The 69,532-nt window shown below is 46.6% G+C and overlaps 4 protein-coding genes across 21 annotated transcripts in view; 2 read left to right on the forward strand and 2 right to left on the reverse strand.

Annotated features, from left to right (window-relative positions):
* Positions 1–833: 833 nt before the first annotated feature.
* Positions 834–15,713, reverse strand: LOC310833624 (NACHT, LRR and PYD domains-containing protein 12-like). 3 transcript variants are annotated; one of them, XR_014558850.1, is made up of 10 exons: positions 15,304–15,713; positions 12,775–12,841; positions 11,665–11,831; positions 10,902–11,076; positions 8,024–8,089; positions 5,248–6,988; positions 4,602–4,809; positions 3,207–4,403; positions 2,332–2,499; positions 834–1,179 (listed from the first exon to the last, which is right to left on the reverse strand). XR_014558850.1 is itself a non-coding variant. In XM_083716272.1 (10 exons), exons 2-10 carry the CDS (start codon positions 12,809–12,811, stop codon positions 1,092–1,094), a joined length of 2,700 nt encoding a protein of 899 aa, XP_083572398.1. In that variant the 5' UTR covers positions 12,812–12,841; positions 15,304–15,706; the 3' UTR covers positions 834–1,091. The 3 variants fall into 3 exon arrangements, 2 of the variants coding, with proteins under 2 accessions (XP_083572398.1, XP_083572399.1); XM_083716272.1 differs by having other exon boundaries at positions 3,207–3,377; positions 4,723–4,809; positions 15,304–15,706; XM_083716273.1 differs by lacking the exon at positions 12,775–12,841 and having other exon boundaries at positions 3,207–3,377; positions 4,723–4,809; positions 15,304–15,703.
* A 1,737-nt stretch (positions 15,714–17,450) lies between these two features.
* On the reverse strand, positions 17,451–45,728 carry SYVN1 (synoviolin 1). 10 transcript variants are annotated; one of them, XM_083716287.1, is made up of 16 exons: positions 44,934–45,728; positions 38,125–38,280; positions 36,987–37,079; positions 35,738–35,835; positions 34,249–34,297; positions 31,783–31,886; positions 30,043–30,169; positions 29,179–29,278; positions 28,015–28,080; positions 27,704–27,820; positions 26,939–27,105; positions 26,538–26,690; positions 26,221–26,343; positions 25,028–25,214; positions 23,527–23,693; positions 17,451–22,567 (listed from the first exon to the last, which is right to left on the reverse strand). In XM_083716287.1, exons 5-16 carry the CDS (start codon positions 34,295–34,297, stop codon positions 22,410–22,412), a joined length of 1,518 nt encoding a protein of 505 aa, XP_083572413.1. In that variant the 5' UTR covers positions 35,738–35,835; positions 36,987–37,079; positions 38,125–38,280; positions 44,934–45,728; the 3' UTR covers positions 17,451–22,409. The 10 variants fall into 10 exon arrangements, with proteins under 10 accessions (XP_083572413.1, XP_083572409.1, XP_083572411.1 ...); XM_083716283.1 differs by having other exon boundaries at positions 35,738–35,890; positions 44,934–45,251; XM_083716285.1 differs by having other exon boundaries at positions 26,221–26,340; positions 35,738–35,890; positions 44,934–45,234.
* Positions 45,729–47,345: 1,617 nt separating this feature from the next.
* Positions 47,346–58,245, forward strand: LOC310833659 (speedy protein 1-A-like). 4 transcript variants are annotated; one of them, XM_083716352.1, is made up of 8 exons: positions 47,346–47,436; positions 48,450–48,532; positions 51,108–51,370; positions 52,478–52,536; positions 54,412–54,497; positions 55,229–55,400; positions 56,594–56,879; positions 58,018–58,245. In XM_083716352.1, exons 3-8 carry the CDS (start codon positions 51,151–51,153, stop codon positions 58,089–58,091), a joined length of 897 nt encoding a protein of 298 aa, XP_083572478.1. In that variant the 5' UTR covers positions 47,346–47,436; positions 48,450–48,532; positions 51,108–51,150; the 3' UTR covers positions 58,092–58,245. The 4 variants fall into 4 exon arrangements, with proteins under 4 accessions (XP_083572478.1, XP_083572476.1, XP_083572477.1 ...); XM_083716350.1 differs by having other exon boundaries at positions 51,112–51,370; XM_083716351.1 differs by lacking the exon at positions 47,346–47,436 and adding an exon at positions 47,459–47,547 and having other exon boundaries at positions 51,112–51,370.
* A 2,845-nt stretch (positions 58,246–61,090) lies between these two features.
* The window catches only part of LOC310833628 (calpain-1 catalytic subunit), a 56,729-nt gene continuing 48,287 nt past the window's right edge, over positions 61,091–69,532 (forward strand). For all 4 annotated transcript variants that reach the window (XR_014558852.1, XR_014558853.1, XR_014558854.1 and 1 more), the window contains exon 1: positions 61,091–61,248. The gene's annotated coding sequence lies outside the window, so the exon portion shown is untranslated. The remainder of the gene's footprint in view (positions 61,249–69,532) is intronic.

Raw genomic sequence — 69,532 nt, forward strand, 5'->3', positions numbered from 1 at the left:
CCTCAGAGAAGTGTGACTAGTCCAAGGTCACCCAGCAGCTGCATGTGGAGGAGCGGAGACGCGAACCCAGTTCCCCAGATGAGGAGACTACCGCTCTTAACCACTACACCACACTGGCTCTTATGCATTTTAGCTAAGGAAAAATAGGGATTTTGCTGCAGTTTAAAAACTGCCTGCACAGTCAGTTTTGGGGTTTTGGAAACCCATTCCTTCAAAGCCCGTGTCTGCCAACTTGAAAGGCAGAACAGGTGCGCCCTGGGAGTGTGTTTCTGCCATGGATGAGCCCCGTCTCTTGCATGATTTGTGGTCAGTTCCTCCTTAATCTGGAATATTGGCATTAATCAAGAGGCGCTCCTGGATCAACATCCCAATGGGGTGCGATCAATCAGCTGCCAAAAGTACTGAGCTTGGTTCTTTGAAGGTATCTGAATGGTGTTTTTTGTGTGTGTTTTTGAGCTGGAGAATCCTTACACAGCTGTGAAAGGAAGGGGGAGGACAAGGCGCTTTGTGCTTTCATGTGGTTTTCAAATGGTCTTATTTCTTCTTGTCCTCCCCTGCAAAATGAAAGAGACGTGTGTAGCCATTGTTGTGTTATTTTGTTTGTTAGCGCAGAAAAGAGGGGGGGGAGGCTTTTGATTTATGCCCAACAAGGAATTCAGCATGGTTTTATTATGCCCTCCCCCACTTGATTGAGGTTGAATGGATTTTATTTATAATTATTTTTGGATCGGACCAGGAGTATGATGGAGCAATGCGGAGCAAGAAGAATGAGCAAGAGTAATAATTTGGAAAATTTGTTAAGTTGTGGGTGAACATATCAGACGACACAGCGATTCTTCAAACAGATCTTGTTTATTCACAGGCCAGAACAGAACTGAACTGAAGGGTTCAGCCAGCCTGCTTATATAGAGGTCCACCACAACGCATCTGTAACAACTTTCTGTAACTATCCAATCACTGAACGTCACTTTCAATCCCTTATTTGCATATGTGGACCTGAGTGAAAACTATCTACAGTATCCACCTGCTGGCCCAGGGTGAGAACTTCAGTACATAACAAAATTAATAAAGAATAATTGGAAAAAGGAGTTTTAAATGTGGATCTTGAAGCCTTCTCTGAAACCATCCAGCTTTTTCAGATTTTTTTCCATCGCTGGACTGATATCACTTAAGTTTAACCTAGAAGAAACACAACAAATGTAGCTATGACTGTTATTACTCAGGTAGACTGCCAATAATTGCGGTTTTCAGGAAAGAAAAAAAGACCATAGCAAAGGGAACATTAGGTTTGCACATTTAAAGCGTATTGAAGAACTCTGTTGCTCTAGAAAAACATACATGCTCTTTTTAATGACTGCAGGTTGGAAAGTGATGGGGAAATGAACTCAAAGTGTCGCATGAATGAATAAAGGGAAGACATGTAAATTTATGATGAAACCTCATAGTCATATAAAAAAGGTAAAGGGACCCCTGATCATTAGGTCCAGTCGTGACTGACTCTGGGGTTGCGGTGCTCTTCTCGCTTTATTGGCCAAGGGAGCCGGCGTTCAGCTTCCGGGTCATGTGGCCAGCATGACTAACCCGCTTCTGGTGAACCAGAGCAGCGCATGGAAATGCTATTTACTTTCCTGCCAGAATGGTACCTATTTATCTACTTGCACTTTGAGGTGCTTTCGAACTGCTAGGTTGGCAGGAGCAGGGACCGAGCAACGGGGGCTCACCCCGTTGCGGGGATTCGAACCGCCGACCTTCTGATTGGCAAGTCCTAGGCTCTGTGGTTTAACCCACAGCGCCACCCGCCTCATAGTCATATAACCACCCCCAAACAAATCAGTACATATGCTCAATAAAGGCAGGAGAAAGGGCACTTTCCAGACCACCTGCTTTTTGAGGATTCATCACAATTCATTTTGCAGGGAGGTTCCATGATGTTGCCTCGAATCACACATCACAGTGATTTTTCCTATCATTTTCCCTATCGCAAAATGCCCAATCTTTTTGGGAAGGCAGGCGGTCGTTTTTAATGTTGTCACCATCATTATTTGACTGTTTGTTACCCTCCCTTCAGCCTAAGGTCCCAGGGCAGGTCACAACAATTTAAAACAAATTACAGCCACAAGAATATGGCGCGTTATCAAAATATGTATCTCAAGCACTGGAGGTCAGGTTATACAGCTGCATCTTCAGAAAACAACAAACAATGCACAAATGAAAGGGACCACCACAGAAAGGCCCTCCCTCAGGCTGACTGCCCCTCCAAACTTCCAAGGTGTAGAAGTTTAAATTCCCTTACGAGTGAATGCACTTAGGAAGAGTGAGGCCTGATGGTACCTGATTTCTGTAAGAGCAGGACAAGTCAAAATGAGAGTGTGCACATCTTCAGTACACATATCTGTGAAAGGGTTGCCACTCACGTCCAGATACCTGAGGCTAGTGTTGTTGGCTAGAGCAGAGCAAAGTGCCTCAAAGGACACATCCGACAAGGCGTTTTCCTGGATTCTGCAAAAGAGGAAGCAAAGACGTCCAAAGGTGCTCTAACCTCTTCAGAGCCTCGCACTCAGGTATAACACGACCCCTATTTTTTGGGACTCAAAGAAAATCAACTTTAGACTCAGCTATACAGCTGCAAATACAGTGGTACCTCAGGTTAAGTACTTAATTCGTTCCGGAGGTCCGTACTTAACGTGAAACTGTTCTTAACCTGAAGCACCACTTTAGCTAATGGGGCCTCCTGCTGCCGCCGCGCCGCCAGAGCACGATTTCTGTTCTCATCCTGAAGCAAAGTTCTTAACCTGAAGCACTATTTCTGGGTTAGCGGAGTCTGTAACCTGAAGCGTATGTAACCTGAGGTACCACTGTAAAACGTTTTAAATGTGTAGTAAAGTGCAATGTACAATTGTGACACTAGATGGCAAAAGTGAGCTGTGCACAATTCAATGTATTTTTCAAAAAAAAAATATTAAAAAGCATTTCCACAGCGGTTTTTTATACGTGTGTAGATTCCGCCTTAGTAATTCAGTGGGGCTTTTTATTGTTTGGCTTAGGGGTTAGGAACATCATCTTCAGTACCTGACAGAAAGGCTGCTCATATATTTTCTTAATACACATCTTAGAAAATTTGAACCAAAGCCTCTGGAAAAGTATAGGTGACCTGCAAATATTTTAAAATACTCTGCATCCCTTGAGGTGGTTGCTTTGACACTTACACTAGTTTCTGCATCATGCTCTGCGAACCTCTGAACACCTTCAGTAACTCAGAGAGGCCCTGATCCTGCAGCTTGTTCTTCGACAGGTCAAGATTTAAAAGGGTCCGATTCTCCAAGAGGGCCAAACTCAGGTCTTTACCGCACTGTCCAGTAAGTGCATTCTTTGCCAAGCTGGGAAGAGCAAAGGAAGGAAATTAGGAAGAGAAGGTGGAAAATATGTACACACACAGAGTTTGTGTCTCTGAACAGCTCAATTCTTCTTTTTTAAAGGCTGGACTCCTAAACTCATTTACTAGGGACCAAATACCTCTGGATTCTGCAAGGCTGCACCCTGAACTCCCCCACCCTGGTGGGCAGTTCTGACAAGGAGGCAGAAGTGACCAATTTCCGCCCCCCATACAGCTGTATCTATACCTGCCCCTTATCTTATCAGGTGTGGGGCAGGAGGTTGTGGCTTGTGGGTGGCTTGTTCAGTGCCAGTCCAACGTTGCTGTTGCTTCTTTCTCTCTTTCATGCCTCCAGAAGTACCTGATCACCTATACATTTCTGTTTCACGAAAATGTATTATTAAACAAGTAGTGAAGCGCTGAGTGGCGAGTGTCAAGTCTTGATAACAAATAAATAAATGTGGAATACTGCTGGGCTTTGACGACTGCCGATCTGAACTTTTTCTATGGTTTATTCTTGTAGATCGTGACATTGATCCAGCTGGAAGAACTGACTAGTGATTTAAATCATGATTTAAATCAATTTGATTTAAATCAAATCCACCCTGTGGGAAACTAAGAGAAACCGAAGCTTACACATTCACCCACCTCTGTTAACTAACAAAACTGCCCACAACTCACAACAGAACAGATTGTGAAAGGAATCAGAATTCAAAGGACACGAGAGCAAAATGTTTCCAATTTACCGTATTTTTCGCTCTATTGGACACAGGTTTTCCCCTCCAAAATAGGTGTGTGCGTCCTATGGAGCAAATGCAGGCTTGTGCCATTGCCGCTTGCAACCCATCTGGCATGGAGAGGCTGCACGGGGCTAAAGAGGAAGCCAAAGCAGCGAGCGGGATCCATCCCGCTGGCTGCCTTGGCTTGTTCCACAGCCGTGCACAACCCCTTCCGGCAGGGAGAGGCTGCACGGGGCTATGGCTTCTTTAGCTCCATGCAGCCTCTCCCGGCAGGGAGAGAATGCGCGGGGCTAAAGAGGAAGCCAAAGCAGCGAGCGCGATCCATCCTGCTCGCTGCCTTGGCTTGTGCCATAGCTGCACGCAACCCCTCCGGCAGGGAGAGGTTGTGCACAGCCTGTACGCTGCTCTTTGGGGCTGGGGGGGGGAAATTTATTTATTTTTATTTCCCCGTCTAAAAACTAGGTGCGCCCTATGGTGCGGAAAAATACGGTAGTTTTGAGTCAGGAACATTTGCTAGAGAATGCCTTTCCCTAAATACCTTCTGGCTCTTCCAGTGCAGACCCAGTGAGGATTTGGTAAGGAATAGCCCATTAGCTGCAACAAACATACCTCAGGGTTTCCAGTCGACACTCTTTATGTTTCAAGATAGAAACAAGCTCCTTTGTGGATGGATTGCTCAGATCATTATTGCAAAGCCTGTGAAAGGAGAAAGAATTTATAGGAATGCAAAAAGCATTTAGTAGTTGGGTTGGGCAGATTTAGCAAGGTCCAAAGACTAAATTCAACGTAAACCCTGCTCCACAATTGTTTGGAATGTTTGATCAAACCTTGAAAGTAGAGTCATACCTCGGAAGTTGAACAGAATCCGCTCCGGAAGTCCGTTCGACTTCCAAAATGTTTGACTTTCAAAGCACAGCTTCTGATTGGTTGAAGAAAACTCCTGCAGCCAATCAGAAGCCGCAGAAGCCCCGTCAAACATTTGGCTTCCAAGAGAACGTTCGAAAACTGAAACACTCACATCCGTTTTTTTATTGTTTGGGAGCTGAAACGTTCAACTCCCAAGGTGTTCAGGATCCGAGGCACGACTGTACTTGTAATTTGACATCAGCCGTGAATTGCATTTCAGCTGCTTACCTCAGTTCTCTGATTCTGTGCAGCTCAAGGCTGAGCCTCTGCAGCCCCTCGTTCTGAATGAAACATGTATCAAGATTCAGGAGGTCAATCTTACCGCAGCAACTCAGCACATAAGCAAGGATGACACAGTCCACAGGCATCAGATACAGTTCCGAAAAGTCCATGGAGGCATCACCATCACCCCCCAAAGCCTGAGACACAAGGAGCTTGTTGTGTGCCTCAAAAAGCAAATTGAAGAAATTCAAGGTCCTCTTTTTTCCATCAAGATGCCTTTCCATTTGGAGGAAATCACTGCAGTCCGTCTTCAGGATCCAGTCAATGACTTGCCTAGGGGTCTCTGGTGAGAACTTCCCCAGAAGAGCCTCCAACGGTGCCCTGGTTGCAAATTGAGACAAGCCAGAGAGGAAGCGAAGAAAAATTTCGTACTCCCCACCTTGGGCTTCTTGGACTGCTGCCATTATGTATCCAAAGTTGCCCTCCTTGAAGTCTAAATAATGGACGAGGGCAGCAAAAAACTCTTGGACAGTGAGGTGGACAAAAGAATAGGTGACGACAGGAGGTGAAGTGGCACTTTGTATGTTTTCCACCAGGAACGTTTTGACGAGGGGAGATGAATCCACATTGAACGCTTCCAGTTGCGCCTGATCAAACAGAAGAGTGCGATGCTGGAGGCCATACTCAGCCAGCCAGCCAAGTTGTATCATCATCTTCCGTGCCCTTTCACGCTCAGGGAGCTGCTTTGTGTGATTGACCATCACATGCCTGATGTAGCTTACAAAGAGCTGAGTTACAGTTTTGGGAAGGGGGTGTGGCTGTCCGGCCTCAGAGGTGAAGCAAGGCTGCAAGGCTGTGCAAGTGATCCAGCAGTAAGAGGGGTTGTAACAGAGGGTGTACAGAACCTGGCTCTCCCTGACATGGGCCAAAGCCTCCTTGGCCACCGCAGCTTCTCCAAAGAAGTTGTGGAAGTACTTTTCTCTTTCCTGGGAGAGGAAGCCCACAATACTGGCCACTCTGTGGAGGACCCCTCTCTCCAAACGGGCAAGGTTGCTCGGGCGGCTGGTCAGGAGGACGGAACATCCCTTCAGAAGCTTCTCTTTCAGTAAGCTGGCCACAATCACTCCCACCGGTTTCACATCTCCTGGTTGGGCACAAAATTCTGCGTTCCTGCCCAAGTCAAGGTTACTGTTGCTCTCGTCCAAACCGTCAAATATGAACAGCAATTTTGGGGGTTCTTGTAGAATCGTGTCAAGCTTAGAGTGTAAATTGGGGTACTCCCGCTGGATCAGGCTTTCTAGGCTGGTCTTTCCCCCCACCGCGTTGAGGTCTCGGAATTTGAAGAAGAAAACAAAAGTGAATTTCTGGTAGTGTTTTCCAGTGGCCCAGTCAAAGACAAACTTCTGCGCTAGAGTGCTCTTGCCTACTCCAGCTACACCGCTCACCATCACAAAGTGGGGCGTGCGGCCTGATCGATAGCACCAACGGAAAAGCCGGTCTGGGGTGATTCGCTCCAGCTCCACCTGCATCTTGTGGCGAAGGCGATATTCATTCAGCTCTCCAGCAGCAGCCAGTGCCTCATGTTCTTGAAACGTTTGTCTCCTGAAGTAGACATCAGCAACTATTTTTATATCTACGTAGCGGTTGAGGATGGGGAAACTTTGCCCCTCGGACCGTGTTCTTTGGCCAGTTTCTTTCAGCAACTTGGTCTGTTCCAACAGAATACATCTGTGTTCATCCTGACAAGCTGGACAGAAGAAAAAGATTGCAGGGTTCACTGAATTAGGCCCAGCCTAGCAGAACAGGAGATCAAATAGGCAAACACTTCCTGGATTGTAGCATCTCCGGCTATTGGTAGATAATCCGTACAAGAAACACAGAGAGCAAGTGAGCTGGTTTGAAAATCGCCATAAACCTTTGTTCTGCTCCCTCAGCTTGCTCTTTCACCACATCCAAGAAACTGTGGTTAATCTTAACTATGGTTTGTAACAGGGCAACTTGAAAAGCATGGGTTGTTATGGAACTGGGCTATTTGCCACAAACACTAGTTACGATTAAACACAGCTCAGGGTACTGACAAAATATTAATCAAAAACATAAGCAAAACTGAGATCCTTGGAAAGAGGGGAAGGGAGAAAGAGGCATGTAAGCGCATGGCTTTCGGTAGGTCACTTCTGTCACAATAAGCCATGGTTCATCATTATGTCCAAATTGGCACAAGAGTTGAGTTGCACATCCCATTTCAATGCTCCCTTATACAGTCATACCTTGCTTTTCGAACAGCTTACTTCAAAAACAACTCGGAACTTCCGCAGACCCGGAAGTAGGTGTTCTGGTTTGCAAACTTTGCCTTGGAAGCAGAATGTCTGGTGCGGATTCCGATTGGCTGCAGGACACTCCTGCAGCCAATCAGAAGCCACACCTTGGTTTCCGAACGTTTCGGAAGTCGAACGGACTTCCGGAATGCATTCTGTCCTGAAAACCAAGGTACGGCTGTATAAAGTAGGACCACAATGCAGAAAGGAATAATTGCTCCACCCTCAGATCTCCATGGTGCTTTGCGGTGCTGACTCCAAGGTAAGCAAGGCCCACCACTCTGCCCAGAACATCCAAGATCAGATGCAGCTTAAGAAAACACTGAGTTGGCACGTCCCACTTCTTTCAGGTTGCAAGGGGAGCTGCTCACTGAGTGCCCCATGCCTGACCAAAATCTGATTCCCTTGATTTGGTTCAGTGGAAAACAGGAAGTGTTGGTGAACTATTTTTATTTGCTATCAGGTACCTTTCATTTCCGGGGCAAGGTTGTGTCCGGTTTCATTTAGGAGAATCTCCTTGAGTAGCGCTTGATCTTCAAAAAAAGAGAAAAAGCAAAACAGTTGGAAATGGAATTTGGAATCGTCTAAGCCACCTGGCATATACAACGCTGACTGGACTGACAGTCAAATTGTTGTTGTTGTTGTTGTTGTTGTTGTTGTTGTTAATATTATTATTATTTCATACCCCGCCCACCTGGCTGAGTTTCCCCAGCCACTCTTCTGACATTGACACTGGTGATGGGACAGCAAGCTGACTTTGGGGTCAGGCCTCAGGGCACAAGCACAGCTCTGTCCTCCAGAACCTCACTGCTGCTCCCTCCAACCCCATTCTCTAGCAGCTGCTGCCTGAGGTGGCTGACTCATTCTGCCCGACTGTAAGGCCGGCTGCAATACAAGGAGAACTGGATGAAAACAGAGTCGCCTCTGGACGTCACCATCTTGTAGGGTGCTGGTAAGGTAGGTTTAGCCCAATGAAAGTGCATTCAAAAACTCTGGCACAACAAATCCGCTTTTATATTGATAATAGTAATAAACTGTTTGCAGTTACTTATTTTAATATCTTATTTAATAAAATTTAGACGCTGCTTGATTGTAAAAAAACAACAACCACTCAAAGTTGTTTACAAAAAACAACACTGAAATGCAAGGGGGTGGGAAAGACAACGCTACTTTAAAAATGCCAAAGTTAAAATACTAAAACAGATTAAAATTACCTCAACTTTCTAAGCATCTAGGTAGGCTTGTCTCAATATTCATGTTTTCAGCAGATGCTGAAAAGAATACAGTGGTGCCCCGCAAGACGAACGCCTCGCAAGACGAAAAACCCGCTAGACGAAAGGGTTTTCCGTTTTGGAGGTGCTTCGCAAAACGAATTTCCCTATGGGCTTGCTTCGCAAGAAGAAACCCCATAGGGAAATCTCCGGGGACCTCTTTTAAATGCTAGCGGTGGGGAGCAAAGCCTTCCCCCCCCCCCCGGCCTTCCGAAGAGGTCCAGGACGGCCGGCAGGGGCCGAAAGGCTTTGCTCCCCACCGCCAGCATTTTAAAAGCAGTCCGGGATAGCAGGGAAGCGCTTCCCGCTATCCCGGATGGCTTTTGAAGGCAGGCGGGGGGGGGAGCAAAGACTTTTGCCCCCCGCCCACGTTCAGAAGAGGTTCTGGACCTCTTCTGAAGGCGGGCGGGGGGCAAAAGTCTTTGCTCCCCCCCGCCTGCCTTCAAAAGCCGTCCGGGAGAGCGGAGAATCGCAGCGCGTTTCTCCGCTCTCCCGGGAAGGCAGGCAGGGGGGACAAAGACTTTTGCCCCCCGCCGGCCTTCAGAAGAGGTCCGGGAACTCTTCTGAAGGCGGGCGGGGGGCAAAAGTCTTTGTCCCCCCTGCCTGCCTTCCCGGGGGCTTTTAAATCGCCCCGGGACAGCGGAGAAGTCTCCGCTGTCCCGGGAAGGCAGGCGGGGGGGGAAGCAAAGACTTTCGCCCCCCGCCGGCCTTCAGAAGAGGTCGGGGGACAGACTGTCCCCGGACCTGGTCTGAAGGCGGTTTCCATAGGAACGCATTAATTGATTTTTAATGCATTCCTATGGGAAACCGTGCTTCGCAAGACGAAAAACTCGCAAGACGAAAAGACTTGCGGAACAAATTAATTTCATCTTGCGAGGCACCACTGTACAGTGAAGGATCTCCTTGATCTCAATAGACAGGGAGTTCCCAAGTGCAGGCGCTGCACACACTTTTACAAACAGGCATTACAGTGGAACCTCTACTGCGACCCTATTCCGTTCCGGAGGTCCGTCCGGAGGTCGAAATGGGTCACTGGGAGAGGTGCCGTTGTGTGCAGGCAGCAATTGCCTACTCCTGCGCAAACAGCGGCAAACCCATTGTTTACTCCTGGGTTTGCCGTGGACATTAGGCAAAACGGACACAAGTGGAGGTGGATGTGAGAAGAGGTTTGACTGTAAACAGCAGCTGTTAGCACTGCCAATTCCACTGACTGAAGCAGTTGAGTGAGCGTACGTGGGGAAAGGCGAGCTGAGGCAAACTGGCCCCGAGTTGTTACAGACTTTATATACCAATAGTAAAGGTAAAGGGACCCCTGACCATTAGGTCCAGTCGTGGCCGACTCTGGGGTTGCGGCGCTCATCTCGCTTTATTGGCCGAGGCAGCCGGCGTACAGCTTCCGGGTCATGTGGCCAGCATGACTAAGCCGCTTCTGGTGAACCAGAGCAGCGCACGGAAACACCGTTTACCTTCCCGCCAGAGCGGTACCTATTTATCTACTTGCACTTTGATGTGCTTTCGAACTGCTAGGTTGGCAGGAGCTGGGACCAAACAATGGGAGCTCACCCCATCGCAGGGATTCAAATCGCCGACCTTCTCATCGGCAAGTCCTAGGCTCTGTGGTTTAACCCACAGCGCCACCCGTGTCCCATTATAGTAACACCTTAAGGTAAAGGTAAAGGGACCCCTGACCATTCGGTCCAGTCGTGGCCGACTCTGGGGTTGTGGCGCTCATCTCGCTTTATTGGCCAAGGGAGCCGGCGTACAGCTTCAGGGTCATGTGGCCAGAGCAGCACACGGAAACGCCGTTTACCTTCCCACCAGAGCAGTACCTATTTATCTACTTGCTCTGGTGTGCTTTCGAACTGCTAGGTTGGCAGGAGCTGAGACCAAGCAATGGGAGCTCACCCCGCCGTGGGGATTTGAACCACCAACCTTCTGATCGGCAAGCCCTAGGCTCTGTGGTTTAACCCACAGCGCCACCCGTGTCCCATTACAGTAACACCTTAAAGACACCTTAAAAACCAAAACAAAAAGAAAATTCTCACTACTTAGGGAGCAGGGGACAATATATTACCTTTGCGGGTGATTTCCCCCACCATCACCTCAAGGTTGGGATGAGACCAGTGGCGTCTCAGAGCGCAGAGACTCTTCCAAAGCCCTATTGCCAAAGCCTTGTTACTGGCAAGGTCAGAAACTAGCTTTTCTGCTGCTGCGGTTGAATCCTTGTGCTTCTCTATTTTTTCATAGATCTAAATGAAACACAGAAGACAGAGTTTAGCTAGCTAGCTAGCAGGGGTGGAAATACAGCAATCTTCTCACTCAGATCAAGGGCCCAGCTACGCCGCCATCTTGTTCACCGTAGGGCCAAGCCAAATGCTTCAGGGAAGCTTGCAGGCAGTGTATGAAGCTGGCAGCCCTCCTCCTCTGCTGTTTGTTCCTATCAACCGATATTCAGGTATACTGTCATTGAAATGGAAGTTCTATTAAGCTTCCATGTTCAATGGCTGCCGACAATTCTCCATCTCCCTGAATTTGTCTGAACTTTAAAAGAAAAAAACGGAATGCAAAACTAACCCCAGCCTCCCTAGTCGTTTGCAGAATGTGTCTTTCTCAATACGACGGTCTTCTATGGCCGACTGCCATTTAGAGGCTTCTGGGTAAGTGTGGCTATTTTGCCCCAGAGTTTCCTCCTAAGGCCAGAGCAGGATGGGGGTTGCATTGGTCAAAATTCTCCCAAACACTCCTTGCATTTGGGATTGTGTTCTTGAGGATCCACCGTTCCCTTAGAAATGCAGCCCCCGCCATACTTTTTTTAAGGACCTGCAAAGCACTGTTACCTGGGCTTCCTCAGGTGTAATGACCTTCCTGCTCCTCAGTTCCTGAACCACCAGGGCGATGTCATTTTCGATGACGTAGATCAAGTCCGGGTGGAAATACTCTGTGACTCTCCTTAGCTGGCCTTCTGCGAAAGCCTCTAAGTGTTTGACGAAGCGTTGCAGGTCCCCTGAAAAGAGACAGCACAGCAGCCATGAACCCAGCCAGGATTCAGAAGTTGCTTTCGCGGGGTTGGAATCCTCAGAGAAACACTCCTGGAAGCCTAGAAATGTGGTGGTTTAGCCACATAGACACCAGTACATTTTATATACAGTGGTACCTTGGTTCTCAAACATAATCCGTTCCGGTAGACCGTTCAACTTCCGAAACGTTTGAAAACCGAGGCACAAAGGGCTGGCCTGCAGGTTCAACAGGAAAAACTGAAAAACACACAGTAGAAGCCTTGAGACTTCTGAGGAGCGTTCGAAAACAGAAGCAATTACTTCTAGGTTTTTGGCGTTCGAAAACCGAAACGTTCCGAGATGCTCAAAAAAGGAGGTACCACTGTGTACACACACACACACACACACACACACACACACACACACACACTGTTTTTCCCTCCTCCATATCCTAAAATATCAAGGCAGTGAACAACAAGCAAACTTTTCTGCAACTTTTCAAGGGCTTTTTCACTCAAGTGCCCTTTCTTGAACAGATTAATCAGAACTATCCAGTCTCAAATAGTGGAACTGGTACTAGATTTCTACATAATTAAAATAATGTCTTTTGCAAATCATATGTTGGGTTGCTGAACCATGTATATATATCAGGGGAAATGCCACAGCTCAACAGTACAGCATCTGCTTTGCATGCAAAAGGTCTCATGTCTCTGTGGCAATCTCCAGGTTAGGGTTAGGACGGTCCCCTATCTGCCAGCCAGTGTGCTGAGCTACATGGACCAGCTGTGGGCAGGATCGCTGCGTTGCCAGGGGTTGAGCTAGATGACCCTTGTGGTCCCTTCCAGCTCTACCGTGCTATGGTCTGACTCGGTGTGATTCCTTAATCCCAACTGCCACTCTGCTGCTGATGACAGCAGTCCACCTGTCACTCACTCACAGACACAAGCTTACCTTCGGTTATTACAACACCTCTGCAGTTTGCAGCCATTTTGGATTCCACCTGCTATGATGCCACTTACTGAAAGGGAGACAATGAAAAAGGGGGAAAAATCAATGCTGGAATAGCACTAATGGGGCTCCTTCTCTCTTTTCACGTTGCAAGCAGATGGCGCTCAACTTTTCACAGGTGAAAATGGGGGTCTTGTTTGTTAACACTCCCGGTTTTTAAAACCAAGAATGACTGGCCAAGCATCTCACTGCATAACATAGGAGCCAATTCCTAGGTCCCTTTGCCTCCACCACCCCCATAGAATATTTGAGGGGTCTGGGCTGTCCAAAGTGAATGGGCATTGCCATTCAAATGGTGGGACTGTGCACGAGCCTTATCTGCCTCCCCCCATATTTTATTCACGTTGGCATGACTGCTGCCAAGGCGCTGTACTAGTGATTCTCACAGGGTGTGGAACGGCGCACTGGTGTGGCAAGAGAGAACGGCAAGTGCGGAGGGAATTGAGGACAATGGGGAAAACATTTCATTCTTTCCCACAGCACTTTCTTTGCGGCAAGGAGTTTAACAACTCAGCTTTCCTTCAGCTAATTACATACATTTACTGTGGGAAATATAACTTCCTCAAGTCGCTGATTGTAGAGGCTCTAAATACGTGCATTATTTCTTTTATATTTTCCACTCCCCCCCCCCCCATGTGCCTCTCAAAGTATTTATACTCGTCCCCAGTGTTTTTTCTTTTCTTCAGGGGGTACTCAAGGGCACATAGTACCAGCACCTCTTTTTGTTGTTAAAAAGTGTAGCACTTACTGTAGCAACTTCATGGTCAGTGCCAGGACCTATTTTTCTAGAAAAAAACAACTGCTCATCATCTGTAATTTCTTCTCCCATTCTCCTTTCATACACAACTTGAACTTTATACCCCAGCCTCCCAAAACCAATTTCTTTCATCCTGCCTTCCTGGTTCTTTTACACTCACTTCCTCCTCCTATAAAAATATTTTCCTCTCTAATCCTTTTTAATTCCACGTTATGCAGCAGCAATAATTATTATAGCAATAAATATTAATATTTTACGTCACAGTTTCCTTAACACCTCCCCAGACCCTTCTCCCTCAAAGGAGGGAGACCTTCCTCCCCCAAAATCTTTCTGTGTCCCTGCCATCTGTGGGGAGGATGTGAGGAGCTTCTGGAGCCATGGGGGCAGCTGCCCCCCACATCAAGGAAATGAATAAAAATACTTAACTAACTGACCAATCACAGATAGCTTAGTTCTGCCCCACACCATCCTGGCTAAACCCGTGTCTGGAACTGTACTGGACCAACCAAAAGGCTATGGCACAGCAAGGGGGCAAGGCAGGCATGCAAGAAAGACCTGGGTGCAGCCTGTGGCCTCAGACCCACCTGGAAGTGAGTTGCACCCCATTGTTTGAAATGCTGAAATGGCGAAAATGACCAGGAAGATCAGAGATCAAGAAGATAATGAATTTAATAAAGAATGGGGAAAATCTGTAACTAACTTAAAAGAACACTGTAAACAATTAAAAACTTTGGCAGGATTCTAAGAAACACTTGCAATGTAGCGAGAACTATGGTGAGAACCGAGTATTAAGAAAATATGGAGAACATTATGAGATGCAGTTGGAAAAGAATAACGATGGAAACCATGGAGGGGTGGAGGGAAGCCCGGGGATTCAGAGAATCCTGTCTGTATATGATTATGTTTTATTTGTGATGATAATTGTTAAAGATAAAAATGAATAAAAATATTTAAAAAGTAAAAAGAAAGGGGGGAAACCACTGCTCTAAGCAGTAATGAAAGCAAGAAAACAGCATCATAATAACAGTAAAAAACACTTTATAAAAAGAGGGGAAAAACAGAGAAATGGGGTCTGATCTGATGGGTCAGGTGGGCAAGCCGGTTGAAAAACATGACTTCTGAAGCAACAGGTGGAGCTTTTTTTCACATGTGGGACGTTCCACAGAGCAGGGACAACAGCAGAAAAGGCCTGTTTTCAGGACCCAACGCTGTGATATTCTGTAGAGTCCATGAGCAAAATATACCCCCCAGGTGATGTAAGTCAGGTATGGGTCACCTTTGGCCTGACAGGTACTGCGGAACTACAACTCCCATCAGCCCCAGCAAGCATAGCCAGCAGTCAGAATTGACGAGAATTGCAGTTCAGTAACACTATGGGGAAAAAGGCAAGGGCGTAGACACCCCCCCCCCCTTAAATCAAGCAAAACAATATAAATACTTGACTAATGGACCAATCACGTAGGTTCTGCCCCCTCTAACAAAAGTCTCGCCCCCTAAACCAAGTCCTCCCACCCCACCCCCCACAATCAAAATCCTGGCTACGCCCTTGGGGACAGGCTGTCTCTCAAACGCTCTGTGTCGGAGGAAGAATGCACTCTGTGTATGCTCGGTGACCCTCATCTTTTATTTGCTGGCCAGATTCCAAATGTCAGGAAGTCCCCCAGAGTCCTCAACTGGGACCATGAACTTCAGCTCCCTGGGCGGAGAGCACTCACCTGCCCGATTACATTGATGTTCAGCCTTGCTGGTCTTCTGGAAGCTGACTTTGATGGAGGGCCAGAGAGAGCCGAGGCACGAGGGGATCTGTGCATGCTCAGATCACCGCGGCCTGGGTCGCTGCTGCTGCTCCGTCTTCATTGCAGGCAGGAAAAAACAGACGCCATTTCATGCGAGAAACTTCTCGTTCTGCTTTCACTTTCAGTAGATCGCTGGGAGGGGGCTTTCAGACAGCAAACACAGCCAGCTGTCGAGTAGTTCCTGGCTTCACGTTTCCTCTTATTTCAGGCTGCAAATAGCAGTCCTAGATTTCAGGGGGAGGGGTGTTTAGGGCTGCAAACCTGTGCAAAAGTGAAGTGGATAATTGCTTCCAAGTAATCGTCGCGCGGTAAGTCAGTGGGGTGGATTCCTCAGGCCCTGGGGGCATAATGAGACCCGCCGCCCCCTCCAAAGCCTCTTTATCTTGCCCTTGCAAAGTTCCCCAGGGCGCACCCTCTCACTGAACCCATTGCAATATGCACTTCATCATCATAAACTTTATTGCACTAGCCAAAGGCCATGGCATCATTCACAAAGGGAACAAAAAGAGCAGTAATAACCATAAAAACATCAGGCACAGCAAATACAATAAACCACGGTCACGTCTCCGGAGAAGTTATTTGTTGCATATGATAGAATAGCAGAGGGTTCTCAGGTAGGGTGGGAGAGTCTTTAGAAGCAAGCTTCCTGTACAAGAATAAACAAATTACTTTTGGCCCACCCGTGATATGTGGCCCTTGGGTGTTTGCCCAGATGGGAATGTGGCCCTCAGACTTAAAATCATGGTTCTGCACCCACAAGTGTTTTGGGCAACTGCCCATTTAGATAACTGACTGAAGTAGAAGTAACATAAAAAATAAAAATAACATAAGGTTTTTAAAAAATGCTGCCAGAGGTGCTTTGATTGCAACCTCTTATGAGGTTGTTGTTTTGTTGTTTTAACTATTTGTGCTTTTATTTTGTATTTTTTATCCTGGGATCTTTTGATGAAGGGTGGCACATAAATAAAATAAATAAATAAAATAAAAATAAACCTCCTGGATCAGGCGAAAGGCCTGTGAAATCCAACAACTTGCAGTTGGTTTTCACCATCAAACTGCAGGGACGTCTTCTCCTACCTGGGCAGTTATCTTTCCACAAGGGCTGACATTGATGCCAAAATCCAGCATCGCCTAAGCTCTGTGAGTGCAGCTTTCTCCCAATTGAAGTGCAGTGTGTTTGACATTCGCAAGGAAATCAAAATACTTGTTTACAAAGCTATTGTACTACCAACCTTACTGTATGCTTGTGAAACGTTGACCACTTATAAACGCCATCTCCAACTCCTCAAAAGATTCCATCAGCGGTGTCTCTGAAAAAATTTACACATCACTTGGGAAGACAGGCAAACTAATGCCTGTGTACTGGAAGAAGCAAAGATCACGTTTTGAAGCAATGATTCTTTAACATCAACTTTGTTGAATTGGTCATGTGGCTGATTATCGTCTTGCAAAGCAACTACTCTATTCCAAACTTAAAAATGGAAAGTGTAATGCTGGTGGTCAACAAGAGAGGTTCAAAGACTCTCTCAAGGCAAATCTAAAAAAATGCAGTATAAACACTGATAATTGGGAAACACTGGCCTGCGAGTGCTCCACTTGGAGAACAGCCTTTACCAAAGGTGTCATGGGCTTTCAAGACGCTGGAATTCAGGACGAAAGGTGCTAAGAGGAAGACATGTTTGGCAAACCCTCACCATGATCAACTCACGTCCAGAAACCTCTGTCCCCACTGTGGAAGGACGTGTGGATTCAGAATTGGCCTCCACAGTCACAGACTCACTGTTAAAACCGTGTTCATGGAAGACAATCTTACTCAGCTACGAGTGATCGCCAAGGAAAAAGAAGCCTGTCCATGGAGGTAGAACCCAGCCATTGTGGCTAGCAGCCACAGGGAACCTTATCCTTCAAGAATTTTCCTAATGCTGTTACAAAACCATGCAAGCCATGGGTTGATTTCCTTTTGTCTATCCCAAGTCTTCCAACCTTCAGCTCTTGGTATCAGGAGGTAGAGAAAAACCCTTTCTCAGCTACTTTCTCTGCACAACAGAATTACAGATAGCACACCATTTTTAATGCAAGTTTTTATTTGACGTATATACACGGTTCAAGCTATTAAAAATTATACAATATTTACAAAAAAATTAAATAATTATCCAAACCTCCTTCACCTCCATGTTAACACACAGCGTTCATATCAACTCCTAAAGGAGCCAAGTTTGACAAAAATAGTAATTATTATTTGCGGCATTCAAAAGGACCCTGAGCCAACTGAACACCACTGATGTTAAAAATAAGAAATGAGAACAGAGGTATAGATTCTTCCCAAAGCAATTCCCTTCTCCCAGGTGACACAACTTGAAAACAGATTTTTCTTCTTCTTAAATGATGTATTACAGGTTTAGTCCAGGTCATACTCGGGCTGATCCATTCTGAGCCATGATGGGCATTGGATAAAACCCAATGAATTTGACATGTAAACAACAACAAAATGGCAATCGCTTTTACAAAATACCATTTCCCGCTCCCCCTCCCACTATTTATGTAAAGGGGGAATCCAGCAGCTGTAGGATTTCCGCTATCACTTTGACTAGCCATCTCATTTGGTTAAGACCCGGAATGCAGAAGTAAAACCTGGGAGGCTGCTTTGTTAAAATGCATGTAATGATCTGTTCCAAAACCCATAAAATGTTGCAGGAGAGGCTGTGAGGAAGGTAACACAATCTGGCCACTTTCAAATGTGTTTTTGGAGGTGTGGAAAAAAAGGCCACTCGGCTCTTGAGAAAGTCTACACAAAATCAAAAGCTCTTTTTTTAAAAAGGGAGGGGAGGGAATCATATGGGTAATAATATGCTGAGCAGCTGCAAACAGGCCACAAAAACTCAAAGCCTCCTTATAAGTCAGAGATAGGGGAGCCTGCGGTCCTCTGGATGTTGCTCCACCTCCCATTGATCAGAGAGATGGGGAGTTGGAGTCCAGGGACATCACAGGTTCTGCATGCCTGTTGGTCTTCAGGGGGCCACTTGTGTGGAAACAAATCCTCCATTTCAAATCACTGCCTCCATGATGGGCTGTGTGCAGTGCCAGGAGCAAGGAAAATCCACTGGCAAGACACAGCAATCACAAGCACACCCCTCTCCCCAACTTCTTCCCTTTCTGCCCACTTTTCTTCTGTTTACAGCAGGTGTTGGGAGAATTTTGGCCTTCTAGATGTTGCTGAGTAAGAGTTTCCATCCTCTTAGTCACCACCTGCTTGCAGGGACTGGTGGGACATCAGCAACATTTAGATTGGCGTTTTCCAAACTTGGGTTCTCCAGCTGTTTTTGAACTAGTGTTCCCATCATCCCCGACCACTGGTCTTTGCAAGCTAGGGATGATGGGCGTTGCAGTCCAAAAACAGCTAGAGACCCAAGATTGGGAAACACTGATCTTGAGAGCGAAAGGTTCCCCACACCTGAATTACAGGTGCTGTCACTTGTGTGTGTGTCTTTTGGCTTTTTGCTCCTCCAAATCTTCCCTTCCCTGCTGCTTTGGGCAGAAGGGAACACATCCATTGCACACCTGAGCAATGGCATTCACTCATTGAAAAAGCAGGTGGCCGAGCTTGCTTCCAAGTGCTATACAATGGCATATTTGATCTCAGGTTCATTCCTAGACCTAGGCAAAACCTGCACAGCAAATGGAAGGGAGAGCCACCAACTGCACCCCCTGGCAGAATCCAAACTGATGGGGTCAGACCATCAATCCTGCCTGCCCCCTTAAGAGAAGAGGCTCTAGTATTGATACCCCAGTGAGGAACCTGCAATCCTCCAAAAGTTGCTGGATTACAACTCACATCATCCCTGACCGCCGGCTGTGGCTGATGGGAGTTGGAAGTCCAACGAGACATAGAAAGTTGGGAGGTTCCCCATCTCTGGCTTACATGTAACACACCTCCAAAGCATTGTGATATGGGTTCCTTGAAAAGTAAAAGTATCAGGAAGGGTACTGGCAGAAAGGCCACAGCGCAATCTGGGAAATGGGGGGGGGGGTATGAACCACAGAGCCCTGGGTTAGTGGGACACAGCATAGAAAAGGCAGGAAGGAAGGGTGAGATTTCAACCCGGCTGCCTTGTGCTACCCACAGCAAGCTCTCCCACCCAAAAAAACTTCTCGCCAGGCATTAAGACAAAGTCACTGGACATTTTCCAAGATGGTGATATGTACTTAATTCAGGATTTCTTAATTTTTTTTGCACATGTAGAGCTTCCCGAAACAGAAAGGCTGTTCGAGTGTCCATGTGCAAAACTGCTCTACTACAAGACAGTCTTTCAATGCTATAATTAGAGCGTGACATTCTACCTCCTGGGGGATGTATGCAACTTTCTTAACATTAGTCATATACTGCCAATGCACATTCCAAAACAAGATGGGAGTCATGTTCTCTTCCTAACGTTACAAAATTGGATTCGCAGGGGAGGTGCGGACAAGAGAAAGTCACTTGTCAGTCATTGCTTCTTGCCTTCCTCAAAGGGGCAGGTGGTTTGCAGAGATGTGCCCACTGTGTCCGATTTAGAACACCTTATTACAAAGCGTGGCACATGCTAACTTTCTCCTATCTGTCAATTCTGTAAACCCACCTTGGTTTTACTGAGCAGAGAGGACAAAGGGAGAACCACCCTCAGAAGGCTTTTCCAAAATCTGGAAAGATGAAGCTAACAGGAGCCGTGATCAAAGTCTTTTATTGAAATCAATACTTTAAGCCACCCTTCCCATGTGCCTCTTCCCACAACCACCACCTCAAATCTAAACTGACTGGTTTCTTCCTCTTCTGCCAAGTAACAAACGTGAATACTGCATGTCACAATGCCCTAACCCGTCTCGAAGTGGGACAACTTAGACCCCAAAACAACTTGGAAGTTACAGAGAGATGGCCCAGTTTCTCTGAAAAAAGAAATACAAGGCGATCCAGCATCAAATATAGATGGTCCTACAGGTAGTGTCCCAGGAATTAAGCAGGCATCTTGCCAGGGGGTGGGATTTCATATTCCATGAGCTGAACAATCCAGCATTTTGCTGGGAGCACGGGGTGTTTCAGTGAGAAGGGGCAGAGAGACCCTTGGCACCATCTCAGGGACAGGACAGTGTTTTCCACCCTCCAGGGGAGCAGGGACCCCAGAGGGAGCCTGACAGCTTCAGACCGTTTACAGCATGGGGGTCCCAAGTGCAAGGAAAAAGCACACGCTGCTGGATCCACCAGCTGGGGAATGTCTCCCTATTAGTTTCTGAAAACTGCCTGTTCTTTTAAAGCAAGGGAGAAAGCATCACACTCAAGAGCCAACCCCACTGCAAAGCTGGAGATGAGTGCACTGAGATGAGATGCAAAAGCAGGCCAAAGCTTCCAGCCCCCTAACCTCACTCTCAGAATAGCTGCTCAGGTAACATGGGGGCCCTGCCTTTGGGAAGGGAAGCCCCATCACAGGCTCCGCTCCTCTCCCTGCTGCCTTTCAGACAGCTTGATCAGGCGTAGCTGGGATCTACAAGCTGATGGACATTATTGTGAAGACGCCAGAAAGGAGGCGTTGTTATTCCCAGAAATGAAGCCCGACAGACACAGGCAGGAACGTCTCAAAAGGCCTCTTCCCCAATGCCAGCAGCTTCAGGAGCTGAGGAAGGGGAGGGCATGTTGCCTGTGGCGACTCTCAAATAAGCATTTGCTGGGTCTGAGCATTTGGAAAAGAGAGAGTGAACAGGGGCTGCAAAGAAGAGCAGGCAAACCTGGAATTAATGGAAGCAGAGGAAGAGGGTGCCAGAACTGGAAACGCAAACCACCACTGGGAGGACTCGGTGGCTGACGTTCTACTTAACCAACGTGCTTTCAGATGCTCTCAGATGTCCTAACTCTCTCAGGATTACACCCACAGCCTGCCACATATTGTGCGTACTCAGAACTCGGGACTCTGGATTAGGCATTGCAAGGCCAACACAGGCTGCAGCCGAGAGTCAACTAACACCTGGCTCCAGCCCTTGAAGCAGCAGAGGGGCAAGGCAGACGGATGGCCACCTCGGAGGGCACATCCCATCTCCTCCTGTAACCCTCTCACAGCAGGACCCCAGGACCTCCTCTCCATCTACTGCTGCTTGGAGGAATCCTTGTTTAAAAGTCAGGTTAAGGGAGTACGAAATAGTTTTAAATCGCAAGCCGTATGCCCACAGAGAGAGGGGAGAGCAAGCGCTACAGACTTACATCCTCTGCTGCCAAGAATATGTCTCCTCTCAACCTGAGCTCAGAGAGAGCCAGCAAAAGTAAGCATTGAGGTGACCTGCTGTTTCCCCAGGGTGTGTGTTTGTTTGTTTGGGAGGGTAAAAAAGACCTTGTGGTGGGAAGCTGTGGCCTTAAAACAGCTACTGCGAAAAAGCATCTACAAAAATGTCAAGCATATGTTCCATTCAGTTGGCCTCCACTCCCCCACCCCCAAATTGAAAAGGCTGCTTTGCTCAGAAATAGCCAACGAAGAACCCACCTAAAAATCCCGCCGTCAGAAATGGAGAACTAAACAAACAAAAACAAACTGCCCGCAGGAGAAGCCACCCTCCAAAACTGTTGATGGGGAAACCCTTTCAGCCAGGTGTGCAAAAGGTGTGCAAAAGGGAAGGAGGGCCTTCCTCAGGCTGCTCCCGTGGAGTAAGAGTCTGTCTGGCTGAGACGAGACAGACTTGGGAACTAGAGGCATTGTTGTCCTTCTGTGAGGGGGTCAGAATAAGACTGGTCTATGTTGTAGGATGAACAGTCACTTTCTTTTAAGAGTTAGAAATCAAGGCAGAGTCAAGTTTTGGAGGCGCTTCCCCCTCCCACCCTCTCTGGTCCTGCAGAAAAGTGTGGACCCCTCCCCAGAGGTGGCTGTGTATCGCATCAGCACTCAGTAGCGCAAGTAAAAGGCATCCAGGTCTCCTTTCTCTCACCGCATGTTGCTTTTCTTCGTCTTTTTTTCTCTTTTTTTTGGAAAAGGGAAAGAAATAGCACAGGCTGGGAGGGGGCAGCAGGGACATCAATGGGAGGAGGAAGAAGGAAATTCCAGTTTTTGAAGTCGGCGCCTGCGCAGCTCTGCAGTGTCTGGTTCCTCTGGGGAAGATTGAGCTCCATCCTGCTCCTGGCCAGATGGCTCTGTGTAGCCCTTGGCACCGGCTGCTGCTGCTGGGGACAGATCTGGGGAGGGAGAAACACCACAATTTGGGGGGTCTGTGCCAAAACTGGCACAAACACACAAGGAGGTAGCGTTCCTCAGCATCAAGTTTCTAGTCCTTTTAGTTGTGTGTGTGTGTCTTATAAAATTTATATACTGCTTGAATGCAAAAAACAAACCCTCGAAGCCATTTACACAAAAAATTAAGTAAACCAAATACTTGTTGTTTCAACTCAGCTGGAAATTGTTTTAGTAAAATTTGTTTTAGGGGTTGTCTATTTCCATTCTCCTCCTAACTTCATTGCTGTTTTTGTTGTCTTTATTTTATAGCCTTATTCTTATTTATGGCAGGGCTGTAACATTTATTATTTGCTATGTTCCCTGGACTCTGTTGGAGGAATAGCAGGATACAAATGTTTTAAACAAGCAAATATTATTCCATTTTAAAATAAAAACCATTCATTCTACACCCATACTTGCATCTGAAACAGGCTCCCCTGTCCACTGATCAGGGCAATTCTTTCCATCCTTACCGCCCTGGCCAAATCTTTTCTAAGTCACCCTTGGTGCACTTGAACTCAGTGACCACTGCATTCCCCAAGGCTGACCAAGTCCTGACTGTCAAAATGCAGAAAGCGGGGGCTATGTTACTTCTGTGATACCCCTACTAAACATTTCATCAGCATCAGCAGCATGCTAAGGAGAACCAGCAGCCAGGAATCCAAAACCCAGCAGCTTCAAAGAAGTAAAATGTGTTAGAATCATAGAATCACAGATTGTTAAGTTGGAAGGGACCTTAGGGTCGTCTAGTCCAACCCCCTGCAATGCGGAAATCTTTTGCCCAACGTGGGGCTCGAACACATGATTAAGAGTCTCATGCTCTGCTGACTTTAAGCTGATAAAGCTGGGGATCCTGGCATGCTGCCTGCAGCTGTATCCCCCTTTCAAAAGCAACATCTCAGCACCAATTGACTCTGGCTACCTGCTTGATCTGCCACGTCTGTCTCTTTTGCAGGTGAAGAGGTGCTGTCTGCAGACTGGAAAGTGGTGGTGGTGGTGTGTTCACTTGTGCCAGGTACAGGGCTGGGGGTCTCCGAAGGGGGTGCTGAAGCGGCTGGGGCACTTGGTGGCTGTGGAGTTCGGGGCGTCCTGCAAGAGACAGAGAGGTAAGAGATCCAGCAGGCAAAATGCAAGAACTGTGTCAAGATCATCCACTCATCCACACACACACAGGCAATCTGTGACTTACTAGCTGGGCTTGGACATGATACCGCTTTCCCATATCAATTCTCATTTTATAGATGTAGAAAACCAAATGGTGCATCCTTAAAAAAAATAATCAACTAGGAACAACAGATTGCGATCAGATGCACGCAACACATTCTGCACATCAGTAGCTGAAGAAAAGACTAAGAGGAAACTAACAGCTTACATACTAGCATAAGCCTGTGGGGAGAGCTAGAAAATGCAAGTTTATGCAACAAGAGAAGTCAAAAGTTGAGGCCTGTATAAATAATCTGGTTCATCATCATAATAATATCGGAATACACATTATACATCTATTACTAGCAATGTTTATACCCTGCCCTCTTAGTCAAAAAGGCTCTCAGATTGGAAAACAGAAATCGTCCCTGCCTTCAGGCTCACCATCTAAAAGACATGCTGCCAGAGGAAAAAGGAATGGAAGGGAGGAGGGAAAAGCAAGCTCAAGCACAAATTCTTCAAATCATAGCCAAAGTCAGTGGTGATTCCACTTCTACTTAAGCTGCACAATCTATTCTGCTATTGCTACTCACGGAAAAGGGTCAACACCCCCAATCCTTGGCTCTCATTTAGTCAGCCTTCTGGCTTTGTAGGAAGCTGAACTCTTGAAGCTAATCCAACACTCTTAAGACTTTCCCTTTCCTGTGGAATTCAAGCAGTCTCACCCTTGCGGGGAGACTTTAGAAGACATCTGAAGGCAGCCCTGTTTAAGGAAGTTTTATATATCTGATGTTTTATTCTGTTTTTAATCTGTTGGCAGCCGCCCAGAGTGGCTGGGGAAACCTAGCTGGATGAGAGGGGTATAAATAAATTTATTATTATTATTATTATTGGAGAGAGAGAACATCCAAGTAGGAAATGAAGTTAGGGTAGTTCAGGGGCAGATGAGCGGAACCTCTGGCCTTCGAGATGTTGCTGAACTACAATCCCCATCACCCCAGTCCATATGCCCATGCTAGTTGGGATGATGGGAATTGTAGTTCAGCAATATCTGCAGGGCCAAACTAGGCTTGTTCTAGTTTGTGACCACCAAAAGCCACCCACATACCAGGACACACAACCAGCCTGTTGACCTCTAAAAACAGTAACTGCTCCAATTCCAAGCAACACCCCCCTACTTTAAGGAAACGAAGGCTTGTCTCAAGGCAGTTCAGTTGCAGAATCAAGACCTGCTGCAGCAAAACGTTGTTGGGGAGCAGGGAGAGAACCAGGGAGATTACCCGATCGTTGCCAACACAGTGAGATACTGGTTGATCTGCAGCATGGCAGCGTCAAGGAGTGTGTGGATGTTCTGCAGGCACTGGAGACGGGCTTCCAAATGCTGCCGCTCATGGCCTTCCATGGCCCGCAGCTCTTCCTCTGTCAGCCCAGCAAACCCAGATGGTGGTACCGGCATCGGAGGGAAACCTTTAGGAGAAGAAAGAACACTGTGCGCATGAGACAAGACGCAGAGGGAAAGAGAGAGAGATCAGCAGGACAAGGAGCTAGTCCCTAGAGCACACAGACTGCTAATACCATTCAGATCATCTGTGAAAATGATGGTCGGTGTCCAATGTTATGCCCACTCATTTCAATAGGTCTTCTCTGAGTGGGACTTATCTTTTTCCCCAGCCAGAACTCAATTCCAGCACCATTCCCATTGTAACAGAACAAGGGAGGTGTTCATGGTGAGTTCCGGCACTGGACTCAACCCTTATTCATGGCACCACACCCTACACAGGATCCCAGGTTAATGACCAGAAAACAGACATTTTTTGCCATTGCCGCAGCACCACCACCACTTCCCTCTGCCACAATAGAATCAGAATCAGGACAGACCAAACAAGGTATTTCTTCCTGTGGAAAACCCTGTGGCTGCCTCCATCAAGTGCTTCAGACACCTTGTGGAGACATTTATTTTTGCCCAGGCTTTCCCCGATCCGATAGATCGATAGATATCACGAAGGTTTTTATTCATTTTCATCTTTAAACTGTTTAACATGGTGGTACTGAGATATATCTTTGTTTCCATTAGAGAATACAACATGCAACAATTACATAAATATATATAAAAACAAAACAACAAACAGACAAATGTTTCTTAATATAGTAACAAAATTGTGCCAACGTGTATATACCAATATTATTACAATTACAGTTACTGCTCGGATCCTGTTATTACTAGATTTTCTGTCTTCATGCTTTTCTACTGGTTTTTATTCTGCATTTCTGTATAGCACTTAACAAGCGTTTTAAATTAAATTTAATTTTAACAATTACCCAAAATCCCACTGATATAAGCAAAAAGCAAGGCTAATGTTGTGGCACACAGAAGCAGCCACTGATACGGCCTGCCTCCTCTGCCCAGCCAGGCTACCATCCACAGAGATACACACACACAAGGAGGGTCTGTGTTTAGGTTTCTGAGACTCACCAAAGAGAGGTGGGAACGGCATCCCCATCCAAGGCGGAGGGAAGGCAAAACCAGGCACCGTCCCTGCAGGGGCCGCGGTGTCCGATCCGGATGCTGAATCGCCACTGGGCCTCGAGGCGCCTGCTGGGGAAGACGGCAACGTAAACCTCATGGTTGCCCCACAAGCTTAAAGCAAGTTCACACAAGTCTCTTCCTCTTCCTGGGCTGCATTCAGTGGGAGCCAACATACTTGACTCAGGGAGCCCAAGGAGCACAGTTCAAGGGATGCTCCCTATAGCAGGGACAAGGAACTTGTGGTCTTTCAGGGGATGCCTCACCTGACATCTGTGTTCCTGAGGTGGAGGGAGTGGCTGCTGAAGCGTTGTCTGCATTGTTGGGGGGCTGGACGCCAGGCACTGGAGGGAAGGGGCCCATGGGTGGCCACAGAGGGAACATCCCTGGAGGGAAAGGGGGCAGGATGCCTTGGGGAACTGCAGGAAATAATAATAAGAGAGAGTTAAACTCAGAAAGATTAGGAGCCACCATGAAAAAGGAACACAAAGGGTCTTTCACAACCCTGGTTGTGGGAGCTACAGTGCTGAGCTCCCCACATTACAGCAGCACCTGGGGGAACCCCAGAGCACCACCTGTTTTCTGATGTTCCTCAGGGGTCACTTGGTGCCAGGAGTGCACTGGGGTTAATTCCTGAGAAATGACTCGCCCAGCAACTCAGACTTACAGTTTGGCGGCTGAGGGATCAGTGGAGTCTGATGCTGCGGCGGCGGCTGCTGCCCTCCCTCCTGTTGCTCAGGGGGCGCCTGCGACTGAGTGGGGAGGGAGGCTCGGAGGACGTCCATCCGGCACGTGGGACAGGTCTGCTGGCGCTGGAACCAGGACCGCAGGCAGCTGTGGAAAGGGAGAGGCAAGCTGGTTGGAGCGAGCGGCTGGGCCGCAACTACTGGCTTGGCACTCTACCTGCTGAAAGTTCTCCTTTTGGGCAGGTCCAAGCTGCACCCTCCAGTCAAAAGGCAGCAGGGAAGGGGGAAAGCATCAAATAACACAAAAAGTCTAACAATGCGATTTTTAAAAAGAGGTCCCAGCTACAAGGATCATAAGCTGCTTTCTGTGCCCCTGATCAGGGGTGGAGGGTTCATTCAACAGGCCTGGTTGCTCTATTACCCTAAGATACAGCACACAATGAATGGAGCAGGCAGACATCAGCCACTGACTTATTCAATGCACTCCCCAGAATACCACTGGCAAGCATTCCCCCATCCTCCTCCAGCAGAACGGCAAGGGTTCCCCCGCTGATGCTATCCTGTGCCCTCAAGGCTCAGCGCCAACAAGGTCAGGCCCTCTTCACTTGTCTACCTACTGTGCTCAGGACCCTGGACAGTGACCACCATTCCTAGGCTTAACAGTACCGGCTGAACTGTCTCAGTGCTGCATAAAACCCATCTCCTACATTCAAGCTTCTTAAGTACAGTATCAGCCAGGCTCCTACCTGGTGTGGAATATGTGGTTGCAAGGCAGGCGCTTTGCACCCATTACCATCTCCTCCCGGCAGATAATGCACACGTTGTCCATGGCCTGCAGTTCTTCTGGAGTGGCGTCAGGGTACCTGGGGAGGAGGAAAAGGGTTGCAGAAGGTCATGGACCTTCTTCTCTGCCTTTCGCAAGGTCCAGTTTATGGAGCTTTATTTAAGGCTCTGGCAAACCATGAAAACTCTGCCATCCCCCCTCACCTCAGCAACCCAAACTTGGAAAGGAGAACCACTTTCTACAGCCCTCACCCCCTTCCCAGTGAATACTCACAGGGTGTTCATGTTGCGAATAGCTCGGCGGGACATGATTGCATCTGTCACAGCTTTCTTGAACTGCCTGGATGGACGACATACACGAGAATCAAGTCTACCGCTGATTTGAAAAGTCTTACCAAAACATCTTAAGAGAATACTGGGCAGAACACTCTTGGGTTAACATCTTGCCTAGTTACTGAAAACCTGTGTGTCTGACTCCTAATTCTGTCTAAGATAGCTGTTCTGAATGTTATGGCTCTAAATCCTTTCCCGTGGGCTTCTCTTCTCCTGCTTCATTTGCTGATGCTGCTCCCTCATCCCCCTAGTCCCTATTCTTTAACGTAATTGAGCCAAAACACATGCAGACTGAAATCACTGCGTGTTCTTTCCCTACCTGCCTCCATCTCCACCCCCTTCCTCTTAACTGTTTCCCTGTATCAGTTTCAGCCACATGGGGCACAGGTCTGTCAAACCTGCTGAATATAAAATGCCACGTACATAGACTGCGCTATAAAAATCATAACCTAGCAGTAATAAACTACAGGTGGTTTGGGAACACACCAGCAAACAAGTGCTTTTGTTTTAATAAAATTCAGCCTTGCTTTAGCTGTTCCAGGTGCGTATGATGCTGTACTCAAGAGAAACAAGCATCTTCCCCGGCTGATGAGAAAGGTGAGTTTCTTGATGTTGGTTTATTTTCTTTCTTTTTTTTAAGTTGTAAAATGGTGCTTTCATAAGCCAGTGTGGTGTAGTTAGAGTGTGGGACTAGGACCTGGGAAATCAGGGCTCAAGCCATCTTCTTGGTTATGAAGCTCGTTGAGTGACCTTGGGGTCAGTTGTTGCCTCCGAGGTCTAACCCCATGTGACATGGGGAGTGGGGGGGATTGATGTCTGCTACCTTGAGCTCTTTGGAGAAAAGGTGGGATATGAAAGAGGCAAAAAGCACTAGCAGATGATCTAAGGGCACCATCCTCATTGTTTCCACAGATGCGAAAGACAATAAGCATGAATGTTATCTCTCTTCAAACAGCATTGGCCCAAAGTGCCTCCCCTCCCCCAAGATTCTTTGGAAGCTATTTTCAAGCCAGAGGACTTATTTCCTGCACATATGGATCGCTACAGGTAGACTGACACATAAATTTGCAAGCCCACACATACACCAATGCCAACCGCAGCTCACCTCATAGCCAGGTACATGGGTCGGATGGCAAACAGTGGGAAGGTGTGCACTTTGATCATGATGGTCATGAAGGCCATGTACAAGAGGACCTTGATGAATCCTGCAGAAAAAGAGGCAGAGGAAGAAAGCGGGGGTCAAGCCAGCACGTAAACCTTCACATTGCCAAGAGGCAAATCCTTCCCGGCAACCAAACCAGCCTTCCCAGCCTTCTAGAAGTTCCCTCACTGTGAGAAGTGAAGCTACAGGGAACAAGAGGGCCTTCTTGGTAGTGGCGCCCACCCTGTGGAACACCCTCCCATGAGATGTCAAACAGATAACCAATTATACGACCTTCTGTAGACATCTGAAGGCACCCCTGAAGGCAGTTTTTAATGTATGATATTTTACTGTGTTTTTATATTTTACTGGAAGACAACCAGAGTGGCTACAGCATACAAATAATAAAATTATTACTACTACTTTTATGGCAGGCATTTGCAGGGAGGCTGCTTTGTGCCCACCTGGCCAAGCCCCACCAAGGACTGCCACGGGGGAGAAAAAAAACTCCAAGGTAGGATGCCCATTGTCTGCTTTCTTCAGCCAGGAGGCCCCTGTTACCTAGGAAGCCGCTTTATATTTGATCGTTCATTCATTCATTGATCATTTTATTTGTATGCCGCCTTTCCATAGTTAAAACAGTGCTCAAGGCAGCTTACAACATGACAAGATTTACATAATCAGACCCTGGGATCATCTAGCTCAGTATTACAACAACTGGCAGAGGCTCGCCAGGGTCTCAGGCAGGGGCTGTTCCCATCCCTGTCTGGGGAATCCTGCATGAAAAGCAGGTGTTCTGCCACTGACCCACAGGCCTTCCCCCATCACCTGTGAAGAGCTCTGTATAGAGCATGTAGACGGCCTTGTTGTCCCAAGGGTTCTCGCTCTGGAGGTCGATGGAGTGCAGGATGTATTTGATGAAGATGGTGAGCACCATCGTCATGAGGATAGCATACTGTGGGAAAGGAGCAGCGAGAGAGCGAGAGGACCAAGTCAACTGACAGAATGAGGCATCGGTTGGCAAACTAATCCTGCCATCGCTTCCCAGAGAAAACCAAAGCAGCTCGTGAATCAGGAGTCCTCTTTCCTGCTCCCACCAGACATCAATGCTTCAAGGTTCAATCTGCCCTGAGGGCAACATGGGGGCAGCCATATCAAGCCAGGCACACCATATCCAAAGCTGGCAGTGCCAAGGAACTCTCATCAAGCCATTAAGTTAAACCAACAAGCAACAATTCCAACCTATGACACATACCTCACCCTTCCTGCAGTTCTTTGTTTCTGGCTACAGGAATTAACTAGGATGCATTCATGAAGCAACAGCCTTCCATGAGACTTTGGTGAAGCAATAAAAATGCTAGCACATTTGCAAACCTAAGCAGGGTCCAGTGTGGTTTCAAATTGGATGGGGGACCACGTGTTGAGATTCCTGCATTGCAGGGGGTTGGACTAGATGGCCTCGGGGTCCCTTCCAACTCTACAGTTCTATGATTGTATGATTCTCTCTGAAAGGATGGGCAGCGTCAGGGGTGGCAAATACCTTCCTAGGCTTTCAGCATAATATAAGACTCAACACAGCAGGCAACAGCCAAAGTATCAGCATGAAGAGGATCTACAACGCATCCCCTCCAGTAGTGGCTGATGCCCCTTGGGACTGGCAGGGAGCCCAAGAGGAGCTGGAGTCAGAGCTGCTGACAGGTTGGGGCAACTCATTCTAGCTGTGTCCCAGTCCTCCTCATCCCCACCTGAGTTCTGCAAGGGCAACCCTGGGACTAAGGAGGAGGAATCCAACAGGCAGGGCCACTCCCTGGACTGGCTGTAAGCAGGAAAGCAAGCAGGTGGGAGGTGGCTTAGGTTTGTGGGATGCTGCCCTATAGGAATAATGGACCAGCCTCCACAGATCCCCCTCAAACTCTGACAGTTCTATCTGGAACCCAGCAAAGCTTTGAATTTTAAATCCCTACTGGTTTAGAAATTACCTCCTTAAAAGCAATCTAAATCACTGTCCGTTTTCTTGTTTTTAATCTAAATTAAGTCTGTCTTTACTCCAGCTCTAAAAAAAACTCCTTCGCTCAGAATGTATACGGTGGCCGCTGGTGTACGGCAAGTGTGTCCCACCCATGAACATACACATCTCCATGACTGTAGATTCTTTCGTCTTCTTAAACTCACAGAACTGTAGAGTTGGAAGGGACCACGAGGGTCTTCTAGTCCAATGCCCTGCAATGCAATAATCTTTTGCGCAAGGTGGGGCTCAAACCCACAACTCTGAGATTAAAAGTCTCATGCTCTACTAACTGAGCTATCCCAGCTTAGTTCTTCACACTAGGCTATTGAACAAGAGCTGCTCTATTGACTTGCATGCAGAAAAGGAGTTTCTGAATTGCTGAAACCTATGGCTACATCTCCCCACCCCACCCAGTGCTCTGCTTCCCAGGGTCATTCACAGCTGCTGGTCTGCTCTCCTCTTTGCAATCTGTGGTCTGTGCCAGCAAAGGCTGTCAGAAACCTCTGCTAGCTACTGTGAACAATGACTTCCATGCAAAGCGCAACGCGTACTCCATTCACCTCAAAGCCAAAGACCAGCTGGACGGAGGCTCCCCGGGTGAGGATGCTGTGGTAGGCATGGCTGACAAACAGGAAATCCAGAATGCCCAGGAGCAGCATCAGAGCTAAAAAGAGGAAGAGAGAGAAAGAGTGATTTGCCATTTCTAGAAGGCTAGCCGGATTAGCCTGTTGCATCAAAAACCCCACACGGTCTTGTGACACCGAAAGGAAAGGACTAGCAAATGTACTACGGCATAAGCTTTCTGAAATGGTGATATTCAGAACCCAGTAGGAGAACATTCAACCTGCTAGGACACGCTGGTATTGACCTCATGGTGGCCCACCCTTGAAAACAAACTTTGAAGGGAAACTCTGGTGTCAAGCAGCTGAAATGTAGTTTACCAAAAAGTTTGGTTCATCAGATGCTGAATAGAGAAATGGTTTCCTGACCCACTGTGGGTGTTGAATTACTCAGCTGTGCTAAGCCCCTGCTTGTTTCAGCACCAATTACTGTACTTGCAAATGGTCACTGTCTTTTATTTTATTTTATTTTTTGGCAGGCACCTCAGCTTTAATTGAAGCACCACAGACTGTACTTCTTGTACTTTGCTGCCATTTATCTCCAACATTTACAAAAGCCTGCCAAAGGGGGATTACGCTTCACAGCATTACGCTTCACAAACCCCAAGGCATTCCCAACAGAAGAGCAGTTACAGCAGAAGTCAGCCCAAAACTCCAGGAATCCCATCACAGCAATAACCAGCTGTGCACCAACGGCTCCAGCACAGGCATGGGGACACCTGTGACCTTCCAGACAGTGTTGGACTACAATTTCCATCATCCCTGGCCCCTGACCATGCTGGCTGTGGCTGAAGCGAGGTGGCAGTCCCTCAACATCTGGAAGGCTTCAGGTTCCCCAAGCCCTTCTCCAGCAGCTCAAGCGTTCTTTGTTGGCTCCCTTGTTCTTTACTTATTTGCTTAAGGCATTTATATATACCGCTTAATCATTTGCATTTCAGCTTGAGCAGGTTGAGACAATGGCAAGTCCCACAGACAGTGGCCACGTAGGGCTTTGTGTCAGAGCACCCAAGTGAGCTATATGCAAATGCCAGTATGAAATAACATTTCCTGCAGTCCCTGCATGCAAATGTCATCTGGAGTTGTCCTCCTTAACCAACTGCCTCCTTTGCAGAGCCCCCAAAAGGAAGTGCTTAAAGCTGTGCCGAATGCCAACCCGCCTCACCCTCCACACCACAAAGCGTCTGATGGGGAAGCTCCTTTTACTCAGGCTCCCCTTCCGCCATCCTCCCTACTAATTATTCCACCCCTGCACAAAGCCTTACAAGCAGACCGGCTGCTGCTCTGCCTGCAGAAGTGGTGTGAAGCATTTTTAGCAAAGCCTTCACCGGGGCTAAGTTTTAGCCGAGGCTCAGCTGAGGAAGAGGGCCCATGCCAGTGGCTCAACCCTATTCTCATCAGGCCTAAGGGTCTAACAGTTGGGAAATGCTCATCCCGCCAAACTCTTGGCAGAGCACATGAATGAGCACAGGAGTTTTCTTAGGCAAGAACTCCTGTTTCAGCTCAGCAAATCAGCTACAACCTCCACATCCCGCTGCCGCCTTAAGGTACTTCACCTTAAGAATTTAGATTCTTTCTTTTTAAGCATACCTATTTGACTGCCTGGACCTGTCTAATTTGCATTTTAACTGTTTTGGGCGTTTTTAGTGCAAACTGCCCTGTTTATTGAACATTATAAAAGCATCTAAAAATAAAACCAAATAGATGAATAAAACACCAGGGATGACTTCCCATTTCTGAATGCAAGCCCTGAACTACGCTGTCTGGTTTGTACAAATTTGCCTGTTTGGAAGTCCTGGAGATATCCGCAGCTAGTCAGCCTTAAATCCCTATGTCTGATTCCCACCAATTCCCAGATCCAGCACAAACTTTCTACCCTTCTCTCGCAGAGCTTGCTATGGCCTCGCTCCCCGCCAGTTATTTCCCTCCTCTTCTATTCCAATGTTTCGCCACCAACTTCCCCCTCAAAAGGCCTGTTGCTCCCTGAAACAACCCCGCCCTCTCTTGTTGCCCCTCCTGCCTGGCATGGCCTCCCAAAACACCTCAGGGCAATATGCTCCCCTCTTTAATGGAAGAAAACCACATCTTTTCCCAGGGCGCTTTTGGAACGCACCCCTATCCCACCCCAAAACAAATTGGAACTAAGCCAAATCACACACAATGGAAATGCCATATTCTTCCTCTGAAGTAATTGCATATTCATTCCTCTCTCTCTTCCTCAGGAAGCTGGATCGTCAACCAATCCTACACTTGCACTCAGCACAGGTGGGTGGGCAACAACCTTTGCCGTAAGCAAGAGAGTGGGCTAGATTTGGGGCAGCTGCAGGTATGTCCCTCTTTCATTGAGAAAGGACTGGAAGCAGCAGGGCAGTGGAAGAGGAAAGCCTTGAAAGGAAGGCAGGTACTTACAGACAATGCGAAAATGGAAGAGCCAGGAAATGTTTGGGCTCCTCTCCATCTAGAGAGACAGGGGAGAAAGGAGCAAGATTAAGTGGTCTTATCACCCAAGATAAGCAGCAACTTTTATTGACTGGCCAAACTCATGTATGCCTCTATATCGAACATGTGCTTTGCCGACACATCTTGGCACTCCAACCTGAGCATGGCTGTTCTGCATTCTGGGCAAACGTCCAGAGTTCACAAGGATCCCTGTAGAAAAGAAATGTCTGAAGGTGGATGCACTTAAAGTAGAAATGGGGAACTTGTGGTCCTCCAGATCTTGTTGGGACTGCACCTGTCATCAACTGCACCTCACATAGCCAACAGTCAGGGATGTTGAGACTAACAGCATCTGGAGGGCCAAAGGTTCCCCATCCCTGGCTTAAAACTAGTGTTGGAATCTTACAAATCCCCCCCAATCTCCGCTCAAGACTGGTGGTTAGCAAGAGATTCTAGTGCCAAGAATCCAATGCATATGAATAACCCTGCTATTAAAAAAGCTTGGCCTGGGTTGGTGTGTGAGGCTGATGGGAAGGAAAAAGCCACCGTTTTGCCCAACTTCAGAAACCTCTGTGCAGAGTTACTTTGATAGGCATCACACATTTGCAACAGCTGCTCTTCCTTTCACCCTTACTGCGTCACATGCCATGCTAAGCCATGATTCGCAAGCTTTGCCAACCTGGTGACCTCCAGAAGTTTTGGACTACAACTCCCATCAACCCAGCCGGCATACATCCAAATCACCTGGAAAGCACCAGGTGGAGCTAGGCTGACTTAGTGTGTGGCATGCACCAGCAGGAACAAGGTCCAGCAAGCCTTGAGTTGACGTCCTCCTCTCTTCCCTCTCCTTCTTGGATGCAGAGATAATGCAAGCCTTTTGGCCTCCACCATTGCCTGGCATGAACTGAGAAGTGGTTCACCAACCCTAGTGGTAGGTAAGCTGATAAGCTTCTAGTCCAGAGGGTGGGGACAAGAGACTGGGGCCTTCTTTGCAGTAGCCCCATTTTTAAAGGAATGCTCTTCCCAAGGAGGCCCACCTGGCACCCAATTTTGTCACTGTTTTGGCACCAGGCAAATAGGTGATCCGCCCCCACTCCTAGGCATTTTGAGCAGCTCCAATGATATGATTGTACTATTAAATTTGTTTTTAAATAATGTTTACGTGATTTTATTATTGTATAATAATAAATTATAAAGTATAATACTTTGATCGAAAAATACTTTGAGATGTACAATTGTAATATACCTAAAACTATCAAAGCCCCAGGTGTTCCTAGGAATGCACATCAGCCTTGCTTTTGAGCCACGATACAAGAACCGCCAAACTGGGCTGTTGCTTGAACAATTCAGGAAACCATTTTATTTCTCCCACCGCCACCGTGCGTCTGAGGGGCAAGAACCGTTTCTGCCCACCCTACCCCTTCCTCCAGGTGGTGCACCCTGGGGCCACCATACTCACAAAGTCCACACGGTCCTCAGCCAGCCAGTGGAAGCACTTAAGGAAGAGGAGGAGAGTGAAGAGGGCCACAAAACGGGGGCTGAAGTCATCCCTGAAGACTGTGAAGGCAAGGCAGGTCTCGGTCACTGCATACCATGACCGCTCAAGCAGATGCTGTGTGAGAGAGATTGATTTAAGGAGCTCTCTCTAATTCTGGGCCCATCTGTCCCCCACAAATGCAGTCGTCTCCAGAAGAAGCCCCCTCCTTGCTATGCTTCCAAAGTAAAAGTGGGAACCCTCAGGCCCAGAAACATCCCTCTGGGGCCTCTCTTCCAACTGTCCCGAGGTCACACCCTTCAGCAGCCTGCTCTATGCCCTCCTCAAGTGTTTTTGCCTCACTGAAAATTGCTCTTGAATTGTGATAACATATCTTGCTTGCCTGGATGCCTCCATTTTGGGGGTGAAACCCAACACTGCTGCAACTGTAGAATTGAGATTGTGTCTCTCTGACCCTTTATTTTATCTGCTTTTATAAATTGGTTTTTATTTTAGTGTAACCCACCCTGGGATTGCATGATGATGGGCGGGCTAGAAATTCCCTTATAAAAAGGGCTTTTTACCTTTGGTCGCTCCTTCCACTAGTATGTGGCCGCCAGAAGGCTGCTAATGAGGGGATGCAGCCCTCGGGCTGAGAAAGATTCCCCAGCTAGGCTTACTGACAGCTCTGACACCCGCAGATCTGTAGTTAAACATCACATGTAGAAATCTAGCCAGCTGGCAGAGAAGCAAGGAGCTTGGGAAAAGATCTGAAATTCTCCAGTTCCATGTGAACAAAATGGTGTTTCTAGGCCTTCCGGCTACCAAAATGTACAAAGGCTCAGGAATTAAAGATCTATCATTCAGAACGTTTGATTGCAATGTAACTGAACATCTCGTCTCTCTCCTCATTGTACTCAAAAATCCTCTCTGCTGTACCACTACAGCCAAAACTTCAAGGAACTCAGGACACATTAGCTGGTAAAGAAATGCAAGTTATTTACAACTTAACTCTAGGAAATGATGCCAAAATCCTTCCCTGCAAGCTTACAGCACCCTTTAGAGATTATTGATACAGATCCCCCATTGTGAGCCAAACCTATTTTCTCCTCTGTGATCACAGGATGATGCCGATTGAGCAAAGGGGACTGCGGAGTTTCTGGCTCTTAGTTTAAGCATTTCATGTGTGCCCTCCCACAAGGTCCACAACAACCATGCACCCAACAGGGCTCACCTCCATTTCCGCTGCTCGGAGCTGTCCAAAAAACACTTTGCCCATGAATTTGCCTAACAGGAACACCAGGACAAAAGCTTGAATGTACAGCACCTGACATAGCAAGGAGGAGAGAAAAAATTGCAGAGTGGGAAATCATTTTTAGGAAATATCCCTGTACAGGCCAAAGAAAACTTAAAGGTGTCATTCATTGCTGCCCACAATCATCCCCTCAGAAGCTAACAGGATAGACAATGTTGCTGAGCTCTGTGGTGGGGGAATATCTTTTGATCTCTTTCTGGTTCCTCAGCATCTCCTCCTAATCTCCCAAACCAAATATTCTATGCCTTTGCTGGACTCCAAGAGCTGCTTACATACAATCAAAACAAGACAGTCCCTCCCCACAAGCTTACAATCTAAATAAAAATAAAACTGCACATAATGGAAAAGGGACAAACTGCATATCAAACTGCTCTCCTCACCACAAAGTTTCTCCTAATGTTCAACCACAATCTACCCCTTTATAGCTTAAGCCCCTTTGAGCTAGTCCTGCATTTATTGAGCAGCAGAGAACAAGGCAGCATTCACATGGCGCAATAACCTTGGGCTGTTGTGCACTGCCTCAACTGCTGGCACAAAGAAAGAAAAACAAACAGAGGCCACTCCTAAGCTTGGCTTCCCGTGCCACGCAAACTCAGGACTGTTGCTTGTGGCTTCTTAAAGATCCAGGATTGCTAGCTAGACCTGAACTATGGTTCATGTTATTTAGGTCCTTTTTGAAATTGTTTTCTGGGTTCTGGTGCACTGCACAGAGGGAGCAAGTTCACATATTATATGACCCAAAGTTTGGTTTCAGAAAGTCACGATGATCATATGCCAGAGGCCCAGGGTTTGAAGAGATGCTGGCTAAGCATCCTTGAATGCACTGATTATTCCTCCCACTTTACAAACTTCAAAGATTAAACTCAGCAATGGTATCTGGAGTGTGCTTTTTATGTCTTCTCCGCCTTCTCTCCTCGGGCTGAACGTATCCAGTTCATTCCACTTTTCCTCAAAGGACCTTTCCTTTTTCAAATGGAGACCCTTTAAAGCCACAGCCATGTGATCAAACCTGATATTATGCCCACCTCCCTGCAGCAATTGGGGTAGGCAGACTCACCGCCATGCTGGGACTGGATTTCGTCAGGTACACCACCGTCGGGTAGAACTGGTGCTTAAGATAATAGGCGTGTGCCACCACTGCAGAGGTCAAGGCCAGGCTGGCAGCCATCATGATGGCTGTTCGGAACATCTCCCCAGCCCAGCGCCCAGCAGCCTGTGTAAGAGGAGAAAAAAAGTGGTTGAAGACAAAAGATTGGGCCATTGCTTGCCTTGGCTTGTGAATAAGGCAAAACAGGACAAGCCACCAAATTTGCATCGTAACGGCCTGGCGCATCCATGTTGCTATTCTCAGATGACTTATGAGAAATGCTGTTACTGTGCCCAAACCCTCTGCTGACACATACTACACTAGGGCTGGCAGGAGCTGCCTCATGACAACTGGACAGAAACACTTTTATACAGTCATACCTCAGGTTACAGCCGCTTCAGGTTGTGATTTTTCGGGTTGCGGACCACCCACAGACGTGTGTTGCGAACGTGAATCCTGCATGGATCACGTTTGCAACCCAAGCGTCCACTGTATATGAAAGAGTCACCAATTAGCAACATGGGCATGAGGTTGGCTAGCTGGCTTATAAAATGCTTTCCATACTAGGAACACATGTGGATGAATGTGCAAGGCTGGAATTAAACTCTTAACTTTGACAGCAGGAAAACCCCACCCTGAAGGTAACAGGGTTAAGCGAGTTGTGGATTTTGCTTCTACTACCGATTCAAACCCACTAATACGCAGAGCACAGGAACATCTATCTCCTCTCCCCAAAACCAAGTCCTGCACCCCACTGTCTCCTCCAACTTCTATGACTTTAACAAACACTGCCCAGATGCTTCCTATCTTGGAAGCCATGAGGGTTGGAAACCTGGTTTTGCTACAGAAAAATAAAAATAGATCAGGAATGAGGAAACCCAACAAGCATGGGGCAATGGTCAGAGGCAGTGGGAGCTGCAGTCCAACACCACCTGGAGGACTACAAGCAGGAGAATCCCTAGTTTACATGCTGAATTCTGTGTCCCATTATAGTCTCCACCTGCGTGAGGCCTGCACTGAATTATGCTAACCAAGAAATGCGGCAGTTGTGAAGTGGGGCTGAAACAAATTTTGCAGGATCAAAACTGACATGGCATACACTGTAATGTAGCAGCTTAGTTACAAGGGCTTTGGTGTACCTGCGGAGAAGATTATTTGCTGATTAAACGGTTACTTGCCAAAGAGTCCAACTGATATTTCCAGCAGCAGAGCCTGGAATATAACCGGGCAACCAAACTTGATCCAGAAATATTTACAGCAAGCCATGAAGGCAGACACCATGGAATTTCACTTTGGAAGCCTGCAAGTTATTTTTAATGTGTATAAACCAGGCGGCCCATCGAAGGAAAAGCAGAGGTTTGATCTGACGTGGTTTTGTGCTCAAAGCCGAAAATGCAGAGCACAACCCGCCAGGACTTTACCTACTCACTGCACAAGAGTCCAGCAGTTCATTTGAATTGCACAGGCCTCCTGTGAAACAAACTCCCTTCCCTCAAAAGATCAGACTATTTGAATTAAGGAAAGTGATAGGAGGATGCACTGGAAAGTGTAGGATTAACACTTGTCATCTAATTTCTCTGTAAACAAATCAGGTTGAATGCTCACTATAAAGGTTTTCTGGCGGTTACACATCTCTAACTGTGGCTGTCCCAATAGCTCCAAGCACCAAAAGCTGCTGGAGTAAAGATCAGAAATCTGGGACAGAATAACCCTAAAGGAGCAGATTGGTTTAGCGCATTCTAGAACATGAGCCTTTTGGAAACAAAACTTTTTCCCTATTAAAATGTGCCACTTTCTTAGATTTTCAGCACACACACACACGCACACCCCACTCCCCAATCTCACAACAACCCCGAGAGTTAAGCTAAGATGTGGTTGCTGACTCCATAAGTAGAGTGAGCTGGATGGCTGTGTGAGAATTTGAACCCCTGTCTCCCTGCTCTGTGTTAACTCCAGCTATTACACCACTCTGGCTATCTTCTGCCATAAATCTAGAGCAGTGTTTCCCAACCTTGTGCCTCCAGCTGTTTTTGAACTACAACTCCCATCATCCCTGACTAGCAAGACCAGTGGCAAGGGATGATGGGAATTGTAGTCCAAAAACAGCTGGAGGCACAAGGTTGGGAAACACTGATCTAGAGAACTCTCCCTCACACCCTTTCACAAAGTAATGAAAACCTGTTGTGTTCTTCATTCTTTCTCCTGTCATCTGGCCTGACCAGTTGGAAAACATTCGGCTGAAGAGAGGGAAGGCAAGAGCTACCAGTATATAGAGTCTTATTATGATCGTCATTATCTTAGGAGATACCAATACCTCCCTCTCATTTCACACACCTGGTAACTGTGTTGAAGACAAAGTTTTGTTACCCTCCAGCAGACTGGGGAGTAGCAATGGGGTAATTTGCCCTATGGGTCATTGCAAGAGGCAAAGGTAGCTGAGCTACGGTAACCTGTGTTTACATCACAGAAGCAAGGGGAAGCTTAAAGGTTGGCACCTTCAGATGCAGAGGCAAGAGAGGATACTGTGCTGCAATTTGAAATGAAGACCAAGCCTGGAAGCAGAATTAATGATCTCTGTAAGATGGTTCTTGGAAGAAGGAAACTCAACCCATACATATCAACCCCCACCCACTTCAGGTTAGTTATATATTTAAAGCAGGCCTGGAGGAACCTGTGGCCCTCCAGGTGCTAGACTCACACCCAATTTAACAGATATCAGTAACTGATTGGTGACTCCTTCTGTGAAGTTGTGGCTTTTCAAAGGGAACTGTCACAGAAAGTTCAATGTATGCAGTAGACACAAACAAACAATGACCTCAGACAGTGATCTTTGCTGAGAGAATAGGATATTCAATAGTACACAGGCATGTATCAAGAACATAAGAGGAGCCCTATTGCATCCAGTCAAGGGTTCACCTGGTGCAATACCCTGGTTTCAAGGTGGTTTCGCCAGATGCCTCCAGCCAACAAGCAGGGCATGAAGGCAACAGGCCTCCCATGTCTGTCCCCAGCATACAGAACTCAAAGGTATCCTCATTCACTCAGGTAACATCAAGTCATCAAAGTCATGGACAGATACTGCCTGCTCCCTTTCAAGAATTTGCCTAATCACTTTAAAAAGTCAACACTGCCTATTGTGGCAACAAGTACCACAAACTGTTTATATGTGCAGAGTATGAGGTCTTGACTTTCCACCTGGTCTGGATCTTTTGTCAATCCACTTTGCTGTATAATCCTCAACAAATTCTAACATGATGAGAGGGACAAAAATGTCTACCCGTTTTCTCCACACCTTTCATGATTTTTTGTCTACTCAGAAATAAACTCCATCAAGTTTAGTGGGGCTTATTCCCAAATATATGGGCATAGGATTGCAGCCAAAAGCATGAATTAGGAAGACCTTAGCATAAATCTCACTCCTGTCACAGAACACCTAGACCAAGATTACTGTCTCAGCTGATCACCCTGTTCCTTGGAGTGTGGGTTGTGTGTGTTTTTATTTTAAAAAATTGAATTACCATACAGAGTTGTTGTAAGGCGTACAGAAAGATAATATACATGAAATGTTTTGAGCACCCATAAACACTATATAATGATCACCCCAATATGTACTCATCCTGCTGAATCAGACCAGCACTCAGATCACTGCCATACCGGAAACTATTCTATTTTGGAATCCTAACATTGAAATCCTCCTTTGATCAATTTTCCTTTTCCAACTGTGCTGTGAGGGAGATAAGCTGCAGCGAGGAACTGCCACCTCCACTTGCTGTTTTCATCAGACTGCGCTGCTCCCCACCCACCAGGATGCTTTCAGAACTTACTGAACTGTAAGGGCTGCTTGCTCTGGGGTTGACAGTATCAACAGGCCTCCCTTTATCTACTTACCATGATGGGAATAAGAAGCTGGCAAATCCCAGCTAAGCCCCAGAAGGCCATGGCCCCACCTTGCAAGGCCATTCCACTTACATTGCAGCCACTTCCAAAAAAGTCTAGATGCCATACTATTTCTCAGAGGCCCACCAAAGCTTATCAGCAGTCTGTTTACATTCCAACATTATGGTTATTATTAAGAACTGTACAACTTTAAGAATTTGAGCTTGCTTCCTTGCCTCTTTTTTTCTATTCCTTTTTTGTATTGCTTTTTTTTAGTGCAAGCCTGAGAGCAGGAACTTGCGCTATTTAAGAAGGCCTTTGGGGTCAGTGTTTGTTTATCGTCTGTGCATGTTAGATAGTTTTCTTTTTCTAGCTGGACTGCATTGGTCCATCTCATTTAATTGTTTTAGGATGATTATCAGCTATTTTGAACCTTCAGAATAGATAGATGCAGCAAAAATGTTTAAATAGGTAAGCAGTCCACTTGCTTCTTGTCCACTTGCAGATTCTGCACAAGCTTCTCATCCTTAATTTCAAAGTCCTCCAAGACCTTACCCACCTAATCTGCCTGCTCTTATATCCCAACTGTAACTGTCCTTCCACTGGATCCACCAACCTCAGCCATCGGAAGGTGTCTTGCTCCCTCAAATGACTTGTCTCTTTCTCCCTTTCTCTCTCTCTTTCCCTGCATCCCAGCATGGCCACCTCTCTTACTTCCTTCAAACATCACTTCAAAACCCACCTTTCGATGAAACCTTTGGAGACTCCTCTGTCACCATACTCTACTGTAACTAAACTGAAATACAAGAAACAGAAACAACTGCAGATTCCACTACTGCTTGTCCTGCCTCAGTTTCTCTCTCCTTTCTGCTGTTACTGTTTTTATGATTATATTAGTGAAGTACATCAACTGAAAACAGATGTACAGTCATACCTTGGTTCTCAAACGGAATCCGTTCCAGAAGTCTGTTCGACTTTCGAAAACTAAGGCTCAGCTTCCAATTGGCTGCAGGAGTTTCCTGCACTCAGTCGGAAGCTGTGGAAGCCACATCGGACGTTCGAGTTCCAAAGAACGTTAGCAAACTGGAACACTCACTTCCGGGTTTGCGGTGTTTGGAAGCCAAAACATTCAAGTCGCAAGGCATTCAACAATCAAGGTACAACTATACTTCATCAGCTGAGAGACCAAGTTACAAATCAAAATGTCCTCAGTTCAAATTTCACATCTGCCATAAGCTCCTCATTGGTTCTTGCAAAAACACTTTATCTCAGCCACAATGTGTACCTATACTAATACTGGCTTACTTTATAAAGTTGGTGTAAAGCTTACAGCTAGAATATATATAAATATTAAGTATTACCATATGCTGTATGTCACCTTGAGTGTATAAAAAAAAGTTTAAATCAAAACACTATTTTCGGTTTATATCTGCATTTATATACACACAAGGTTTTAAACATTACATAAGCAAATGACAGCAAAGTAAAGTCACACCAATTACTTCTGAAGCAAACTAAGCTGGTGTGAGCAAGATTACAGTTTTTGCAGAAACCAAAGGGAAGTTGTCAGCATGTTCAGAAGAACTCCAAGATTTCATTCTGTATTTCAGCAAAACAAAAAACTTCATTGGAAAGAAACCAAAACAGCTAAATGTCTGTTTGGGTAGGAGGCAGTATCTTGGAAGAGGGCACACCCAGTGGGGAGGGTGGCAGAAAGGATAAACCACAGAACTTTGTTGTTTTACAATGGAAACCTGCAACAAACAGTAGCAGGCAAATTCAATCCACCATGTCTTACTTCTCCCCAACACATGTGGCAGTACACGTGTACAATACATACTTGACTATGTAGTTAACAGGCCACATCCACAACTAAAACTGTCTACTATGTGTGTCCCTTAACTTGCCCACCCCCTTGAAGCATCTAGGAAGCTGCCTGTTTATCAGGCCCTTCTGTCTAACTATCTAGCTCAGTAATGTCTGGATTTTGCAGCAGCTCTCCAAGGTTTCAGGCAGAGAAGTGAATCAGGGGTCCTCCCACATGCTGGGAACAGTGTTAGAAACTCACATCATTCTAGGTGCATTTTGTGACAGGAATTTTCATTAGCGCAAGCAATTTCCGAGCTCTGGGTGCAGTACTGTGCCTAAGATTTCAGATTAAAACTGCAGAGTGGAAGGAAAGGAGAAACTTTTTCTGCCTCCCCATTTCGTGCTATTCTCTGAAGACTGGAGAAGAGACTCTCAAGAATATTAGGGGTGGGTGGGCAGGGGAAGGACCAGAGCACGTGAAAAATGAACGTAATATTTTAGCTGCAGTTCACTCATTTCCAGCTTTGTATTATTGCAATAAAAAAGAGTGCACCTAGACATTCCGTTGTTGCGCCCATAACCTAGGTTTAAGGTGCCATTCAGCTCCTAGCTTTCATATCTCAGTTTCTAACACTGCCTGGGAATACGCTTAGCAGCAGGGATTGGGGAAGAGGGGGCTGTGGCCTTTCAGACCCTAGTAGCAGGACCAATGGCCAGAGATGGTGGCAGCTGCAGGAGTCCAGCCACGTCAGCAGGGTCAGATCTCCCCGTTCCTGGTTTAGGCTGTTGAACGGCAGCCCTTCCACGTAGCTTCACCTGGAGGCTGGTGCCAGGGCTGGAGGGGAGGGGGAAGGCCTCGCCTGCGTCCGAGAACCATGACAGCTGCCTTCCAGCCCTGCCTGGGCCTAGGCCCACCTCCCTCCACTCTCTATTGACAGCCTCCCGCGACCTTCTCCCGCTACCCTAACGACTCACCTAATCCCGGCAGCCCCGGAAGCCTCTGCGCCCACCTCAACCAGCACCAACTCCTCTCTTCTCTGCCTAACCGGAAGCCCCGACGCTCAGCTGATACCTCACTTCCGCTCGGGACCTACCAAACGCTTTCCTCAGTCATCTACTTTCTCCCCGACCCCGCTCTGTTTCACAGCCTCCCGACCGGAGAGTCGTAGATTCATTCTCGTCGAGTGATTAAAACTTGTATTTCGAGAGAGGTTCATATCGAAGAGGGTAGTCCTTTAATTCCTCGCAGTCTCCCCCCCCTCCAGTCTTCACATGGTACAATCCAAACAGATCCGCTCGGTGTTGTCCTCCAGCACCGGACAGGCGAAAGAGAGTCCCGTGGCTCCCGGTGATTGGTCTAAAGTCTGGAGTCTCCTCCAATCAAATAAATGTTCCCAGCGGGGCCAATTGGGATGGAACAGCCGTTGCTAAGCGGGAAGGCGGTCTAAGAAAAAGGGGGGGGAGTAGTTAGAACTTAAGTCATGGGTTCAAATCATACCTTAGCCACGTCGCTTTAATTCTTCTGCCTCAGGCTGCTCCTACATAAGATTGTTGTGTGAACATTAGAGAAAATGAATGATTTTGAGGGGGTTGGTAATCAAGTTAAATCTCTGCCACAAATGTAACACCTGGACTCTATTCCTCATTGATTTTGATCCTCCATTTTTAGGAGGTTGCAACTACTGTAGTGCATTTCATTACACATATATCCCTCGCTACCAAGGAGCTCAAGGCAATATATGTGATACTTCCACCCTGTTTGACCCTCACAACAGTCCTGTGAGGTAGGTTAGGCTGAGAGTGGCAGCTTCCAGACCAGGCTGTACAATTTTGTTCAAGGCTGTACAATTTTGCCAGCTAGTGGTTGCTATCCTGCGCTTTCCAGAGCAATTTTCTGTCACTTTTTAATTGGGCTACTTTTTGCGATTAGTACAACGATCCAATCAATCAATGTTATAACATGATCATGCAAAATAATCTAGTGAGTTAGGCCATTGGCCCATCTGGCACAGTACTGTTTACACTGGCAGGCAGTGCCTCCCCAAAGTTTGAGGCAGGGGTCTCTCGAAGACCTACCTGTAATTGAAAATAGCCTGCCTCAACCTCTTGTGTATTTCAGAAGGTGGTCTGTCTGTGAATATTGTTGCAAACCTCCGAGCAGTGCGAGATCCTGGGGGTTCTGGGTGCTTACCCAAAGGGAATGAGGTTTACTGCAAGGATAATGTGGGTATGCCTGGGATAGCTCACTTGCTGGTGGTCCCTTCTGATCTCTGCAGTTCTATGACGTGCAAGGAGGGCAGCTGATCTTTGCTTGGTCTACTTTACACATTTTTTCAGAGAAGAAAATTGAGGGGGCCTTGAGCCAGTCACTCTCTTCCTACCTATCTCCACAGGGTTGCTTTATAAAATGGGTGGAGCGGGCTTGAGTCAGCCGCGCTCTGCCCAGCCTACCTCACAGGTTTGTTGTGTTGGCACAGCATTGGAAACCATGGCTGGATCTCTATACCCAGTGAAGAAGCGTTTCAGGAAAAAGGCGTTGTAAACTTTACACGAGAAAACCGCATTGGCAAAAACGGAACTCCACAGCACCATCTTGGTGTCGCCTTGTGTTACAATGCACAAACATATATAAAATGCTCTTTCTTTACCAATCTACAGCTGAGTAGGTAACACGTCAAAGAAGCGATTCAGTTAAACGCGTTGTAAGTTTCCTACAGGGGCATCCTGTTGGCGAAAGACGGGACTCCACATCGCCATCTGGTGTCACAGTGCTATAACGCAGATAAAGCGCTTTATCTTTACCAGTGTAGCTGAGTTAGTGCATGTTTACTACCTTGAGCAATATATATATATATATATATGTGTGTGTGTGTGTGTGTGTGTGTGTGTGTTTTGATTAACAAAATTAAAATAAACACATATACCTTTTAAAAAAACATTTAAACACACACACTACAAAATGCACATTTTCGATTTTTTTAAAGGTATATATGTTTATTTTAATTTTGTTAATTAAAAAACCAAAACGTAGGAGTGCAACCCCATTATTAGCCGCAGCCCCCAGTGATTGCTAGGAAGGGTTCGCCACCACCTGTGCTACTCGAAAGGTCCCCAAATTAACCCGCGTTACGCAGCGCAGTCCTGCAGGGCAATGTAGAAGCATGCGGCAGGCGTTTGATCTCAGTGGGGCCTAACGCCCAGGCAAGCGGGCGCAAGATCGCAGCCTTATTTATGCCTGTTTACTCAGAAGTAAACCCTGCCGCGTTCCATCCGCCTCGCAAAACACCCCCCCCCCCGCCAATAAGCGCCCCCCCCCGCGCGCGCGCGCACAGAACCCTCGCAAAGTGATTTACTGCCCGTCAAGGAGCCTCGAACCTTTGACGGACAGCTTCGCGAAAGGGCACGCGGGGACTGGATGTTCAATAGCCTTTGTTCCTCCCTCCGTCCGTCCCGCGGGCGGCGATTGGGTTAGCAGGATCCCCGGCGGAGCCTATAAAAAAAGCCGCGCGCGAGCGGTGGGGTGAGGTGAAACGGCGTTTAGCGTGGTGCTCCGCCCACCTGTGGCTTTTTGCGAGCTGGGTGGTTTGCTCTGTTCAGGTGCAAGGGTGGGGGAAGGGAGGCGAGGCAGAGAAAAAGGCGGGAAAATGTTTTCTGAGGGAAGGGGCCTTTTGGAGAGAAGGGGGTGTATCTCCACTTTCTTTTTCTTGGGTGTGTTTCCCTCAAAGTCAACTCGCCCTTGGGTTCCCCAGAAGAGAAGTTGATCATTCCTCCTCTTTTTGGCATTTTAGTTCCCCCAGAGGGCACATGCCACACACCCCCTCAAGCGAGCTTCTTTACAGGGTTGTTTGTAAAATACTCCGCAAAATTAAACCATGGAAGCTCATGTTGGCTTAATTAGAGTGGGAAGGAAATCCACTACAAAGGCCATATATGTCTGGTTTTGGTTTGTTTTCAATTGGGGACAAACTTAAAAGGTCCACAGAATAGAGAGCAAAAGTTTTAATTTCTTGGCATTTTGTCTTTGGGCAGGAGGTTGAGCTAAAGGAAGGATTTGGGTGGGGAGAGGAAAATGGAGGTAGTGAAGGAGCTGCTCACTCCAATCTGCAGTTCAAAATGTGTAATATAATTGTGTGTAGCAGGATAATGTATTCCCATAGGAAGCTGTGTTAGTCTCTTGCTGCAAAAACAGCAGATAGGCTTGTGGTATCTTGAAGGCCTAACCATTTTTTAATGGTTTGCGGACTAGAGTCTGCTTGAATTTTTTAACATTTGGAAATGCTAGATATATGTGTTTGTATTGCTCTGAACTATTTACTATTCCTTTGATTCCCCCAGTTTTTAATCACAATATATTTATATTTTAACGAGTTCAGCAAAATCCTTGCTTCCCTACTAATAGACTTTGCCACCCATTTAATTTTGGGTGGCGCACCTTTATAAATTTTAAGCCCATTACTTAAATTTGTGGCTGATTCAAAGCTTACAAGAATGAAGTGCTTCTTCACTGTTTCAAATCAGTAGGTTAGATGCGCCAGTACTTGACCCATCAGAAATTAGGGCTCTATAGTTTTCTTCAGCACCAATGTATGCTACCTGTTTTTTATCGGTAGGTCTTGTTTGCTCCTCTTAAGAAAGTACTTGGGGAAACTCCAATCACCTGTGTGACAGACTTCAGTGAAAGAACATAACAATGGTAATCTGGGAGGATTTTGATTTTTGTTTTGCAATATTGCCTTTCTTTTTCTCTCTCTCCACTTACCCCATCTTCAAATGGAAAGAAAATGTGATGAAAGTGGTTGAAATCTGGGTTTCCCCACCAATAATAGTCCCAATGGAATTCAATAATTTGTTGGTCACACATTTTTAAGAAGCGGTGCTATTTTTTTCTCTCCCTGCCATTGGCAATATGGCTTGTTTATCCCTCTCACAAAGTGGGGGGTAATTGATGGATAAGAAGTAATTCTAGCAGGATAGCCATGCCAGTCTGTTACAGCTAAAGAAAGCCTTCAAGCCCCTTAAAAACATAATAAACAGTGTGTGTCATGCAGGAAGTCTGGTAACCTGGATGCTGCAGCACCTACAGGTGTTACTAAAAGGTTTGGTGCAGTCAGAGATTAAATCCTGAGCTTCCTCTCTTCCTAATTACTTGTAAATCTGGAGTGCCCTTCCAGAAACATTTGGTGGTAGTAGCAACAGGAGTACCTCTTGAGTATGTATGAAGATTACTTTAGGCAACTAGGTAACTGGTTATCCTCCGGATCTAGAACCTGTGCACTAAGTTGGACACAGTGGCTTCTATGTATGCCTGTGGCCCAGCAGCACTGCTGCTGCCAACTTCTAAATATTGCCTTGTCCAGTGCAGTGAGGTACGTTAGGTCATGGGCTAGGTACATCATTGGATTTTGCTTCCTCCATTTTGATGGAGCTGAACCAGATAGGGTTGATTTACTAATCACTACTCCCAATATCACAAGGGACGCGGGTGGCGCTGTGGGTAAAAGCCTCAGCGCCTAGGGCTTGCCGATCGAAAGGTTGGCGGTTCGAATCCCCGCGGCGGGGTGCGCTCCCGTTGCTCGGTCCCAGCGCCTGCCAACCTAGCAGTTCGAAAGCACCCTCGGGTGCAAGTAGATAAATAGGGACCGCTTACTAGCGGGAAGGTAAACGGCGTTTCCGTGTGCAGCTCTGGCTCGCCAGAGCAGCGATGTCACGCTGGCCACGTGACCCGGAAGTGTCTTCGGACAGCGCTGGCCCCTGGCCTCTTGAGTGAGATGGGCGCACAACCCCAGAGTCTGGCAAGACTGGCCCGTACGGGCAGGGGTACCTTTACCTTTACCTTACTCCCAATATCGAAATGGTGCTGAGTCCTTGAGTCCCTGTATTCATAATAAATTCCAGAATTGAGTGCATATGTTGGCCCACTAGCTGGGGCTCAGGTTAAACCTCTGGGAATGTGGGTGATATAAGCAGGAGTGTTACTTTAGACAGAATAGAGTGTGGCTGGCAGCAGTTGCTTCTGCCCTGTGCTGCAGACCATGGCTGAGCAGAAAGCACATAGCTTCTTCCAAAGAACCCTGGAACTGTAGTTTACCCCTTACAGAGCTACAATTCCTAGTGCCCATGTCACATGTGTGGTCTAAACTCCAGGAGTGATAAAAACTGGGCTCAAAGCTTGCATTGGAAAAAGTTGCACAGGGTACTTCTAATGTATGAAATACTGTAAATTGTTTTGGGATGCAATTTTGGGAAATGATTTACCGTACTTTGAAATAAATAAATAAATAACAGCCTTTTCTGTGATACAACCTGCTAGTATCTCAGGGAATTAGCAACTGTGTTTTAATGACTTAAATCTTCCTAGTTCTTGCTTGTATGTGTATTCTCAGCCCAAAGCATTGGGGAGACAGCCAAAATGGGAACACATGTCCTCTTCAGCCTCTGGTTTTTCCAGTTCTCTTGAACTATTTGCAAGCTTTTAACAGGAATTTACGACTTGTATAACGTTTATACAGAAAAGGGTGTGTGCCATCCCATCTGAGAAGATTTTCAGTCCTCGTGCCTATTATGAGAATTCTAAGGTCTCAAATATTAAATAAATGTTCATAAATGTACAAGGCAAACACATACATAAGTATAAATAGTACAAGAGAGCAATCCTGAAGCCCTCCTCTCCCAAATTGACCTTAAATATATCCCCTGCAGTAAGGGAGGCAAGTGGGGGAAAGCCTTCCCATTATCTTTTTGCTTACAAATCCTGTCTTAAGGACATATTTATGTATGAATAGGGTGAGCCTGTGACCTGGATTCAGGAACTAAAGTATTTACCATCACAAAAGAATGGCCAGGCTGCCCAGGTAATGCAATCAGTGACCATTATCAGATATCTTGGCAGACAGCCTCCTTCTGTGATGTATGTATGATGTTTTGTGGGCAATTTCAAAAGTCTATATAAGGGCTTGCACACCATTGTTCTGGGTTCTTCCTGCGTATGGTGAGTGGGGACCCTGTTGCAACGGTTTATTTCTTTGCAATAAAGATCAGGCTTTGCTTCCCAATATACCCTGGTTGGCCTCTGTTATTTTCTCTTACCGAGAGGGAACCCACTTAAGGACTCTATACGGGCTCCAGAATACCCCATAAGGGAAAGGAAGCAGGTTTTTTTTTTCCTTTTAACATGTCCTATAATGCAAAATTGTCCCAGATTCTTAGTGGAGGGAAGATAGCATTTTACGTTCATTGGTAACTTGGAATCCAAACTATTTCCTCCACAGAAAGGTTCTTTTTGAGCCTCTGTTGTTCCAACTTGAGACGAAAATGCGGGACAACCAGAGCACTTGTGTCCCTCCTGAGGTCACCACAGGGGTGAAGCCAGGGAGCACAAGACGACGACAGCGTGTCACACATGGTGTTGGGGTACTCAGCAGTGATGCACAGGGGCCTGAGAGAGAGAATACCACAGCAGCCTTGAAAACTTCACAGCAACCACCTTTGCTTCTACACAGAGAAGAACAAGAGGCCTTCTTCAATCTCCTGGGTGAGATACCTGACCCCACAGTCCTGTCCAGAGATTGGTACCATGCAGACTTTCTCGTCCCTAGCAGCTCTGCCAAATTTTAAATGGGTATAGTAAAAATGTCGCCCAGTTCTTAGTCAATAGCCTGATTTGCAGATAATGCTAAGTCATTACTTGTTTAGGCAAAATGGTGTGCGTTTGACTGTCTCTCAGCAGGCTAACCATGGACTCTTCCAGGTGAGCTGCTGCTTGGACATGCATACCAATTTATTTGCACAAAGCTTTTACAATGAGGTTAAATTCTATCTACTCTTTACTGAACATTCATCCTGATTTGCTTGTGTTTATACATCTTGTTAATTATTTGCTTGCCTCAATATGTTTCTCTCTCACTTTCCTAACTGCAAAAAAATCATTCTCTTTTTAAAAGGCGATTTGTTGTACTAGGGTGATGGAGTTCTTTAGTCCACTTTAATTGTGTAAACCTAACATTTCTGGGTATTCCCTTGAAAATCCCTTACACAAAATACTGGAAGTCTGGAGGCACCCCATTGTTTGTCTTCTGGTGTCACACTGTGCTGAGAAACCCTGGTTGTTTTAACTTTGGTTTGGTGTTATGTCTGAAATCAGATGTTATGGCTCAGCCATCCCACCCCAAGCTACAAAGATAAAAAGCCAGGGCAGATGGAAAACAAAAAAAGCATTGGAGAATCAGTTTGCAGCATGCTTATCTGTGCAAGAGAGCTCATGGTTTGTTCAACAAACCATGCTTAAACAAAACCATAGCTTTCTGTTAATGTGCAAATGCAGCCAATAGGGAAAATACCATCAGCTTTCCCCCCAAAACTTCCCAAAGACTCCTACAAATTGTACTGTACATGAGCTTCATTCTCCTTTTGATTCAGTTCTCAGCAAGATGAAAACTCTCTACTTTTAGTCTATAATGTAGTTAAGCTTGGAAAGTGGATTGCTCAGAATGGCTGCTTGGTTGAATGTAACAATAAACAGTGCTTCTCAGGTACCATAAATATACATTGAAGCTGCATGAGGCAGTTGGTTATAAAAGCTTTAGCTAGCCCACAAATAATGGTATGAATTAAAACATGTTTTGCTTTCTTTTCTCATCAGAGGATAGTTTGATACAAGAATTCCTTTCAATGGATACATGCTACAGGATCTCAGATAAGGTAGGTTCCCCCCCCCCCAAGTCCTCCACCCTACACTTTCAGTATTACAGCATGGCATTCAATTTTTTAATTATATGAATGCCAAAGCAAAGAGGGAAATTTCACGACAACATTTCTGGTTTGCTTCTTTCAGTGAGAGTGCTGGAGGGGAGCAATCAATGCAGTTACTAGAAGAACACTGTTAAGTTAATAGCATTTTTGTAGTAATTGCTTTATTTACATATATTCAAGCAGGAGTGTAGTGGAAGTAAATGAGCTGCCATACAGCAGGCAGCAGATCTACTCACCTCTGAAACAAATATTCAAGCAATCAGCTCCACATGGCTTGCATCCCAGTTTCCACCAAAAGCAACTCTCATATCTCATACTTTTTAACATGCATATTAACCCATTGGGAACAGTGATTTGGGAGGCAAGGCATCATCTGTATGCTGATGCCCAGCTCTGTCTGTCTTTGTACTGTCTGAATTTGGAGAAGCTGTACAGGTACTTAATCAGTGTCTTGAGACAGTGACAGGCTGGATGAAGACCAATAAACTGAAGCTGAATTCCCAAAAATTTTGAGGTGATTGGTGCTTCCCAGGTCCAGAAAATAGGTGAGCAGGCTACTCTGAACGGGCTTGCAGTTCCCCCAGATACATTGGGTGCATAGTCTGCACGTACTCCTTGACACTACAATTTCTAGAGACTCATGTGGCTTTGGTGGCAGGTTGCTACAGCTGTTCCTGGATAGAGAGAGCCTAGCCACAGGTGTCCATGCCCCAATAACCTCCCATTTAGTTCTGTACATGGGGATGCCTGAAAAAACAATTTAAAGATTTCACCTAGTGAGAATTGCAGACCCCAAGGTATTGACTAGTGCAGCTGTGCAATACTGGTCCTTAAAAATCTGCAGTGGCTGCCCATTGACTACTAAACCTAAGTCAAGCTGCTGGCTTTGACTTACAAAGATTTAAATGGCTTTGGGCCTAGCCTTTTGAAGGAGCACACCTGCTTACTATTTGAGGCCCACCACAGATTTTCTTGTGCTTGTACCATTGCCAAACATAATTTGGGGTTTCAGAATAGAGCCTTCGTTGGGGTGGTGCCCTGGGTGCAGAACAGCCTCCCTCAACCCCAAAGTCATGCAAGTGTCATCACTATTTAATTTTTGCTGCCAGCAGAAGACACATCTTTTCCATATGACTTACACATTAGTAGTAGTAGTAGTAGTAACAACCATTTTAATGGTGTGACAGATGGAACAATTTACATGTTTAATTGTAGACTGTAATGGTAGTTTTTTTGTTTTGTTTTTTAATCTGATTAGCTTATCTGTGTTTTAGTAAGTCATCTACCCTGATATTGTTTTGATGCTAAAGGGTGGGATATAGGAATTCAATAAATAAATATAATCCATTTTCAAAACTGCCCGCTTCACTATCTGTAGCCTCCCTGCCCGCCCCCCAAAAACCTGGTGCCTCCAGGTGTTTTCAACTGCAATTCCTATTAGTACCAACCAATCATGGCAAGCTGGGGCTGATGGAAGTTGTCAAAAGCATCTAGTGGATACCAGGTTGTGGGACACAAAGAACTGCTTTTTAACTCAGGAGTTAAATTTCATTCAGACAGTATCACAGTGATAGGCCCATTTGCAATCAAGATTGGTAAAGTGAAAAAACAACCACCACAAACCTCTGACTGAACTCTGGATAAAACCTTCCTGTGTAGTAACCAACCAACAAAGCAGGGCATAATGTTGATTCTTTGCTTCTTGTTTGAGGAATGTCTTGTAGCTGACTTTTCTACCCTCTTAATGCTTTTGCCTTCCTTTCACATCTCTTAAATTATTGTGGTCTACTATAGATTTTATTAAAGCTAAGCTGTCTTATTCAGTATCTTATAGCTATGACTATGATGTACTTCAAACGTGCTGGCCTGCATACGGAGGAATACACACGGACTAATCTCTTCATAGCTCTGTAAGTTTATTTTGGTGCTCTTCTATTGGTTCGGTCATGTGGGGAGGTGACCTGTAATGTTTATTAGGCTAGGAGTTTAGTCCATGTCACCAAATACTCGCTATTCATCATATTTATTAGTGCAGCAGAACAACTCTTACAATGTGGGGGGAAAGGTTACTATATTAGCTCACTGTAAGTTAACAACATGTGAAACTAATTGCGTTTCTCCCAGTCACAATTTAGTTACAGGTGCAGAGGACCCCTGTTTCTAACTGGAAACTGTAACAATGGGGAGAGGGGAGCTAAACTTTCCTCCTCACCCAAATTCCATCAGTTCAATTGCAGCAAAAATCACCTGTCCCCAAAATGCAAATAGGTTTAGAGAAAACTCCTGTTGTAAGCAAGTAGACCTTTTGTTTTTCCTAAAGGTGATGATGGCAGGTGATTTTTTTTCTTTTTTATTTGCAAATGAGGTTGTTGAAGAACATGATCAGGGGCAGCCCAATTGGTGTCATGTGCATCTAGGCCCCAAGAATGCAATCTTAACCTGTTATACAGGTGCTAATTGTTGAGGGGCAACTTCAGGGTTCCTCCTACTCTTTTGACCCCTTAGTTTTTGAACCTTTATTATAAGCTGGAACATAACTTCTCTGATGAACTCCTTCTGCTGCTTGAAGACCACCCATTGCTTTGTGAAGGAATTCTGGAGGCTTTCCACTGTCCCCCACACCACTTTTTCCTAATTACAGGTACCTAGCAAATGACATGGAAGAAGACACAGAGGACTACAAATATGAGATCTTCCCCTGGGCACTTGGTGAGAACTGGAGGAAGCTTTTCCCACAGTTCCTGAAAATGCGGGATGGCTTTTGGGCCAAAATGAAGTACAGAGCATTTGTTAGCAGACGCTGCTGTGACGAGGTTAGCTGCAGATCGCTTGACTTGCCGTGTTCTTGCCTTTGGTGTGTTAAGATAAATTAAGCTGGGTGCACTAGTGGTGGCAGGGAGAGCAGAATAATCCTCTCATCCTGCTGGGGGATCTACTGGAATTTGTTTCCTTGGGATGGGGGGGGGGGGGAGAAACGATATGGCTGAAGGAAATTCAAAAGTCTCAAGGTTCAGTCCTTGGCATTTCAGGTATGAATGGGAAAGTCTCCTGTATTTTTATTTAATTTAGCAAACTTCTGTACCACTTTTCAAGAACAAAATTCTCCCCAAGGCAGTTCCCATGAAATACAACAAGAAGATTTTAAAACAACTCAGTATAAAGAATCTCATATAATTAAAAGTAACAATCAAACATCAAAATTGCAGCATAATGCATTTACCATGACCTGGCGACATAGGCTGTGTATACACGCTACCTTTAAAGCACATTCAGAGAATGAACTTTCTCCTCATATAATTGTGGGCACTCTAGTTTGCTGAGAATTGTAGCTCCATGGGGGTAAACTACAATGCCCAGACTTTTTAAAAAAGTGCTTTAAAGTTGTAATGGGTATGCAGCTACAATCAGATCCCTAGCTGCAATTAGGCTCTGCAGTTAAGACAAAAAAAACAACAACTTGCTAATAAAGTCTGTATAAAACTATCCAGGCATAAGCCATGCCTAACATTGTATGGAACATTATTCCACAATTGCAGGATGACCACCAAAAAAGCATCAGGCTAATGTCCTTTTCTGGTGATCATGTTAATAGGTCTTCAGAAATGAAGGTATGGGCAGCAGTGTGTGCATGTAGACAATACTTCTAAGCAGTGTTATATTTTTAGAAAAAAGTGGTGCCAGAACTCACCATGAACGCCTCCCTCTTTCTCTTAGAATGGCAATGGTACCCACCTGAGGTGCCAGAACTGAGTTCCAGCGAGTTTCCCCTGGGGAAAAAAGCCCTGCTTGTAAGAACAAAACAATTAGCGATGACCTCAGCTTTGAGGACTGAATTTGACCCTCCAGGCCACACCCTCTCACTGGCCATACTGAGTTAAATGGACCAGAGATTTGACTCTATGCTATATGGCAGGTTATGTGGCACAAAATGTTCGGTTCCCTTTCCCCAAAGTTTTCCGAACATAGTTATTTTTTGGGATAATTCAGGCTTCCTTTTTTTTCCTAGATAATGTTAAAGGAGCCCACACACTGGGTCTGGTCCCGTGAACGAGCCATTCACCACAGTGGGGCGCTGAGGAGTTACCTGAAAAATGAAGAAGACTTATTCCCTAGAGGGCCTGGCGTTACGCCCCCAGTCTGCCTTCTCTGTGTGTTTGATCTGGAAAAAGAAGATGCTGGAATAATGACACCTCTTGCTAGCAGTATTCCTGCCAGTGACTTGCTGCCCTCCACAGCACCGAAGCAGAGTTTGAGTGGCTTCCCTTTGCTGATGACTGACTACAGCATGCAGAGTAAGTACTAACGGTGCCCAGCTTTCAGCTTTTTGGAGTCTCTTAATATATGGCATTCATTCCTGCTTGGGAAAGTGTTGTCAAATTGTTCCCCTCTTCCCTTGCGGTTGTGGGGTGCAGTGTGAGATTTGAATCTGAAACAGCAAATATTAAATTCATAGAAAGCCATGAGTCTGATAAGATTACAGAAAGATGGTGCAACTTCCTCTGTTTACAATGTGGGTTTGACAAAAGGCTTGTAGATTTGGTACCTTCCAACTGTCCCAGGCCCAAAGGACATGCGTAGTAGAGCCTTAAAGCAGCCTTCACCAACACCCATCAACCCCAGCAAGTGCAGGAATTGTAATCCAAAACACCCACCTTGGGGGGAGGCTGCTTTAAGACACGTTTACCGCTGAAAATGTATTGGAACAGCTTTTGAGTTGCAGCTGCTCCTGAGCTGGTTTTTCTCATCGGGTGCTAAAGAAAGTTTAACCACACCCCTGTTTTCCCAGACATCCAGGTGCAGGTGTGGCAAAATTCTCCCAACATGTGGTGAGCTGATCACTAGTACCTTCAGTTAAGAGTGAATGCATACCCCACTGTGGCAAGTTACTGCTTGGTAAATGAGCACCCTGGTTGTGTCCTGTTGGCAAATCTCTCTCCCCTGCCTCCTGTTATTAAAGAATTAGTGTGTTAAACAGTGAAAATATGCACACTTACAGACTTGTTAGATTATTATTATTATTGTTTACTTCCGTTCAGGCCCAACTACCAACTGGGAGTAAGGAAAGAATGTTTCTCTTAGGGGGTTATCTTGCAACATTCGCACACAGCAGTAATCTGGAATTGCTGATATGCTCAGCACTCTGCTCAGTGTACATGCACTCTGTACGGCACCAGAATTTAGTGTGGATTGGCTGACGTAGTGTTGTTGGGAAGATGGCTGTCCCTTCAAATGGGGATTTAATAACTTTGTGAACCCTTTTAAAGCACTTGATTTATAGCTTGCTTTATTCTATGGGCTCTGCAGTCTGCCCCTACCCCTGACAGAAGGCTTCTGTCCTTAAGGGATTCGTAACTTTCTAATCAATATTTCTAAAATATAACTGCTAAACTCCCAAAGTCATAGTTTCAGTCTGAATCTTTTTTTGGGCAGGCCTACAGGAACCTGTGATGGAGGCAGAAGGAACACCCAAAGACTGCCAACATCTGATAGCGTCCGAAGGCTGAAGACAACCCTCTCTGCAATATTTTTCTCCTTGGAGTGGCGTTATTTGGATGTTCTTACTCTACATCTGCGGTGATCTATTTATTAAGCACTTTATCTTCACGTTCATAAGTACACAGCAATGTCTGCTTGTGTATTAAAAAAAGCTATTCAGTATGACTTGTATTATTATTATTTATTTAGATTTATATACCACCCTTCATCTGAAGACCACAGGGCAGTTTACAACATAAAAATACAAAATAAGGACACCTAATACATAACAAAAACCAATAAAGCCCCTTCCCAAAAACACATTTAAAAGGCCATAGATTGTTTAATCAGCCAAACATCTGGTTATTGAGGAACATTTTCTCCTGGCACCTAAAAATATGTCATGAGGTGTCAGGAGAGCTTCCCTGGGGAGAGGACACAAGAAGACTCTCAGATGATGATCGCATTGTCCAGGTCAGTTCATGTGAGGAGAGGTGGTCCTTGAGGTGTTGGGGTCGTGAGCCATTTAAGGCTTTATATGTCAAAACCAGCACTGTGGATTGGGCCCAGAGTACTTGGGCCAGGACTGATGTAACGTGCTCAGACCATCTTGCCCTGGTAAGCAACCTTGCCACTGAATTCTGCACCAGCAGAAGTTTCTGAATTGTGTTCAAAGGCAGCCCCACGTATAATGCATTCCAGTAGTTTTAACCTAGAGTTTACCCATTCCAGCTGAGCAGACTCTTCATAAAGATGTCTGGGAGAAAAGGCCGCAATTTAATATCTGGAACATTTAATGGCAATTTTACCAATTGTGAGCCATTAGAAATGACTTTTTGAAGGTTTACATCCTTGCCTTTTGCTAGCAAGGAATGGAGTGGTCAAGGGTGACCTACTTAGTTTATTCTTCTCTTTGTACCCCTGCCCCCTTTCATGGCTTGACTTATTTAAGTTACCAGTTCTGCCGAAATAATTTTTATTATAAACATTTGGTTCCCACGCCTTTTTTTTATAAAAAAGGTACTGTGTAATTTAGATAGATAATGTACTGTATTGGGGTAGCATGCTGAGTGGTGTGAGATTGCAGGGGGTTCCAGACGCCATACCCAGGGTTTGGTTTCCTTGGAACAGGCTTCCTCAAACTCCACCCTCCAGATGTTTTGAGACTACAATTCCCATCATCCCTGACCACTGGTCCTGCTAGTTAGGGGTCATGGGAGTTGTAGGCCAAAAACATCTGGAGGGCCAATTGAGGAAGCCTGCCTTGGCGTGAGGAACAGCGGAGACTCTGGTGGTTTTATGATATGATTTATTTACACCTATATACAACATGAGCCTACAACACCCCAAGAAGGTCTGCTTCCATAACCACAGCCTTGGATCCTAGCAGAAGCCAAGCATTCTCCCTCACAGGCTTTCTGCCTGCCACTAGCTGCTAGTTTGCACACACAACTCTGGCCTTTGCTCTTCTAACCACCAGCCAGTTGAGGGAGGGGGAGCACCTATTTGCTCTCTGGCACAGAGCCACTTCCTTTGTTACCTTAATGACCCATACTTAGGCCATTGCCTCACCAAGAAGCTGTCCTGTCTATTCCAGCAATTGAATCTTTGCCAGATCCAGGAATTAGAAAGGGACTCATGGAATACAGCCTAACCACCCCCAACTCACAACACGTTCTGCACCTAGGCTGTCTGTACCTTTGAAAAAGAGCAGCCCATTAACCTTCCCTAGTTGATAGGATCTAATTCTGTACCATTTTTACAGGGTCCATTGCCCTCGCTTGTCTAGTACAAACTGTATCCTCCCTGTTGTGCTGTGTTTGCCTTTTTAATTTCTGCCAAATTCAGAAAACCTGACTTAAAAAAAAAATGACCCAGTAATAACCCAAACTCTACAATTTTTTATCATCTTTGCCACAGATCTCTGTCTTTAAGAGATGGAATGAGCCTTTCTCTACCTACCTACGTACACATGCTCTGCTATTAGGAACAGCCTCCTGTCCATCTGTGTCTGCCCATCTAGTTCAATGTTGTCTACACTGACTGGCAGTGGCTCTCCAGAGTTTCAGGCGGGGGTTCCTGCGAGAGCCCTCCTACAGGTGTGGGGAACTGCTGGCCCCCCAGATGTTGCCGAGCTGCAACTCCCACCATCCCTTGCCATTGGCCAAGCCCATTGGCTTTCACAGGTTTTTGGTCCTGAGACATAGGCAGTGTTTCCCAACCTTGTGCCTCCAGCTGTTTTTGGACTACAATTCCCATCATCCCTTGCCACTGGTCTTGCTAGTCAGGGATGATGGGAGTTGTAGTTCAAAAACAGCTGGAGGCACAAGGTTGGGAAACACTGAGCTAGAGGACCAAAGGGTCCTCTACACCTGTCCTAACGGGAGATGCTGCAGGCAGTGCACCTGGAACCTTTTGCAGGAACGTACGCGATCTCCCACTGGTCCGAAACGCCTTCCCCCCAATGGCCAGTGCCTTTCAGCACCGTGTCCGCCTGGTTGTTCCTCCAGGTGTTCTGGAACTGCGCTCCCTGGTCAAATGGGCTATGCTAGCTGGGGGCTGATGATGGGAGATGGATTCCCCAAACACCTGGTTGGGCTACCCTGAATCTCAGCTGCAGAGTGGAGACGCTCCGGAGTCACCCTAAAAGGGGCGATGCCTGAGCGCATCTCTTTGCGCTCCCTTCGGCCCCGCCGTTGCAATGCAGGGAGGATGCAGCGAACGAGCCGAGGAAGCCGCCGCCGCCCTGTTTTGCTGCAAGCAGAGCGGCTGCAAGGGAGAAGAGGAGCAGGCCGGCCCGCTCAAAACTTCCTTCCCAAACTGGCATGGCCCCTCCTTTCCCCGAATCGGGCCTCCTCCTTCCTCCCATCTCTCCTGCCCGCCTCCAGGCTTCCCTTTGCTGGCGTGTGTGTTTGTGCGTCTTGCTTCACGCTCCTGGCCCTGGGCAAACGCCCATTTTTATGGAAGGAGGAGTTTGGCAGGGAGGAGTCGCTGCTCTGCGAATTGGCAGCGATAGCGGGACTCTGGGCGGGTTGCAGAGGGCGGGGAGGGGGGTGAAGCTACGCTCGCCTGCTTGCCTGCCTGCCTGGGCTTCCCCCGCCACCCCCCGGTTCCTGACTGCGCTTCTTCGGCTTGCAAAAGGTTGCCTTGACGCGGAGCCAGGCCGAGGCAACGATCTAGGCACAGGTAAAATGAAATGAAAAGCTTTGGCGAGTTGCAGTGGGTTTGGGAGGGGGCTATTTTAAGTGTGGGCGCTGGAGGCTTGAAAGCAGCTGAGAGCGCAGGTCGGGTGGGGGCGAAGGGGAAGGAGTTGCATTTCTGCTATTATTTAATAAAGCGCCTCCGCCTCTTGCACAACTCCTGCGGGACGGAGTTTCCGCCGCCCTGGCGGATCAGGTCCTTTCTGCACCGCTTCCAATTGACCCGAATTGTTGCAGTGGGGGGTGATAAGGAATACAGAGCCCCAGTTTAGTTTCCCCGAAAGGAAGGAAGTGCGTAAGTTTAGCACCCTCTTTTCCCCGCCACCCCAAAAAAGAAGGGCTTAATCGCGGCCAAGAGTCTCTGCCAAGGAAACTCTTTTCGGCGAGATCCAGTGTGACGTTAAGAGTGGGGAAGACGTCACCTCTGAGCATGTGCAGAGAGGTTTCTTTTCTTCAGAGCCAGACCCTGCAACACATGCAGAATTACAGAGGAAAGATCAGATTCTTACAAATTATAGACATTTCCAACGTGGGTCGAAAAATACATATGCAGCTTAACTTAACACATTCAGAAGGGTGACAGGACTAGTCTGTCTCCGCAGCAACAAGAGTTTTGCAGGCACAAATCTCTTGGTTGTGGCTGAGCTAGGAAATGCTAACCTTGAAAAGAGGGTTAATGGCTATGTTCCAAGCTCTTTTGTCTAAAATGTTTTGGAAATAATTACTGCTATTAAAACCAATAAAGCCTGGCGCTGCCTTCAAAAACGGTCTTCTACTGCCATAGGTGCTCTTAAGTTACAAAGCTGAGCTTGGTTCTGCATGCAGGGGGGGGCAGGCTCCCCAGAAAGGGAGCTGCTGCCAGTCCGTGCAGACAGGCTGGAGCTAGATAGACAACTGGCCTAACTCAGTACGAAGCTAGTTTCCTTTTTTGCTTACGGCCAAGTCCGTTAGGAAGGTCTGTATTAATTCCCATTGTAGATGGAGCTGAGAGCAGTACAGCAAAGAAGAGATAAAAGAGATATTACATTTGGGGGCAGGGAGGGGGGTACTTGAGGAAGGTGACACTCTCAAAGCCTAGCAACAGTTGGAGAAGCACTGTAGTCAAGAGAGTGACGAAAGTAAGTACTTTCCACACCACATGGAATTACCTTGGAGAATTTACCGGCAGAAGGGTGTAACAGTGGCTGCCAGTTGTTTTAAAAAGGTATTATGTAATTCCAGTGGAACTCCCAGTTCCAGAGGCAGTGTTTCTGAACACCAGTCGCTGGGGATTGCAAGAGGGGAGAGTTGCTGTAGCGATCAGGTCCTGCTTTCAAGGCTTCCCTTGGGCATCTAACTTCCTGCACTGCAGGGGGTTGGACTAGATGAGCTTCGGGTCCCTTCCAGCTCTACAATTCTATTCTATGATCTGGTTGGCTGCTCTAAGAACAAGATGCTGGACCCTGAAGGGCCATTGGACTCCTCTGGCAGCCAGGCTTTTCTGGTGTTCGTAGTTGGTGGATGTTGCCATCATGCGTGGTCGGAGAACCCTCTGACCACTGTTGGGAACAGGATCTTGGCTTGCGTGGATCTTTGGCAGGGCTCTTCTACCAATAGAAGAGAAGGTTTTTGATGGGAGGTTTATTTCCCCCCTAATATTTACAGGGAGCATGGGTTCCTCGCTGGTGTTCAAAATTAGCCGGTCGCAGTTGCATTTTGCACTTGGCTTTCAGCCACTTGCGACCAAGAGAAGATGCCTGGGCACCAGGAGGGCGCCTGACATCTCCACCAACTGGGGATCATTGAATCTGGATTGCTTTCACACACTAATACCCCATTCTGAAGTATTCGATCAGTTACATTTTATCTGCGCAATCGGAATTAATTTCAGGAACCCAAATGCTTTTTCTGTGCAGCCAGAGCAGGAGCAGGAGCCATTAAGACACAGAGGTCAATAGATGGGCCAACACACTGACTCAGTATAAGGAAGCTTCCCTCCTTCTGCACCAGCAGCCTTCCAAGGAAAGAACTTTCAATTTAAGATCTCCTCTTTAACCCTCGCCAGGCAGCAACCCTGTAGATAAGCCTGTGATTAGTATTGGGTCTGTTTGTTTGTTTGTTTTGCTGGCCTGGTTTCCATGCTAGCTGTGTAGGAAAGGAAGCGCCTTGACTTTTAACAGCCAGCAGGGAAAGCATTCCCAAGTAAGCTGTTGAAGGAGGGATGGTTGACTCCCTCACTCTTCCACCAGCCAGGCCAAATGCAAGAGAGCCCCCTTCTCTGCAGCACAATATAGAAGCACAGTGGGTTGGCTTCCCTTTCTTGTTGCTACTTTTGGAAGGGGCCGTGGTTAAGTGGAAGAGCACTTGGCTTTTCATGCAGAAGGTTCCAGGTTCGATCCTCAGCAGTGGCATCTCTCTTTCCTCCAGCCCCAGAGAGCTGCTGCCAATCAATGTGTAGACCAGGGGTCAGCAAACTTTTTCAGCCGGGGGCCAGTCCACTGCCTCTCAGAACTTGTGGGGGGCCGGATTATATTTGGGGGGTGAGCGAATTCCTATACACACCAGGCAGGTCTCACAAATAACCCACCAATGCATTTTAAAAGGACACATTCCATTAGGCCAGACACTATTGTAAATGATAAAAATAAAATTTAGTTTTTTTCCTAACATCCTAACTGATGATAGCCATTGTTTGGATGGGGAGGCACTCGCCTGGGTTTGGTGCTGTGTTGCGGCCTGCTAGGCCTCCTGCTGCCAGCACCTCTTCCACACTTTGGGGGTGGGATGGGGGCCCTCCTGCTGGTAGCAGAAGCCCAATTGCTGCCACGCCAGCAGCAGGGGGAGCTCTGGACTGAGGGAAGGCTCCAGAGGCCTTCCCTCAGTCCAGAGCCTTCCCGCCGGTAGCGGAGGCCCGATGACTGGGCAGTCGCTGATCACGTGCAGCCACCGCCTACCCATTGGCCAGGGCCTCAAACAGCTTTGCAGGCGATTGGCTGCAACTGGCACCCGCCTTTGCTCGCAGGAGGGAGGGAGGAGGCGCCGCCGCAATTTGTGAGAGAGAGATGGGGGGGAAATGGCGGGCGAAAAAACAAACAAAAACCCACGCCATTTGTGGGCTGGATCTTGAAGGCAACTGGGCCAGATCCAGCCCACAGGCCGTAGTTTGCCAACCCCTGGTGTAGACAGTATTGAGTTAGACAGACCCAATGGATCTCACTTGGCATAAGGCAGTGTTTGAATGCTACAGAGCATGATACTCTGGGTCGTGGGTTCAAGCGCCACCTTGGGCAAAAGATTCCTGCATTGCAGGGGGTTGGACTGGATGACCCTCGGGGTCCCATTCAACTCTAAAATTGTACAGTTCTATGATAATAAGAGGAAATGCAGGAGATTGTTGTAGCAGGTGGGGAAAGTAGACCAGGATCTTGCACCTTGCATAGTGGTGTAGAAGATGGAACATCTGCTGACAGAGCCTTTTTTAGGACATGGTGGAATGTGCAATTGATTTGGGCAGGCCGAATGAGGATTTGAACCCCGATCTTCTTTCTCCTGGCCACATGAGGTTTTGACCACTGCCTTTCTTCACTCCATCTTACTAGCAAGTCTTAGTGGCTCTCTTGTAGCCAGGAGACTCAGCCATGGAACTTACAAAGCAGGCGAATGGGAAGGAAGGGCCATAGGTAGCTCAGTTGGTAGAGCATGAGACTCTTAATCTCCAGGTTGTGGGTTCGAGCCCCACCTTGGGCAAAAGATTCCTGCATTGCAGGGGGTTGGACTGGATGACCCTTGGGGTCCCTTCCAACTCTATAATTCTGTGATTCTAAGAACTCAGTGGCAAAGCATCCAGGAGGCTCCTTGTTCAATCCCCAGGCATGACTAGTGGTGCCCTCTGTCTGAAACCCTGGAGAGCTGCTGCTGCTGCCAGTGTGTGTAGACAACACCCGACTAGATGCACCAAGTAGTGCAAGGCAACGTTCTGAATATGAAAGAATGACTCTTCTGTGCCCCCATAAAGGCAGTATTTTGCCTCCAGCATAGCAAAGCTAGAAAGAGCACGAAATTTTCCCGCTTGTAGCAGGAGAGTCTCGCCCTTCGTTTGAGTCTCCTGTTCTGTTGTCAGGTTTTTGATGGTGAGAGAGAGAAAGTGAGAACTGTATCAACTCTCAAAGAAGGAGGAAACTTAGTAGGCTCTAAACAATTGAATTATATTATCAAGCTCCTTTCCTCTGTCGCTTACCACCACAGAGTACATTGAACTTGTTCCCCTGTGAAAAAATAGCAGAATGCATGTTGTGGTCATTTTATGGTGTCATTGTTTGGGGAAAAAAACATGTTTGCCTCTTTTCCTGAGTATCCACAGCGGTTTTTCTTTCTGCTCACAGATGACTGAGCAGGGTGGGGGGAATTAGCAAGGACTTGGGTAGATGCAGAAACTTCTCGTGGACTTACTCGCAACGCTTACTCTTCTTGAACGCTGACATTTGTTGCAATGACTTACAAAAGGTGAAGAATCTTTGTTTCTGTTCAGCTTTGGTACAGCTTTGTAGCAAACTGCCCTTTTTCCATCTCTCTCTCTCTCTCTCTCTCTCTCTCTTCCTTCCTCACCCCACATTGGTGGTTCTTAATTTCATTCAGATAGTTTCATACTGTACTCTAGAGCTCTTCCTCCAGTTGTCAGAAGCACTATGCCTCTGAAGAACAGCTGGTGGGCACTGCAGGTGAGGGAGCTGCTGTTGCGTTGAGGTTCTGTTTGCAGGATTTCCATGAGCATCTGGGCCTTAGGCTTGACCTGACGGAGCTCTTTTGATGTTAACCCACACAGCTGAAGGACCACCATTAGCCTGAACAGCGGCCTTATCAAGTGTCTGAAGCAAGCAGTTAAAACAAGATTGATCTCCTGGTGGACCACCACGAAGGCCTGCACTTAGACTGATGCCATGCAAGTTGGGCAGGCCTCTGCTGTGCTGTGGTTAAGAGTTGTTTGGAAACCAGGAAGAGAAGTTTGCATTAATTATAGTTAAGCATTATATCCGCATCAAGGAAACAGTAGCGTGGTGTTCTGCTTTTCTCAGACCTCGCCAGGAATACGATTCGCTGTTCTGGGCATAGCAGTTTAAGGAGGGTACAATGGTACCTCGGGTTAAGAACCTAATTCATTCTGGAGGTCCGTTCTTAACCTGAAACTGTTCTTAACCTAAGGTAGCTTTAGCTAATGGGGCCTCTCACTGCTGCCACATGATTTCTGTTCTTATCCTGAAGCAAAGTTCTTAACCCAAGGTACTATTTCTGGGTTAGCGGAGTCTGTAACCTGAAGCGTCTGTAACCTGAAGCGTCTGTAACTCGAGGTACCACTGTATTGTCAAACTGGAATGTGTCCAGACTGTCACCGACCTTTCATATGTCTTTGATCACAACTCTCATCCCCAGTTACAGATAGGTAGCCGTGTTGGTCTTCCATAGTCAAAACAAAAAAAATTCCTTCCAGTAGCACCTTAAAGACCAACTAAGTTAGTTCTTGGTATGAGCTTTCGTGTGCATGCACACTTCTTCAGATACACTGAAGAAGTGTATCTGAAGAAGTGTGCATGCACACGAAAGCTCATACCAAGAACTAACTTAGTTGGTCTTTAAGGTGCTACTGGAAGGATTTTTTTTTTGTTTTAACTCTCATCCCCAGTTAGCGTGGCTATAGTCCCATCTGCTCTGGCATCATACAGGTGTGCTGTCTGAGGCTGGTGGGAGCTGTAATCCAAAACATTGGCTCGGCAAAGGCTGGTCCAGAAGAAGCTGGGGAAGATGGTGTGAGGAGGCCGGAGATCAGGTCTGGCAGCACGGGGTTGACAGACCTTCGCCTGTTGCCCTGGCTCAACAAATCCACTTCAGAAACAAAACCAGGACTCTCTGAAGTTAGAAAAGTTCAGCGCTTTTTCACCCCCCTGGGGACACACAGAGGTATGCATACCCCTAAACATTTTGTGAATCTAAGTTTGGCCTCATTGAGGGGCTGTATTTCAATATGAGTAGGAAAATGAGAGTACCCCTAAACATTTGTTTAAAGAAAAAAAGCACTGGAAAAGTATATGAGGAACTGAAAAATGTGGGATTTGTGGGTACCTGTCTTTCTCGAGAGAAAATAGAGTGCACCTCCAGGGGTGAAGTTAAACCACTATGTTAGCAGCAATGAAGCAGCCAAAATTTTGCCAAGCGCATTTTGCACCTGGCTTTGGGCCACTTGCAACACATCCAGTAGAATTCTATCTGATCTGCACAATCTGAATGGATTTCAGGAATTCAAAGTCTTGCAGTTTTTGGTGTCTGCTGGAAAAATGGGCAGTGATGGAGCAGCTGGATCTCTCTAGGCTAGGAGAATATTCTGTCATCGTTGTGTCATAGTGAGGGTGTTAGAGGCCCTTGTTGCCACCAATCCTTTGCCTGAGGGGAAAAACGACGCAAAGGGCCTTCAGAGGTGAGCAATCTTCTTGAGCCACTGAAACACAGCCTCAGGCTAACCTTGGATGTCATCAAGGCACAATGAACCCAGTGAACCAAGGTTATATCTACCCCAGGCCAGGCTTAAGAAGGAGGTTTCCAGTTTAGTAGGGGGGAAATTAACAAGCTTTTTTCTTCCCGGTAATCTGTTGGTAGTAATGTATATAAAGCCGTGCATAATCTTATTTATGGGGAAATGGAGAGGATCTCTTTCCATATGTCTCTAGGCTTAAAGCAAATGAGGGCAAGTTTGCATTTTGTCTTGATGGTGGTTAGAAACAAGGCCTTGATATGAATAGCTGAACAGCGGTGCTACAGATGTAGTGCTTTACAGTCCTTTAGTGATATCTGTTTACAATATAAAAATATAAAAATACATACCATTTAAAAACAAAAACCTCTCCCATTGGTGGCAATATGAGCTCTCCCCAGAAGCTGCAGGGAGGGTGGGGTGTAATTTTGTCAGTGTCACAACTCGGGAAATGCAAAGCCCACAGTCCTCTTGCTGTACTGTGATTTAATTTATTCGTTTTATTTCATTTAACACTATTGTACATACTGCTTGGTTGTAAATAAAACCTCTAAGCACTTTGCAAACAGAAAAGGAAAACATCGAAATCGTCAATAAAAGAAAAAGTTAAAAATAGGTACTAAAAAAAAAGTTCAAAAAATGTAATTAATATCAGCAGTTCAGTTAAGAGCAGATTAAACCACATGCTGGCTTCTATGCATCAGGGTAGGTTTCCCTGAACAAAAGTATTTTAAAGGTAAAGGTAAAGGGACCCCTGACCATTAGGTCCAGTCGTGGCCGACTCTGGGGTTGCGGCGCTCATCTCGCTTTATTGGCCGAGGGAGGCGGCGTTTGTCTGCAGACAGCTTCCGGGTCATGTGGCCAGCATGACTAAGCTGCTTCTGGCGAAGCAGAGCAGCGCACGGAAACACCGTTTACCTTCCTGCTGGAGCGGTACCTATTTATCTACTTGCACTTTGTGCTTTAGAACTGCTAGGTTGGCAGAAGCTGGGACCGAGCAATGGGAGCTCACCCCGTTGCAGGGATTCGAACCGCCGACCTTCTGATCGGCAAGTCTTAGGATCTGTGGTTTAACCCATAGCGCCACCCGTGTCCCTAAAAGTATTTTAGCAGGTGCCTAAAAGATTGCAGCGAAGGCACCTTGCTTGATTGCTGATAGGGAATTCCAAAGAAAGAGTGCTGCCATGCTAAAAGATCAATTTCTTACAAGTGTAAAAGCAAAACTACTATATCTGGTTTCGCCCTAAGAAGCAAAAAGTGGTTGCCCCTATATCTGCTGTGCATGCAGAGTGTCTGCAGGGTTTCAAGAAGGAAGTATCTCCCAGCCCCACTTGGAGATGCCAGAGAGAGAGACTGGGATCTTTCGCATACAAGGCAGACGCTTTACAGCCCTCGCCCTCCCTAGACGTGTGACATACTCATGGTTGGTCCCCAGTCTGGGATGGTTGCCAGTTCACAGCCAGCCTTCACTTTCCAAATTATTAATTTCACTTGCAAATTGGCACTATTTACTCAGCTGCGGGGGGGTTGGTTGGATCTGCTCCCTGGCTCGAGGTGTCTGTGGGACTTAACGTTCCCAGCTTTGGCACTTATCCTTTGACTTGCAAGACAGGAGGATCCCAGAGCAGGGCGTGCTCTGTTTTTGGAGACTACAAAGCCCATCATCCCTAGCTGGCAGGACCAGTGGTCAGGGATGATGAGAATTGTAGTCCAAAAGCAGCTGGAGACCCAGGTTTGAGAAACCCTGCTTTGCAACATGGATGTAGGACCC

This window comes from Podarcis gaigeae, assembly GCF_964106915.1.
Source record: "Podarcis gaigeae genome assembly, chromosome: 16".
Classification (NCBI taxonomy): Eukaryota; Metazoa; Chordata; class Lepidosauria; order Squamata; family Lacertidae; genus Podarcis; species Podarcis gaigeae.

What these genes read in the sequence shown, in the direction of transcription:
- LOC310833624 (XM_083716272.1), bottom strand. Translation starts at nt 12,811, where the DNA reads ATGGCTGCAAACTGCAGAGGTGTTGTAATAACCGAAG. An exon ending in CCTTGCCCCGGAAATGAAAG is followed by an intron (nt 6,989 to 8,023) that starts GTACCTGATAGC and finishes TCTTCTGTCCAG; the next exon opens with CTTGTCAGGATGAACACAGA. An exon ending in CACAGAATCAGAGAACTGAG is followed by an intron (nt 4,810 to 5,247) that starts GTAAGCAGCTGA and finishes CTCCTTTCACAG; the next exon opens with GCTTTGCAATAATGATCTGA.
- SYVN1 (XM_083716283.1), bottom strand. Translation starts at nt 38,256, where the DNA reads ATGTTCCGAACAGCCATCATGATGGCTGCCAGCCTGGCCTTGACCTCT. An exon ending in CTGAGGACCGTGTGGACTTT is followed by an intron (nt 34,298 to 35,737) that starts GTGAGTATGGTG and finishes CTGTCTCTCTAG; the next exon opens with ATGGAGAGGAGCCCAAACAT. An exon ending in CTTCCATTTTCGCATTGTCT is followed by an intron (nt 31,887 to 34,248) that starts GTAAGTACCTGC and finishes TCCTCTTTTTAG; the next exon opens with CTCTGATGCTGCTCCTGGGC.
- LOC310833659 (XM_083716350.1), top strand. An exon ending in GCTACAGGATCTCAGATAAG is followed by an intron (nt 52,537 to 54,411) that starts GTAGGTTCCCCC and finishes TGTCTTATTCAG; the next exon opens with TATCTTATAGCTATGACTAT. An exon ending in ACTAATCTCTTCATAGCTCT is followed by an intron (nt 54,498 to 55,228) that starts GTAAGTTTATTT and finishes TCCTAATTACAG; the next exon opens with GTACCTAGCAAATGACATGG.